The sequence below is a fragment of the Dermacentor andersoni genome, chromosome 5, assembly GCF_023375885.2.
Source record: "Dermacentor andersoni chromosome 5, qqDerAnde1_hic_scaffold, whole genome shotgun sequence".
In the NCBI taxonomy this organism is placed as follows: domain Eukaryota; kingdom Metazoa; phylum Arthropoda; class Arachnida; order Ixodida; family Ixodidae; genus Dermacentor; species Dermacentor andersoni.
Genome location: NC_092818.1, coordinates 112,625,351 through 112,697,439, shown reverse-complemented (window position 1 = coordinate 112,697,439; position 72,089 = coordinate 112,625,351). Strand labels below are relative to the sequence as shown.

Below are 72,089 nucleotides of genomic sequence, written 5' to 3'. Positions count from 1 at the left end.
CCGAAACATTAGCGAGACTATTAATCACGAACACCTGTCCGCGCTTTCTACTGCTATGTTCACAGTGTTCTTTCGCTGCAGCAGTGTTTGTTAGGTCGACTCATTGTTAACACCCTCTACATTCATACTGTGCTTATATCTTACCTTTTTTTTTACCTTTTGCTGGTGTCTTGAGGGTGATTCTAACTGATTCAATGTCTCTTGAAATCAAGGTACGCATTCGTCTTCCTTTCTTATTGTGCGTTCGTTTCAGAGAGCTCCCCCATGTTTAGGTTATATTGATTTGTTTGGGCAAGAGCACGCCATTCTTCACGAAATCCTTCCGCCCCGCCATATCAGTCCCTCACACTTTCCTTGCTTTCTATTTCTATAAGGGATTTTAAAGCGGCGAGAGAAACAGGGAAATACAGAGCATGGCAAGCAATTTTTAGACCAATCTGCGGCACGTGCATAGAGTGCTCATCTATCCAGAGACCGTCACCCACCCACCCCTTCTAACCACGGCATGTCGCTGCGCTTCCGCACTAAAAACGCCGGCTTGTATTTGCTTGTCACGTTGTAGCTGCTACTGGTTTATTATAGAGATTTAGTTTAGGGGACGCAAGGCGTTGGGGCCCCTAGCGCTTGGGAGCGTTTGCGTTTGGGTACGCAAGCAGAAACACGTTATTTGTCAGCGGCCCCAAACGCAAGCCGCACTGAGGTCGCGTGTGCTCGCAGCGCCATCAAAGTCTGATCGTTGGTGCGTAATCATACTTCTTTTCAAATATGAAATCAAGCATATGAAGTAAAGTACATTAAACTATTTTTATTAAAAACAGTTAATATATATATAAAAACGATGTCTGTCAACACTAAGAAAGAGATTTATAAGATTATCTACGCGCCTACGTTAGGACTGAGGCGGCACCGAAGCAATCCAACCATACGTTGGTAAACATCCTAACATACGTTGATAACATACCTAACATACCTAACATCCTAACATACCGAACATCCTAACATACGTTGATATGTTAGGCGTCTCGTGCAGCATAATCCATTGTGGTCTGTGTTTTCTTTATTTAGAGCCTCCTGCAAGAAACTGGTACATAAGAAGCCAATCAATGAGTTAGCGGTAAGAGGGAAACTAAAGAAATTACGGATCAAGCTACAGAACAGGTATGCGGCTTTAACCCAGGAAGAGGACCATAGTGTTGAAGTAATGAACGACAATCTTATGGGCATCATTAAGGAGTGCGCAATAGAAGTCGGTGGTAACGCCGTTAAACAGGAAACCAGTAAGCTATCGCAGGAGACGAAAGATCTGATCAAAAAACGCCAATGTATGAAAGCCTCTAACCCTACAGCTAGAATAGAGCTGGCAGAACTTTCTAAGTTAATCAACAAGCGTAAGACAGCGGACATAAGGACCTATAATATGGATAGAATTGAACAGGCTCTCAGGAACGGAGGAAACCTAAAAGCAGTGAAGAAGAAACTAGGAATAGGCAAGAATCAGATGTGTGCGTTAAGAGACAAAGCCGGCAATATCGTTACTAATATGGATGAGATAGTTCAAGTGGCTGAAGAGTTTTATAGAGATTTATACAGTACCAGTAACACCCATGATATAAGGTGAGAGAGAATAGGCTAGAGGAACTTGAAATCCCACAAGTAACACCGGAAGAGGTAAAGAACGCCTTGGGAGCTATGCAAAGGGGGAAGGCAGCTGGGGAGGATCAGGTATCAGCAGATTTGTTGAAGGATGGTGGGAACACTGTCCTAGAAAGATTGGCCGCCCTATATACACAATGCCTCATGACCTCAAACGTACCGGAATCTTGGAAGAACGCTAACATAATCCTAATCCATAAGAAAGGGGACGCCAAAGACTTGAAAAATTATAGACCGATCAGCTTACTGTCCATTGCCTACAAAGTATTTACTAAGGTAATCGCAAATAGAATCAGGAATACCTTAGACTTCTTTCAACCAAAGGACCAGGCAGGATTCCGTAAAGGCTGCTCAACAATAGACCATATTCACACTATCAATCAGGTGATAGAGAAATGTGCGGAATATAACCAACACTTATATATAGCCTTCATTGATTACTAAAAAGCATTTGATTCAGTCGAAACCTCAGCAGTCATGAAGGCACTACGGAATCAGGGTGTAGATGAGCCATATGTAAAGATACTGGAAGATATCTATAGCGGTTTCACAGCCACCGTAATCCTCCACAAAGAAAGCAACAAAATCCCATTAAAGAAAGGCGTCAGACAGGGAGATACGATATCTCCAATGCTATTCACAGCATGTTTACAGGAGGTATTCAGAGACCTGGAGTGGGAAGAATTGGGGATAAAAGTTGATGGAGAATACCTTAGCAACTTGCGTTTCGCTGATGATATTGCCTTGCTTAGTAACTCAGGAGACCAATTGCAATGCATGCTCACTGACCTGGAGAGGCAAAGCAGAAGGGTGGGTCTGAAAATTAATCTACAGAAAACTAAAGTAATGTTTAACAGTCTCGGAAGAGAACAGCAGTTTACGATAGGTAGCGAGGCACTGGAAGTGGTAAGGGAATACATGTACTTAGGGCAGGTAGTGACCACGGACCCGGATCATGAGACTGAAATAACCAGAAGAATAAGAATGGGCTGGGGTGCGTTTGGCAGGCATTCTCAAATCATGAACAGCAGGTTGCCGCTATCCCTCAAGAGGAAAGTGCATAACAGTTGTGTCTTACCAGTACTCACATACGGGGCAGAAACCTGGAGGCTTACGAAAAGGGTTCTGCTGAAATTGAGGACGACGCAACGAGCTATGGAAAGAAGAATGATAGGTGTAACGTTAAGGGATAAGAAAAGAGCAGATTGGGTGAGGGAACAAACGCGGGTAAATGACATCTTAGTTGAAATCAAGAAAAAGAAATGGGCATGGGCCGGACATGTAATGAGGAGGGAAGATAACCGATGGTCATTAAGGGTTACGGACTGGATTCCAAGGGAAGGGAAGCGTAGTAGGGGGCGGCAGAAAGTTAGGTGGGCGGATGACATTAAGACGTTTGCAGGGGCAACATGGCCACAATTAGTACATGACCGGGGTAGCTGGAGAAGTATGGGAGAGGCCTTTGCCCTGCAGTGGGCGTAACTAGGCTGATGATGATGAAATTTTGACATGCCACCGTTGCGGCGACAGCGTGCCGCTGTGCTCTGCGACGAGGTTCTTTACCACGTCGGCCATGAAATGCACACGTGCACACGTCCTCGCCGGCGCAGCTATGTTCTCCGTCTGTGTGGCGGGATGGGCGGCTGGTCTCGCTTCTCGTAAGTTCTCTTACACCACGAGAATCACGTGGGTAACGTGACCTCTTAGGGGCAGCGATGTTTTCGACCGCCCCAACAACGCGGGTGGATGTCTGATTTTCCCTTTATTAATTACTTCTCTCCACCTTGCGGGTTTCCGCAGAACTACTACAACAACCCAAGGACGCAAGCAAACGTAGCAGTCCGCGCATGCGCAGTACCGTCGCCCCTAGTTTTGGCGTAAGCATGCCGCTTGTGTCTCCTAAACTAAAGCTCTCTATTCTCGCCGCATAGGTGCTTCCATTGCCTTTTGTTCGTGGGTAATTTTAGGCTTCCCCATTCTTTCGTCCCAGATTGAGAGCCGTTTCGAGACACCACTGCGATGCGCTGTGCTCTTTTGCAACGATGGGCCAATGGAGTTGCGACTTCGGAGTGTTGACGTGGAGCAATGTGCAGCGTCAACAGAGCTCAGCTCTGCGCTGTGTCACGCGAGAAAAGGGCCTCTCTCTTTATATTTTCTTCCGCGCTTCATACTGTTCATTTTTTGCTTTCTATATTTTTTTTTCACAGTGTGTGGAAAGTTAGAGCCCTTCCTTCCCGAGATATTTATGAGGACGCAGCGTTTTATACTTTCTTTTGAGGCTTTCTCCTCTTTGCTGCTGTACACCCTCTTTAACAGCACGTGAGAGGTATACTCAGAGAAGAGTACATACACATAGGCGCCTATGTGTGCGTACCTCCTTCTGCATTTGTCCGCGCCTCCACGTTCAAAATGGTGTGGGAAACAGCGCCTACTTGGCCACCAGCTAGTTATGTTGAACCTTGCTTCGTGCTTCTTGCTAAGAAATACGTGCGGAGCGAACGTAAAATTTATGGGCATGCGCTGAGTTCAATATGTTGTAAGCATACGATGTTAAACCGTAGAACAAAAAGCATGGAAGAAAAAAGGTTCGCCATTCTTGTGGTTGCACTTCACCTCCTGATTAAGGCAGTGCAGAGAGCATATGTGAATTACGGAGGTGGGTGCGGATAGGGCCAGCCGTCGACCGTAAATCAAGTACGGGCATAGATACTAGGACAGCCGGTGCGGCATGGGACGTCCCTGTACGACATGCCCTGATCCTACTCCGGCGTATATCGTGGACGAGCCCGAGGTGATTGCCCAGATTTCAGAGCCCCTTAATACTCTGCTTGTGCCCTGTTTAAAGGAGCGCACTATTTTACCACTCTTTATTGAGCGTATCGACATCGTCATTTTCGTCGAACATATTGACACTGTCATGAAGCTATGGCTCTGCGAACATATGGTGTTCACCAACGCACACTTCATACGTCTCGTATATTTCGTCATTTTGTGATTATCCATTTCTAACTTCGTACTTTTACAATATCATCACTTTGTGTAATCATATAGCGCCCATGAATACGTTACTCTCTCCGTCGCTCTCATGGGCGACCAAGGAAAGGGGAAAAAAGTGGATAATGGAGGGGAGCTTTATGTAATAATCAATATAAAAGTGGGGACAACAGAGAGTGAACGCGTAGACAGTGAAGAAAGAGAAAGTCGCAGTTTCGCACGAAAGGCGAAGCACTGATTGCGATAGCAAACTAGCAGATATCCATACAAAGTAAGCATGGCACTTTTATCGGCCGTATGAACTTGTAAACATTCGCGTGCTGACTATATTAACAAGCGTAATGTCATCAAGCACAGCAAACACAAACACATCATACTCGATGACCGCGGACGCTCGCTGTCAAAACGCTGGCGTGAGGAAACGCGGCAGCAGCAGCGAGCGAAGTGATCTTCGTGCTGTCTGTTGCTTCAACGCAAAGCGAGCGCCGAGAACACACAGCACGCACAAAGCTACCAGCCGCGGAAGCATTTATACTCCCCCTCCGATGAAGATCGCTATCGAGACGCGGCCGCTAGACCGCGCGTAGCCGCCACATGCGTAGTTGTAGTCGGAGTAGAATGACGCCCTCCTCCCTCCCCTTTTCACAGAGCCTCGCAAAGTTCGATGCCTCGCGCGCGACGGAAGACGGCGCGTTTCCTCTTCGCTCTCATCCGTTTAGCGCGGGCGAGATTGAGCCGCGGTCGTTGGCTCCCCTCGCACGCTTTCACTCGCATGTAGAGTGAAGGGCGCGCGGCGGCGGTGTTGTCGCTCTTGGACTTTCTACGGAACCACACGGCGACATCGACGCCGACGGAAGAAATGCGCTTGGAGTGTCCATATAGTTGCTCTCGCATTAAAAATGAATGGCTGATGCAGGAAGAGACACTTCGGGAAAATACGTGGATTGAAACGTACTCGGCATCGCATGTGCTTGGGAGATAAGGGAAAGAGCACGTTCTTATTGCTGGCTTTGTAGAGCAACTGGTACGCTTCTTGAGATGTGCTAGCGCTGTGAGAGCACTTTTGACTGAGTGAACGCTATATTGTATATATATATATATATATATATATATATATATATACATCACAGTGACATCTGTCCCCGCACTAAAGGACGCCTCGCTCTCTCTCGATTAGCCACTTAATGTTGTGGAGCCTCGATTCATCCATAACAGCATTGACATATCCAGCTCCTGCAGTTGGTGGCTCAGTACCTCATTGAGATTTTCTTCTAGATACGTTGTTCTAAGTTTCATGGTGTACCTCATGTTGGAGCGACACTTATGTCACAGTTCTTTTTCCTTTGGATGTCTTTCCTAGAATTTTCTTCCTTTTTCTCCATAAACTTGACAGCGAAATTAATTTTCGTATGGCACCGAAACTCAATTACACTGCTACAGAAGTTTTCTGCCCGGTATACGACTTTGCGCGCGTTCACTCAGCGCTACGCACACCTCATTGGTATTGAAAATAGTTCTGATTACGACCACTGTCATGTACCGGAGACGTTTCCAGCTATCACTCCACTGATTCTCCTTATGGTCGAATCTGCAAGTTCTGTTTTATATATATATATATATATATATATACACACTCTGTTTTTGCAAAACAACACATGCAGTGACTGCTAGCAGAATAGCAGATCGTCAAAGTGGGCAATCGGGCTATTTGGAGCAGGGACCTATCTTCAAAACAAGAACAATGTCGCGGCTATAGAATATACCGAGACGCTCTTTTTCTTAGCAGTACTTGTAGCGGGGCTTGTTGGTGCATATTCAGTAAACGTAAAAGAGCTTAACCTGGAAAGCGTCCCGTCATCTTTCTTCGTCCGTGTTCCAGGGTGCGCCCCTTTCTATTTACACTCGTTCTCACTCTTTGTTCGTTTTTCAATGAAGGAAATCTCTCCACAGTTCTCTTTCTGTTGCATATTACGCGGTAACCGACAACAGAACCCCTTTGTTTACTGCGAAAAAAGAAACACACGAAAAACGCTAAGTTATGCTCGTCTCCAAAAATACACGGAGCCCGACTCTCACATTACGCTATTACATGTTTAACCATTTGATGTTTTTATCGGCCATATGTCCTTCCGCTCGCAAACATACAGTTTAATATTGGTGGAGAAGCTCGGTTCTGCTCAATTCGTGCGCATTTTTTTTTCTTTTTACATTGCGCTTTGATTAATGTTCCCACAGTTCATTTGTCACCGTGTGCGCTGAAACATCAATGCCACTGAGAGACTAAGCCTAACGGGGTCACCCGCCCAATGTTATTTATTTTTTCTTGGAAACGTTCTACTGCCTTTTCCACTCTTGTTCAGAAGACGCCGCTTGCGGGGCACCTTCTTGTTTTTTCTGTCAGCCGAAGCTTATTTCGCAGTTCAAGTTCATTCAGCGCCATGCATTTTTCAATATAGTTTACTGTCTTCTCACCCCTTTATTCTGAATCGCGTGTATTCTCCGCTACCGACGCGAGCATGTCGCTTTTCGCACGAGTCTGTACTCAACGAACCTTCTTTCCAAGCACGGCGTTGTTGCGCTGTAACATCTATTTTCCTACAACACTGTGATATTCGATGGATGAGCCCTTTGAGAGGTATCAGTGTCGCGCGGCCTTTGTGTTCATGCCCGCTTTCTGCTTTTATATACATTTGACATTCGTGTCGCGTGCGCAGAAATTTCCAGATAATTGTTTGAATTGGGTTTCAATGTACGACTCCCTCGAACTGTCCCGAAACCGAGAAAGCACTTATTTCATGGTTTGCCTAATTTTCGCTGGATGCGAATTCACGCTGGCAGCATCCAAAGACGTGGCCCTCAATGAATATTCGTCCACAATGCTTGCCGTTCCTTAGTCTTTGTGTCCCGCAGTACGCAGCGGATATGTTTACGCAGATCGCAGAGCTTCGCGGTGTTTTATTTGATTGCTTCCCTTAAAGCAAAACTACAGCTTTTCGTGATCGTTTGTGCACGCGTGCGTGCGCGCGCGTTTTCCTGCGTTTAGCTGAAATTTGCAGAGCAGAGAAGGAATGCATACCCGGATGGGATTGCAGTTTAGCGAAGCAGCAACAGCGGTCTGCAATCTTCCAGAACTCTCCCACCATTTTTTTTATGAATTGCGCAGTCATTAGTGTTGCACTAGAATGTTCGGACGCCTCTGAATTAAACCGACGAGGGAAGCTGCAGTTTAATGTTCCCATGGCCACACTGATTTTGCTCGTCACCGGTCAACTGCATGCGTGGTGCCCTAAAACAGCGCTTACAATAATTAGTAAAAAATCCGTAATTCACGGCGTTGTTTTTTTTTTTGTTCGTTAATGAACTTGTTTCAGCGACTGAGAGTTTTTGCGGTAGCCTCTCAACAAAAACACGCTGCCCCTGAGCAGTGCACCATTTCGCCCAGGAAAGCACTTTAAGTACATTGACTGGGATCTTTTTCGGAAAGCAAGGAAAAGCAGAGCTGAGACAGAGGCAGGACAAAAGAAAACACTCCAAACTTGGACCACTCAGCTCAAAGAAGATGTAAAGGCGGCAACGAAGGATATTACCACAGAGGAGGATATCGAAATCATGGACAGTAGGCTGGCGCACTTGATTGAAGCGAAACAATCTATGTTAAATAGATGGAAAACGCAACGGCTGAACAGGAGACTCAGGAAGCGCATAGCATTGTTGAATAGGGAGATTGAAGAACACTCCAGAAATTTACAGAAACAACAATGGGATGAGCTTTGTAATTCCATAGATGGTCGAATCAGACGTGGTGGGAATTGGAACTTACTTAGACATTTGCTTCATGAGAACGACACGAAATCTAATAGGAGAACAGCAGTAGCACGACTCGTCCATCGTGAGAGTCAGGACACAACGGAGGAGGCCATTCTGGATCGGCTCGCAGCTAGGTATTTACCACTTAAGGATAGCAGTGAGAGTACAGACCTGCCTGAATATACAGGGGAAGACTGTGAGCCTATGGATCAAGACTTCACAGAAAGCGAAGTTCGTGCAGCCCTGTACGACCTCAACAGTAGATCTGCTGCCGGTCCAGATGGCATTTCCAATAGGCTGTTGAAAAATTTGGACGATCATTCCATAAAATATTTAACAGAGTATTTCAACGAACTCTGGAAAAACGGTGATTATCCGAAGGAATGGAGAATTGCTAACACAATTCTTATTCCCAAACCAGGCAAGCAACTCAATCTAGATAACCTAAGACCCATATCATTAACATCATGTCTGGGCAAAACCATGGAGCATGTCATACTCAATAGACTGACTAAGTAAGTAAGGAACATGCACCCGACACATAACCTCGAGAGACGGAAGGCAAGGGCGAAGGCACTCCTTCAAGACATAGATCAACATAAGCAGCAGGCGGTGTTCGTTGACGCTGCCTGGGTTAAAAACAAGGATGCGTATACCTCCGTTGTTGTAGACACTCAAGGTAACGTACGGGATGCCATCACCGTCTATACCAAGGACCCAACAGTAGCAGAACAAGTAGCAATCGCCTTAGCCATCCGGGCTAATCGGTGGACACATATTTACAGCGACTCTAGAACAGCCATACGCAACTTTACCAACGGATATGTGACACGGATAGCAACAAAATTATTAGAGAAGGTCAAGAGTGAGAGGGTCGAAATCCGCTGGTTTCCTGCACATCTGGGGGTGGTGGACGGAGCTCGGAGAAACCTCAATGAGGTGGCAAATGAAGCAGCACGAGGACTTTCTAGCCGTGCTCTTCAAGACCGAGCAACTTACACTTCACCCGGGGAACACAGGGATCGATTATTAACATATAACGAAATCACGAAGCATTATTATTTAAGCAGAAGGGAATACCCATTGCCACACGGTAAGCTTTGCAGAGCCCAAGCGGTCACATTACGTTTGCTACAGACAAGAACATACCCAAGTCCATATTTTATTAACAGGATCTATCCGGAGAGGGAAATTCAAACCAACTGTAGTAAGTGCAATGGCATCATTACTCTTGACCACATGCTTTGGCAGTGCCCCGCGGTCTTCACAGACCGTGACAAGGAACAAGAATGGTGGCGGCAAATGCTACACAGTGAATCACTCTCTGACCAATTACGGGCAGTCCAGAAGGCCCGCGATGTGGCTGAAGGGCTCGGCCTGACAGTCCCAACGTGGGAGCGGCCCGCGTCAACGTATGGTTGACCTTCAGGACCCAATAAAGTTCTCCATACATACATACATGCACGGCTGTGCTCACTACTAGTGCATTTGTGCGCTTTAACGACCGCACAGCGCGTACCGCTAACGCTACTGTTCAAGCATCCTTCATATGTCACCTGTAAAGCGTACTATTCGCAGAAGCGAATGCAGGGAACATCGATGGCACCTAATAGGTCAACTCCCCGTTTCTCTCGCTCTCTCAGCCACTCTCACGTAACCTACTTATCAACGAAGGAGGGGAGACGTCGAGCACTTGACACTGAAACACTGCGTTCGTCTCGGCCGCACTATTCCCGTATTCGGGTCGTGCCCGGGAATCCGTTTTCCCTTATTGTTCGCGCTAATGAATAGCACACGTATACGCATCTTCGCATCAGAGGCGCGGAGAACGACACCCCTCTGCCCTCCCACTGCCACGTCGCCTCTCTTTCCAATCAAACGACTCCTCCCGCTGTGCCACTTAGTTCCCTTTTGTTGTCTCCTTGTTTGATTTACAGTGCCAGAAACAGTTAGTCCTTTGTTCTTTCGCGCTCAGGCAATAGATTGCGAGTTTTAGAAAGGGTAAAGAAAAGCGAGATAAAAGAATGTAGCGTTATAGCGTCGACCTTTTGTTTGTAGGCAGCCCGTGAAGTCAGTCCACGGTCGGGTCGCTCCCGTGACGTATGTTCCGCTCCACTGGCGCCGAGAAGTAGACGGGGAACAACGCCACTACTTCAGTGACTTCTCTGCTCAGTAGAGGCACGCGCGCTTTGTTGTTGCCGTTGTTTATCCTCTAAAGTTCAAGCACGTCACAGCGAATTTGTCGTTCTTTCCCGAGATGCTTATCGCCTCTACTTTGTGAGCGTTTCTTTTTCGTTACCTTTTCTTCGTCCTCTTCTGCGCTGTTATTGTGCGACATAGAATCAAAGCAGCAGCTTTTTTCTCGGAACAAGCGACGCATCTGTAACTCTATTAAGTAAAACGACAAGGGTGGGTCTGCTCCAAGCTGACGTAGCCAACTCCCAGTTTTCCGGACTGCTTTCTACCGGTAACATATATATATATATATATATATATATATATATATATATATATATATATATATATATATATATATATGTGTGTGTGTGTGTGTGTGTGTGTGTGTGTGTGTGTTTCTACGGCATCAGCCAGCTGCGCCTTGCTGATAGAAACTTCTTTCATTCCTCTCTGCTTGTGATCCCCGCCGATTTAAACTACTTGCCCTTTCACCTACAAGGGGAAGGGGCAGCGATCATTTAGCATGACATTGCGAGAAGCCTGACTAGGTATGAAAGTGACAGCAACCGAAGACACTGAATTCTTAGCTATCCATGTGTGTTCATACTGCATATGTTTCATCGTAGCATATATGCTAGGACCGAAAGACCGAAACGCCACAGGAAGGAGGGGATATTCACAGGCTGATGAAGCTGATCGTACAGAAAAGTTATGGTCTGTACTCATTCGGCAATCCCTATTCTGTCTTTTGTGTAGCAAGCTGCCCCGAGGCAACCTAATCAAGTGAACAACGCCATGTAGCTAGGATTTAGAAGCGTGTTTACTGCCGCTGAAGCCAATAGAAACAGCGACGCAAAACGGAATTTTCATTAAGGGAATACCCGTAAGGGGATCTCGAGGCAGAATGTAGAAACTCCGATCGGTATTCTTTTCCTTCTTTCTCCCTTACATTTAATTGTTTTTCAACTTTGATAATTGATGCAATTGAGTGTTTATTTTTCGTACCTGTTGCTGTGGCACCCCTGGATTTCTTTCTCACTATTTCTTTGCCGGGTCTTGCCACTTTCCAATTTCGCTGCCTCACCTTGTCCTCTTTCACTGTCTCGAACTCATCGAGAGTTTCGGTCAATCCGCGCTGTATAGCCGACAAGTTCGTGCGGCGCACGCCAGCGCTGTTCGCGTGATGAATTAAGAGGAGAAGAGGAAGGTGCGCGTGGCGCAACTTCTTCGCCACGTGGGTCGTGGATGAAGAAGATGAGAGATGAGTGCGTGCGTGCGCCCGCATGCTGCAAGTGCTTAGTCGCTTCTTTCTTTCTTTCTTTCTTTCTTTCTTTCTTTTTCTTTATCTTTCTTTCTTTCTACTTACAAACGGTAGTTTGGCTCTGTTCGTGGTAGAGCAGTTGGCTGACGGATAGGTTCGACAGCGTTTGGGAGGCGCATTATAGAGAGGGATCCACTTCGGGCACGCTCAACTTCCTCACTTTTTTTCCTACTTCTCTCTCCCTCTCCCCTTCCCTCCTGTCTATACTTTCCTTTCGCGGCGTACCTTCTGTTCAGCCGGCACTTCGGATCGGCGACGGAGAAATATAAAGTTGTGCCTGATGAGAAACGCCTCTCACGCAATTGATGGATTACTCGGGCCCCTGCTGCCGCTGGTTCACCTCCACTGTCTTCTTTCTGTTGTATTCATATACTTTTCTGGGTCTACTTATGGTCAATGTTTTGATGAAAGTTGTCTTCCGCTTTGTTTACAGACACCCAAGAGAAGGAAGATCTCCTTCTGGAGCCCGATTTTTTGCGTGTAAACACGTTTTATATTTTTTTAAGGAATCCAGCACCATATCTCTCGGGCTGATATCTGCGCGCTACGTGTGCTGAATTGTGCTGTATCACTAGAAATTCTCTCCCTTGTGCTGTATCTCTTCGAAATTCTCGCACATGGCTCTTGTAATAAGTACGCGAGTCCTACGCCCAGCTGGTAACACTGGTTCGTCTTCGCTCTAACATTTCAACCTATTGCCAGCTCAGCTACATCTTATATCCTGTGTTTCTTGTGATGATATGGATTTAGATAAATATAAGCCAACCGCCAAGAAAGAAAAACTAATTGACGCTTCTTGAGCTGATCGTATATTTGGAAAACGAGAAAAGACTCAAGGAGAAGCAAAACGCGAGGGAAGACGAGGGAAGTTAACTATTGAAAACATCGGAAGCGCTGCATGCTGGAGCTAGTAACCTCAACTAATCTCCGTGTTTGAATTTAGAGAACAGACTCCAAAATCATGCGGACCTTCTCCTCTAATCTATTATGAACTGCTCCCTCGCCCTGCTCTTAACAATTAGACAGAGTGTTAGATCGTGAGACAGTCACATGATGATTTATTCCATGACGTCACTTTATGGCACGCTCGCTAAGGAAGTGTTTTCCTGTTGCTATATTGCTCTTAATAAACTTCATTTAATCAAACAGCGCCCGCTCTGTGTCCTTTTCTTTGTGTTGCCGTCGTTTTACGCCCTCATTGCAAGTACACTACCGTTCCAACAAGCCAACCATCCTACTTTACCTCACTTTAGAATGGCTGCCGGGAAGTCATCTCACGCAGCCTACACGTCAGCCGAGCCCACACGTCTGCATGCTCACACGACGGTAGCGCGCTGTTCGCTGCGAAGGCAGCCATCCATGTCGTGAAACCCTTGCCCTATGCGTTTATCCATCTTCGATTTCGGCTAAGACGTGTATCGCGAACACATTTTCTCGTCGCTCCATATAAGTGTCAGCAGTTGAGACGCGCTGATACGCTAAATAGTATTTATAGTTTTCTTACCTTCTTTCCATTTTTTTTTTTTCGCTCATCAGAAGCAGTCACTTTGTAGCCTAGCTGCGCTTTCTCGTTCTTTGTGTGTGCTTCGCTTATACAACCAGAATATTTTTTCCTGTCCTTCTTTTTCTCATCGCTACTCTCCAGCTGCCGTACTTCACGCGCTGACTGGGCTTGTTCTAATGATTTTTTTTTCTGCGGCAACCATATTGCCATTACAATGTCGCAAAGCAGCTCACGAGAGAAAAGCCAGAAAAGGAACTAGCCGCATGAGTTCGTGACATCGAAATTAGTCCCATAGAGCTCGTTCCTCTCCACACAGACCTTGCCCCGCGAGAGCCGTCTGCGTTCCTTATTTCCTTTTCAGAGGTGCTCTTTCTTTTTTCTTGTCTTTTACTGTCTCTGCGCGTCCTTTTTCGATTGATTGCTTTGACCTTTGTTTTGTCTTCTCACCTGGCGCGTTTGTTGCCGGAGAGACAGAGAAAGAGAGAGGGAAAGTTAGCGGTAAGGTATACATGGTGAGACAGACTTGGGGAAAAGAAGAGGAAAATTTGGTGTGCGCGCAAGAGACACTTGATATATTAAATTCCTGATTGCGACTACGCGAAGTAAGAAAGAAAGGCGCTCTAACGCCTCGGAAATGCGCAACCATACCTTGGCATTCTTTGCTCTTTCGCTGTATGGTAGCTGCGCATCGCTGCGTTAGTACCACTTTTTTGATCAGCTGAAAGAGAGTTTAGGTAATAGTTAGGCAAGTCGTAACTTTATTCTGATGGCGTTAGAAAAAAAAACTAAGTGAACTAAAATGGCTAACTCTGGAATGCTGGGGCTACCATAATGAACATTTTATCTGAGAAGCATTTCAGTTGTGATTACAGAAGACGTTACATATTCGCTCACAAATACTCGCAGATGTCGGCCTTTCTTGATGTCACCACTACTTAAGATTTCTTCAATGCGAAAGAAATGATACGAAAATTTTATATTTCTGGCTTTTTTTAGGTACGTACACTGCGTTGTCTTTATGGAAACGTTGATTCCCATTTCTGATTTCATACCTCCCCGTAGATAAAGAAAGATGGGGTGAATGTGAAAACACACCGTGGAACTAGTTTTATTCGAAATTACTTGAGTTTTAAACAGTTAGTAAAAACAATAAGCCCACAGCAGATTTCTTTCTTTAATTTTTTTTTGTTTCTCTTACACCTTCAAACTGTAGTGCTGCGGCTATTCGCAGGCACAACAATTTTCTGGCTGGCAGTACCTCTCTTTTTCTTTCACGAGCAAGACACTTGAAAGTTACTACATTTGTAATTTGATAACTGGCGAAGTTCTCCTTTATCCTCCGGCATCGGGCGTTTTTATAGCCCCTAAGGAATACTATAAAGGCCACCGTAAAGCTTGTTAACGGGCTTAATACGTGCGCTCGCTAGCTTGTTTCCGCTTACAACCTTACGCGGAAGCACATTTCGTGATGCGTTCGTACGCGCGCGCATTCTTTCTGGCGCTTCAAGCATTCTTCGTCACGCAGACATTTGGAGGTGCCTCTCTGCGTCGTGGGAATGTGCTCCGAGCGAAACATCTTCTGCCGACGGCACAAGCGGGGCTTTTAACATAAGGCCCTTGCCTTTGCAGAAAGCCTTTGCAGTAATTTTCCTGCAACGAGCTGACACGCCATTGCAGCTTCCTAGCTGTCTGGCATTCCTACAAGCTTCGTTCGGGGTGGAAATTATGAATTAAAAGGATGATTATGATGCACAGTGTATCGCGTTACGGACCTGCTTGGTGCGCAGAGGAAAGACAAATAAGACTAAAATTTTGCTCGATGGGACGCACATCCTTGGCACATGTAAATAAATTATGTGCTAGTACATGTCCCATGTCTATATGCGGGCGCTCGCGCGCACGTCTGTGTGCGTGTGTATGCGTATGTGTGTCCTGTCTGTTCCTTCACTGGGCTCATATTCAGAAAACTTCTTGGTATAAAAGCGCTTTCTCTCTCATTGGCTAGTATTCGAGCACTGGCTATTGATATCAAGATATCGTGTCAGGCCGGCCGCAGACGGGACTTAAGTAACATAATTATGCAGAAAAAAGAACAGGGCAAGACGAGCTCCACTACGAACTACAACTACCAGCTACCAACTTACTAGGTAGTGCCACTCCTGACGCCTATCTTTTTTGTCTATATCTGTCAATTTGCACCTGCTTTTCAATAGTTATGTTTCAACAAGTAGCCCAACAAGAAGAGCTACTAGAACTGAGACGCACCTTTGAGACGCACCTTTTCATGCGACGCCACACAGCCCTAGATTTTTTCGCGGCTCGGGCTGGCTAAACCCGACTTCGAATTGTGCCGGAGCACGGAAACAGGACTAATTTTATCTCAGCTGCGTCACTAAACCTGGAAGAAGAGAGTGTGCAGTCTGTCGATAGTAAGCGGATGTTCACATCGAACTTTTCACTTTTGGGGAGCGTAGCTTATCAGCGACAAAAATCTGATTTCTTTTTAGGGTTCCTTTCTCCGAACCCTTTTACGGCTATATAGCGGTTATATACAGGTACGCATTCCGACTCTTTCAAGTTTTGTACTCAAGCTCAAAAGACGCACAGATAAAGTAGGACAAGACCTGCGTCCGCGGGATCGCACCGGCGCGCTTTTTGCTCAGCGAGATCTCGGAAGCCACGACAGGACAAGGCGTGAAATTATTGCCCAAGCTGTAAGCGAAGACAAAGCAAAACGTAACGCTGTCCTTGGCAGCGTGGCAACTTTATTCTGTTCTTCTTTTCTGGCGGCTTCGGTCGGCCGACCTGAATGTCTGAATCATTCTGCGCCAGTCGGCCAAAGTTTCTACCGTACTGTAATTCTCAAAGGTTTTCGTTCGAAACTGTTCTTTGCCATTGGTTGGCCGACTTCGCTAGTAATATGTCCAGCATCAGGATTGGCTGAAATTTGTTCTCACGAACTATTCTGCCGTACGATCTTTCCTGTGAGTACGGGCCCAAATAACTATCCGCTACCAGTTTGCTGCTACAGTACGATCGAAGGGCCTCATTCGCTCTATCTTCGTCTCTGTCCTTCCTATGTGGTACGCCTTCCTGTGAGTGAGAAATAGATGTAACGCCTGCCGGAGGCGCAAAGCCGTCCGCTGAAGCTCCGATGATGGATCGCGCCTTTCACGGAGTGATGCAGTCACCGTGGCTGTCCCCTTTTGTCGCCCTGTTAGAGGTTACTCTTCAACGTTCACCTTTCTCTAACTCATTTTAGTATTTTACCAAACCGCGAGTTTTCCCGCAGGGAAGATGAGAAACCTTGCTTATAAACGTTAACCTTTCAACAACTGAGAAGTTGTGTCCCCGGCTCACAACTTTTTTTTTTTTTTTTTTTGCGCGAGAATGCAGTCTTTTAGTACTTTGAAGGCCGCGAAATTACAGCTGCATTCTTCGTCCTTAAAATGCCCCGCTGGCTGTTCTCACCGTTCTTCCATATTCCAGAAGCTTCGTACACGACACACTTGTGTAAGGCGTTAAAAGAATTTTTACAACGAAGCTGTATATGGCTAGGGTTCCATATATTTTTCGTGTTTGTGCGTCAACAATAAAGAAGTGAGCGTGGGCCAATCCCTGAGATGGTCCAATACCGGGCCGACCCGTGGCGGAGGTGAAGCAGGCTTCAAGCACTCCGCCCCTAATAGAAATAGTAAATAATAATAATAAATGAAATAAATAAATCAACGTGCATAGTTTGAAATCGATGGGTATACGGGAATCGTTGGTGTACAGCACATGGATTCATGAGCAGGAGGCGTTGCCATATACGCAGAGGACAAAATGCATGTACATCCATAAACTGTTGACTCGCAAGAGGGCAGTGCCACCGACTGTGGTGATGTCTGTGCCGTACAAAATGAAGAGGGAATGGTGATATCTACTTAGTATTTATCTCTAGGCACACCCTAATGTGATATCGAAACGTTCATGACAACACACTTTGCATAGTTTAGCCGTGATGACACTACCCCTGCGATCATCGTTGGAGATTTCAGCGTGGATATTTCAAATCCAGACAAGAAATGGTTCCCTCAGTTTGTACTAGAAGAGCTTGTTTTGAAGTGCCAGCTAATACAAGCCACTCAACTGCTCAAGAACGGTTGTGTATAGATTTAACTTTGGTTAAAAATCTGTCTAAGGTTGTTGCCGAACCAATCAGTGTATATCACCGTAACCTCAAAGCTATCGTCGCTACCATTACAAAATGATGAAAATTAAAATACATATCCCTTGTCTAACCCTTCGTGATGTGCTACAGCTTCGCTGGTCATCCACCTTCAGAGAGCGGAATGGCTCCTCCTCCTTTTTTTCTTTCTGCGGCACATACGACTATACGTGTTCAAGCAGAATGATATGTGAGCGTAGGACGTGTCTGGAGTGGTCTGGTAACGCGTTCGGATACTGAAAGGGACAAGATATATCAGATTTTAGAACTTATTCATTTCGTCTAGCGTCTTAAAATGCCATACTGAGAAAAATTAGATATCCAAAGCCAGCACCAGAGGAAATACAATCTTAAATTACAACGCTCTCCCAATTTTAGAGCGCAGCTCCTAGGCACCCGTTCCTGCGGCGAGCGTCGGCGTCGGCGTAACCGAGCGAACGAGCGAAGCGAGAGATGAAAGCAAAGGCAGAGTGCAGCGGAGGGATAAAAAACACGAGGAGGAAAGCGGAAAGGAGGGCAGAGCGCAACCAAGGGGCGGTAAAGTGGAGAAAGATTTGGCTTAAAGGGCGAGGAGGAACGCCGAGTGCCGGCAAAACAAGGCACGGGGCCGGCGCTGAAACAAAGCGCTGGCGTGGGCTTCGGACCCACTGCGCATGCGCTACTTCGCCGCCGCCGCCGCCGCCGCCGCTAGAGAATGCGTTCCGCGTGAGTCATGCGTTCCCGTATTCACGCTTTATTCTGCACAGAGAGTGACGCAAGCGGTGGAAATGCTTCGGCTGCCCATGCTGCTAAGTGAGCTGCCCGAGCAGAGGCTCAGCGCCGCCGCCAAGAGCAAATTGCCCTTCAGAATCAAATTCCTTGACACAAGATATCCCGAATTCCGACACCTAAGCAGCTGCGCTCGAAATTCGCATTAGGGAGTATCGTAATGGTTGGCGGAATTTGTTGACCTTATTTTTCACCTCGTTTTCGCAACCTCAGCAACTAGGCCCAAATTAAACATCGGCACTTATTGCGACGTTGATTGCCATCGCAGCTTCATTAGAATAACGCTTTTAATCTTCGTTGTGGGCTACTGATGGTCATGGCCCTTATTCAATGTCGCCGACAAACAGGCCTGGCTACAAGTCATGCAAGTGACTGCCCAACGAAGCCTGTTCCTGATTTCTCTCAGCAAGAAAAATGAAAACAAATAACGCTAGCTATTGCGCTAGACTGTCAGCTCTATATATAGTCAATCGATGAAGTTGTAAAGATATGCACCTTTTAAGGACTCATTTTTCGTGAGCGTTATAGAAATCATCAGCTCTGTCCAACAGAGCCGCATTTCCTGACTGACATGTTAAAATTCTCTTTGTGAAATACTTCATGACTGCAGGGGGGGGGGGGGGGGGGCATTTTTATTTCAGTATCCCTAAGTATAAGCTCACTGCACGGCGCACCGTTACACAGGAATGCCAGATCTTCGATAAGCCTGCTTCAATGCGACGAGAGAAATTAGGACGAGCTACTGTGGAAGCAGTACGACGACAGAATGTTGAACACGGAGTGTTCAGGGTTACGTTGGTCGAGAGTTACTCAATTATTTTTGGAGACAAAGTTTCACGAGCGCTTTTTGTTGTCGGAACAATCAATTAAATCACACTTCGGGCAAGCGAAGTGACGACGCAGCAGCTACGTACGTCGCATTGATAGTCCTCAGAAAAGAATTGCGTTTCACTGCTGCCTGTAACGGTTCACCTAGCAGCTGCGCATGGTCCCGCATCTGGCGAATGTGGCTTTGGATTAGGCAGCTTCATGTTTATTTATTATACGACTGACCGAATGACGCGCCAGTCGACTGATAAAAATTATTTAAAAAGTAAGCCTAGATGAACTGTTGCGACTGCGCAAACATATTCGTCCGTTAGGAAATTGCAGCGTTCGTGGATTCTTCTTATTCTACGTAATAGCCCACGCCTCTATCGCAGAACTTGGCATAGATGGGTTTGTTTGGCTTTGTAGCCGAAAATAATAAATAAGCGGGAAGCTCGTTAGGTTAAATCCGCCTACACTAGATGTGGGACTATGGCGCAGCTGCTAACTGGACCATTACAGGTCCTTCTATAATTATTTTATAAGGACGATTCTTCTATAAGGACCAGAAATAACACGTAACTGTTGCTTCGCCACATTGCTTGCTGAGAAGTGCGAGTCTACTTATACTCGTTTTCTTTGAATCGGAAGCTCTAGGCTGTCTTTTTTTTATCAATATATTTACAGAAACTGTAAAAAAGGAAGAGTATCGGCATTTCGAAAGAAAAGGAACACCTCTAGGTCTACTCATCTATCCGAAAATCAATACTGTGCCTTTCTGATAGTTCATATATTTTTCTTTTATTTCCACACGTTTCCTTAGCGTCTTGTTCTTCTGATGCTACTACTACTACTCTTGTTCCTCTACCTCTCTCTCCTCAATATCCTCCTCCAGTTTCTCTGCAGTTTCTGAGTTTACTCCTCGCCCCAACTAGATGCATATTTTCGTAGGATACTCGTCCTCAATCGCTGGATGCCATTCCGGAAAGTGACTGCCCGCTTCCGCGTTCATCGGTGCATGAACGTTGCTCAGGCGTCGGGTCCCATCTTTTGACACGGAAAACGCTCGCGGCCAGCCTTAGCCGCTCTCTCGCGCCTCCTTTGTGCTTGAGCGCGCCCTGACAGAGCATGAAGAAGAATCGTTTCTTTCTGCACATTTCTTCGAATAATTATTTTTTTCTTCCTTTTCCTTGAGTTCACAAAGCACATAAATCCAACGCCTCCCGGAAAGTTCTCGATAATAAATCCAATGCATTAAACTGAAGATTTTCACCATGGCTGCACGCGTACAGAATCCGAGTCACGTTTGCGAACGAAAGTAGATCCTGGCATTATGTAATGGGATGTAAATATGGTGACAAAAAGATAACGCGCATGTTTTAACAAACAGAGACGCTCTTATAACGTCATAACGCATCGTGCGTTCAGCCATAATATTTCGATAACAAGCGGGAATTTCTAGTATAGGGCATGATTGGTTGTAGTTTGAATGCATCGTCACTCTGAAGGCATCGCCAGTCTGAAGGCGTGGCAATGCGTCATGCATATTTATCGTCCCCGAATCCACCACGAGGGGGCACGATTCCCCAAGCTGAATGTCGTTCCCTCGGAATTACGGGGCAGCAATCCCACAACTTAAAATGGACGTTCAGACCTCTTCAAATCTGTGTTCAGTCATTAAACAACAAAAAACATCACCAGGCGAGGAAAAAACGAAACTGTGTCAGAAAAATCTTCCCTACCGCTTCCGCTTCCGCGCGAAGCGCATTTTTGCTGGAAATAGACGCATCAGCTCAGAGTCAAAGCAGGCATCAAAAACGCTGCCAGTGTAGTTGTCGCTTTCAGTGACTGCAACGCGGAAAGCGTTCCTGAAATTGATTGATTGATTGATTGATTGATTGATTGATTGATTGATTGATTGATTGATTGATTGATTGATTGATTGATTGATTGATTGATTGATTGATTGATTGATTGATTGTGAAACTGAGTGGCGGCTAGTGTCACCGCATTCGTTATGGTTGCATATCTGCAGCTTTTATTCTGGGTCAATGAATTCGGTGGTTCGCGCCAACATCCCATCCAATCTGAAAGCAATATGTGGCTCTATAAGATTAATTTGTGCATCGTACGTTAGCTATCTTTAGACTGCGAATCAGCCAACAATCTTTTAGTATCCTCCACGGTAGATTGTGTAAGGTTTCCCTATTATCGTTCAAATGCTAAGCATGATGTACGGTCACTTCGTCATCGCTTTACCTCCGGCCAATGCTATATGTATATATATATATATATATACACATATGGATTTACCAATCGAGCGAGGGATGATGCACCTTACAGCAAGGTGCTAGAATAACCAAGGCAAGCGTTCAAGTGCAACATTTCCGTACTATAGCGGCGGGTCACTGACGTGCACGCAGAGAGAGAACAAAAAGAAACAGACCAGCCGGTACAAACAAATGCCTCGTGGGAATGCTACTCAAGGTCATCGTCCTCAGCGGTATGGAACAGGCGGTGAAGTGGTGGAGTGCGTTATATTCGGCGCTTGCCTCTTTAACAATATGCAGGGTTCCTTACGCATCTGCATTCGGATGCGATATCCTTTATTGCCTCGCTGAGGATAAGGCGCAACAGCTTTTCTTTTTTTCGCACCCCTAGAGGTTCATAAAGTTCCTCCGCGCGAGTGGTGTTGCTACGTGCACATAAACAGCGTCCGCCGCGGAAGCGCCCGTCCTGCTTCGGTCCCTTATAATGCCATATATCATTTTCATTGGAGATTTCTCGAGAGTCGCAATTTATTCATTCGCAGCAACTGTGAGACGAGAGGGCGTCGAGGGCTGCCCGATGCCAAGGTGGCCCGGGAAAAAGGGTGGCAACATGGTTTGTTCAAACCGATATCCCTCACTGTTCGCAAAATGAAATTCAAGCTTTTCTTTTTCTGCACGTACCACCTACAGAAATGGGGCTGTTTATTGCGAATTGGAAGTTGCGCGTGGATTACTACCGATAAAAGCATACCCAGTGGAAAACTGGGACCTGCTATTAGTTCAGCTTACTCATTGTCTTTTTCTTTTTCTGGTACATGCACTCTAAATTGTATTAGGATTCAAAACTGAGCAAGTTGTTTTACGTTTCCTGGGCCAAGATATGCAGGGTGTTTCAGCGAACACTTTCAAAAATTTTTAAACGATCCCTGTGGCAGAGAGCACAATTCGAGTTCATGAGCTGGTCCACTCGAAGAGGCGGATACTACTTCCCAGAAAAATTGAAATGCATGATCAACCAATTGGCGAAAATTCATCGATTAATTTTTTAACTAACTACTTTATGGCCCATATTGCAATTTACAAATTCTAGCCGTGGAGTTCACATAAATGATCCACTTGGAAGGAATTCTTAGGATGACACTAGTTTTGAGATATTCATTCCACAACATTGCGGAGAAAAGCACGAAAGTAACTGCACCGCCAATGCATTTCTACGCAATGTTTAGGAATTAATATCTCGAGACTGCAGTCATCCTGAGAACTCGTTCCATGTGCATCCGCCTTGCGAGCTCCATGGCTAGAATTTGCTAATTGCAACATGGGCCATAAAATGGTTAGTTAAGAACTTAATCGATAAATTTTAGCTAATTAGTTGATCATGCATATCAATTTTTTGTGGAAGTAATATCCGCCTCTTCGAGTAGATCAGCTCATCAACTAGAATTCTGCTATCTGCCACAGGCAAAGTTTGAAATTTTTTTGAAAGTGTTCGCTGAAACATCCGCTATGCTAGCGTTCTTCTTAAAAATCATTGTTGCAAATCAGCGCAGCTCCTGTGTACCTGCTTTTCGGTCGTTGCGTGCTTCGTGAGCACTGCGTGAATCGCAAGACAGACTCGCAGATGTATGTATCCTTTGGCTTGGAGCAGTATCGTTAAGCCTATGCGATCTACCTATGAACACCGTGCCTCTAATTTCTACCACGTGCATCAAAATGTTTATGGCCTTTAAATCCTGTGCGTAGGTCTGTGCGTCGATAACACCTCGCATGTTTAACGTCCCCGGAGGCACAGTATTTAGCGGAGAGATTTGCTTGAAAAGACTTGATTTACTCATACCCCCTCCATGAGATTTACGTCGGCAAGATGTGACAGCTGCTTCTACTGCCGGTATCGCATAAACACCTGGTATATGCGTCCGCCTTTAACTCTTTCGATATTCGATTCTCCATGCTATACTTACTATTCTCATTCGATTCGTGTTCGAAATAGTTCATACTCGGCCACCTCGTTATTTAGTGTCTCATTAATGGGACAATGTGGCGCGTCCGATGCGTTTGATGCTGATAGCCCAAGTTACAGGTCTTATATTCCGTGTAGTATGAGCAGATCGCTATTTCTTGCACCAACAGTTGAGGCTGAAATAAGTAGCTTATTTCTAAAGTTAAAGAATTCCACAGCATGTGGTGTGGACGGCATAAAGGCTGAGCCAATAAAAGCTGTGGCGCTGCATATTTGTAAAGTAATGTCACACATATACAATTTAATTTGGTGCACTGGCGCATTCCCTGATGAATTAAAGATTGCACGGGTATCGGTAGTTCTTAAAGGGGGAGACAGGAATGACGGGAACAACTACAGACAGATTTCAGTACTCCCAATCTTTTCCAATATAGTAGAGCAGGTCATTAACGAAAGTACTTTAAATTTCTGTACTCAAAATAATATTATAACAGAAAAGCAATACGGTTTCCGAAAACACCAATGTACTGAAATGGCGTTGCTAAAGATCAAAGAAAAAATAATAAGTAACTTTGAGGAGAAGCTGTGCACAATAGGAATATTTCTTGACTTTAAAAAGGCATTCCATTCCATTAAACACGATATCTTGTTACAAAAGTTTCTGAATCATAAGCCTGGCTTACTCACTATAATAAATGAATCACCATCCCTAAGCACTTAAAAAAAAGTGAACATGTATTTGCTGTCGCTTCAGGTATGACTGTTCATTTTTTTCTACACAAATCGCATTCAGTATTTCTGTTACGTATTTCATGTACTTTTCATTTTTTGTGTATGTATCCACTTTGTCTACCGTACTTGCCCTGTGTGCTTGAGCGTTTTGTGCACTGGGAACGGGTCGGGGAAGGGGACTGACACTTAGTCAGGCATTCGTGCCTTTTTGTCAGCGTCTTTGACAGAGATTCTCTGTACTTTTTTTTTCTGTCAGAGATAAGAGTCTGCGCATCTGCTTTTTTCGCTCTGATGTGAGTGAACTCGCATCAGAGTTCGCATCTGCGAACCTGTTTTCTCAGCGCTGAAGAAAGATTCGCACATTGGAGCTCGAGCGCAGGATGCGTGCTTCTTCGTTTTCTTTGCCTAGATTTTTTTAGGCGCAAGAGTGTGACACGGCAAAAAAGTGACCATACGGCAAGAAAGTGACCATACGACAAGAAAGTGGGGTGTATGGTCCAAACCGCGGTACCATTCGGTTAAGCTTTGAAAGGCATAGACGCAGCTACGTAGACACTAGCGCTAACACGAAGATTTAAACACGCAGATTCGGCCGTCACGTAAAATTTTCTTTGCGCTCCTTAGTCACCTGTCGTTCTAGACACAGTCGTTATTATTGTTCACATCAGTAATGCTTCTTACGTCAAAAATGTTTCTACAAAAGCAAAAAAAGAAAGGTAGAAGTATATCGGGACGTGCGCATTTTCATTAATCATGAGGATGTTTCTGCGCTCCCGAACGCTAAATTGAATCACCTTTCTGCAATCATTTTTCTTAGTCAATGTCAAAAAATTTCCTGCGCTCAGCTCGAAAGGTATACGCTTACTTAGGCGTCAAAATATTCGAGTATAAAGGCAGAGAAGTAGACGCAGGAGAGTGGAGCGGGTTACGATAGGAAGCGTTCTTGAACAGCTCACAGAAGTGGTTGTCACAATGATTACCATCAATCATGTGAAAACAACGCAGCAAGAGAAAGTGAAATAAAGAGAATGTAAACATTGCATGGGCAAAGAGAATGAAAGCGGCCGGAAGTAGACGCGCTAGCTGCGTTATCCGAGGATTTTGCATAGCATTGTTGGCAACGACGAAGCACGAGCAAAAAAGCGAGGCGTTAGGATCATGACCTGCGGAGTCAGGTGACAGTGAGTAGCAGTGTCGGGCGAAGTCAGGTAGGTACGATGACGGACATGAAGGCTAGAATCTCTGAAACCCTTCGTTACTTTCAGCAAAAAGAAAAAGAAAAAAAGTACTCAAGAACTATATTTACTACCTTTTTCCAAGTTTGCGCACGCAGAAAATTTACTTGTGTTTAATGTGCCTCCATAAATACAACGGTTTCACTACAGTAGGCAATATACATTCCAGTTCTGGTAACCTCGATTATTGCATAGATTTTTTTTATTAGGTAACGTGCAGTTGGGCGCTGTAAAGTGGACCGTAGACAAAATAAAAATGATAGGAAGGTTTGATGTAGGTTATATTACTCCTGGCTATGATGAAAGAAAGTCACTTTTGCCTTCAGTGCATAAGTATACCTTGCGCTTTCCGCAAACATTTGTAGCCTTGCACTTCCTCACAAAATTGTTTACATCTTTGTGTTGCAGATGCTTTGCGACGGGGATCACCTATGACGCCATCATCAAGTACGCCTGCTTCTGTGCCAGGGTGTCGGAACTGAACTAAAAGCAAAGCAAAATAAAAAAGAAACTACATTTTTGCCCCAACCGGTACTCAACCTGAAATCGACACTTTTTTTTTTTTCACTCCGGTAATGAACCGAAAAATAAGATGTGCGGAAACCATCGACCATTATTGCCAATGCAAGCGATAGCTGAACGATTGTAGAAAGTTTTCGCTTCATTAAAGGAATGATCCGTCTAAAGGTCTAGCTTTGTAGCAGTGAGAATATTTTGACAGAGCTTTCTTTATTTTTTTTTAAGTGGTATTAATACTCTAGAAAGCAGAGTTGTTGACCATAACAAATGTATTGGTGGTATAGATGGCTATAGGTATGAGCTAATTTGTCATATGTGTGTTGCTTCCAGTGGCGCGAGCCCCTGCGTGGAAGTCGGCTGCCATCTTTTCTTTTCATTTTTTTTTTACACCGCTGGATCACTCTTCCTCAACCGACACAGGGGAGAGGATAATGGGAGGAGAGGAAATCTTTGCTCACCGAACGCTCCACTCCAGCCATCACAAACCTGCAGACGCCGCGAAGCTCTTGCGCTACAGAATGGTGCGTCTCGAAGAGCTATAACAGTTGGCGCTAATCCCGAGAAATGCGTCACCTAAAAAAAAAAAAAAGAAACAGAAATACGCTGCAGGACAGCGCGATCAGGTGTTCTTTCATCGACAGGGAAAGTCTGACCCCCCTCTCCCCCCCCCCCCCCCCAAAAAAAAAGAAAGACAGGAGGAAGAGCCAAAAGAATGCTATTCGTTTTCTTACCATTAGAGACCCTCAATTTATCTGAAGACTTTTGGTGCCGCAACTCGTGTTTCTAGTAAAAAGCTGATGGATTTTTCGAAATGTCTATCGCGGGTGCCACAATTCAAACTCCGCTAAAAAACACTGAGCTTGAGCAACAAACGCTGCACGTATAACACGCGCTGGTGTTATCGAAAAAAAAAAATGAAGCAACGTAGCCGGAATTCAGATCAAGATAGCATTGCTATACCAACAGCTAAGCGTATACGAAACATAGAGAGGTAGTGGTCACCTGTCGCAGTCTTTGGTATCAGTGCACCTTGCAGAAGCGCAAGAACTCTTCTCAACACACATTATTCATTATAGCGCGTGATCTACAGATGCTCATCACATATAATTGCATTGACTGAAACGTGGCTGCGCATGTAAGTAACGTGAAACGGCGCATGTAAGTGACAGCAAGATTTTCTGCAATGTGGACAATTTCGCGATGTACCGTCGTGACCGAAGCTATAGCGACAAGATGTTCTTCCTGCAGTAGCATCTGTCTTTGAATCTTCCCGTGTTCCCAATCAGTCTCATTTGTAAATTGTTTGGGCGCCCTTCATTTTTGACAATGGTAAAATAATTATTGTCACATTAAGCCGACGCTCTCCTTTCTGGTCTTCCTCAGTGCTTAAATCACGTGATGCAAATAATACTGTTTGCACACTGTTTTCTTCAACATCCCTCTACTTGCTTGATGACTTTCATCTTCCAAACACATCGCGGGAAATTGTGCACTTCGCTTATCGCCCTTCAATCGGTAGTCATTCACTAAATAGCTGCCACGAACCTGCCATGCATGACATGAAAAATCAGTCACAGTATCGCTCCCACGTGCATTTTTATCGCAATTGCACGGTACTCGTTTGTTAGATAAATACTCCCCTTTCTCCCACGCCCAGTGTAGGGTAGCAAACCGGATGCTGTTCTGGTTGACCTCCCTGCCTTTCCTACCCTTGTTTTCTCTCTCTCTCTCTTACTATCCCTGCTCTAAATAAAGTTTTTTTGTTCCATTTATTACGAGGACGATAGCTCACGACAGAGACGAAGGAAAGGAAGGAAACAGTGCCCCTTCTGTTTATCTTGTCGTTGTAAATCTTCTTTATTATTATTTTCTTGTCATGCACCATCGTCCTAATAATTATTCATTACCGAATAGTGCGATGGACAGTTTTATTGTCTCTAATTATTTTAGTTGCTTTCCTTAACAACGCGTTCTATTGTTTGAAAGAGAATGTAAAGGGAATTTAGGTCCAACGTTAGGTTGTTCGCTTGGTCGTTACGTGCTTTGGTCTTTACATTTTCTACTTATTTCCACTGTGGTAAGTTCCCCTGAGCGCTGAACACATCAAGCGCTCATGTATACATGGAAGCAAGAACGGAAATTCCCTCGTCAGCCCTACCAACAAAACCTTCCAGCCTTTTCTATTCGCGCCAGCGTATAATGTCCGTGAAATTGCGCTTCCACGTGCCGCAGCTGGTTTCAATATCTTCATGGATGTGAGCAAATTGAAGCGCTGTTTGCGTTCCTGCTCTAATTCTGCGGTCATCGGGGGAGTGTAACGATGCCGTGGAAGCAGCACGGCCGGACGCATATGCCTATGTTACGCGAGCGCGTAATATAACTCGCCGAATAAATATTTGAAATAGCCTTTGTTGGCAGTACGAAAACTTCATTACTCCAGATACACAATGAGAGGACTAACGCCGCCGCCATGCGTTCAGGCTTCCTGTGCCAGCTTTGCAAGGTTTCTCCACGTCTCTTACAAATGGCTTCGTTACGCCCGCGAACTTCTATCGCGGTTTTTTCCAGAGTTTGTCCTTTTCTTTGATTCATCGTGAAGCCGCGATATAGCTTCCAGGTCCAGCTGCGGATCTCGCTTTCTTTTTTTTTTAATATTGGCACTCAGTTCAGTTGTGAGTTCAGCGCCGTCTTCTGTGTTCCGTGCCTTTTGTCTTCGTCGTCTTGCTCTGCCCCTGCAAGATGTTGGCACTCACTCGCTGCAAGCTTTAGGCGAGTTCTGGCTTCGTCTCGCATTTCCCGTAGAGTCCCGCCATTTCTCTCTGACGCCGCACGCTCTCTGTCCAATCTGCGTGCAAGCGTGCGCAGTGTTTCGCCGAGGGCGCCAGGTCTTATACAACATCTTATAATCACCACTATCAAATACCGAATGATTATTATTAATTACGGGGACGTATAGCCGCAACTCAGAGAGAAAAAAGGTGGCTAACACTTCTGGCCTTAAAAAGGTCCACCGCGCCTACCCGCTTGAAAGCGAGAGAAAAAAAAAAAGCCGATCCAACGCACATGCGGAAACCCATGGAAAGCCGTAGTCAGGGAGCTTGCATTAATTTGTATGCAACTAGCGGCGATGCGCCCAATGCAGCGTGCATCCGCATGCAATCTTTATGACTAACCACCATAAACTTAATACCTTTCTGATCAATTTAGATGTCTTTATTAATTGTTCTGATTTTTTTTACGTTTATGGACTACACTGCTTGCTCACTTACTATGCCGAAATGCAACCGCCAAGTCAAGTGGACCTACAGTATTAGACGCCTACGCAGAGATGTCGTCAGAACGTAGGCGGCGTATGGCAATGACTCATGTTAAGCGCAGAGGGGCGATAGCACTTGTATGCGCAGAGATGTGCGGCACATAAGCTGCATCTAAGAATTTTTTTTTTTTTACCTCACGTGTCACTTTGGTACATTTCCATTATGAAGAATTGGCCAAAAATAAGCCCACACCCAGTGGCACATGTACCAAATGGCTAAATCCAGTAAGTAAACCAACGAATATGCTGAATATAATTTGCTATTCGATTAAAACTTCGATGCGCTTTAGAGAATTGGCCCGCTGACACACTCGCCTTCTTTCCTATATGTCCTCTCCAGGCTCAGCCTGGTTAAGGTCCTACATTTCCCTTATGGCCCATCTATCTCTCTCTTCAGAAGCTTCTTCGTGTTGTCGCAGATGCAATTCTTTAGTTCCTTGCGTTATCCGCGCGTTCCCAGTCCCCGCGAGCTCTTGTCGCTGATTTAACAGGGCCTGGTTAAGGTCAAATCGGTAAGCGTCAAGCCTCTCAACGCGCTCGCGTGTCGATGAATGCTTTGGAGGCACAGTAGTTTGAATATCGTGCTTCGGTGTCAGACGTTCTGTGTTCGAGTCCAGTCATGGGACAATCTTCATGGTGCTTCTTTAATTATTTATAACGCAATACTTTGCTTAAAACGAGAAGTTTACATAGTCAAGAAGCCAATTTCAAGCCAGAAGGGCGCAGTTAAGGGAAATGCATGTACTAACTATTATTCTTACGCTGGCTGAACCACCCGCTGGCCGAACCACCCAGCCCATATTGCATGAAACACTTTGGTTATGGCACTGAGCGCATCTGTGTCGGCACCTGGCAGCTTTCTTACAAATTATCACTAGGCGGCTCGTGCACCCGCAAGTACTAGCCCCTGTCACACGGGAATCACAAACCCATTTTAACTACGTCCTCTTTATCTCGAGGTAGATGCACTCGGTGTCATACGGTCGTCCTTCCACTAAAATTTAATGGCGCTTTTGTTTCGGTGGCTGAGAGGGTACTCTCGTGCCCATACTTCTTGTTGTGAAGCTGATAATTTAATTATTGCTTGCATTAAAATTATTTTTTCGTGCGTTTAGGACGTTTATATTGAGTGAAAGAAACATTGAAATACAATTCAGTAACAGTTATGCTTGATGCTACACAACACCCTCGATCTAGGCCACTTGATGCCATATTTTTCTCGTCATTCAGGGCTTTTACACGAACCCTACATAATAGGGTCGAGTCCGCTTACTGAGCTGGGGTATGCCTGTCGAGTACATGTAAACGCTAGCCGGTCAGACTGAACAAGCGTCGAGTAGGGCTGAGTCCGCCCGACCCCTTTGCAGCTTGCATGTAAACGTGGACAAGACCGGCTCACCAAAGCTGCAACTGGCGCGGGAAAGCTGGGACGTCGTCATTTATGCGCCGGGAGCGGTAACAGTATCAGAACAAGGACAAGACAAGGCAATGTGCAGTACAACCTCATCGTAGCGATAAGACCCGTGAAATAGAGCTGTTGTAGACGGCAGCGGGAGCCGCAAGCCCAGTTCGAACACGTTGATGTCTCGGTTCGATGCTGTGTGCCGTGCTTGTCCGGACTCGTCAGGAGCGAGTTCATGTAAACGCGGTCGCGTCGGGCTGTCTGCTCGATTGCTGGCTCGATTCGATCGCTTCGGGTTGATGTAATGTAGCATTTGTCGTGCTAGTCGTGCAGCGGTCGTTGTGATCACTCATGAATAGCAGCAGCACAGTATCCAAAATAACATTGACCACCCTTTCACTACTGTGAAGAGGGTTGCAAGCGAAGCTTGTGTTGCCTCGTTTAACCCCATGTCTTTTAACCCCATGTTTAACCCCATTTAACCCCATGTGTTGCCTCGTTTAACCCCATGTTTTAACCCCATGCCTCGTTTAATCCCAGGTGCATGTCTTTCGCATCAAATATATTGAATAATATTCTTATGGAAGGTGGGTAATTATAATAGCTACGAACATAATTAGAAGTTATATTCTTGTACAAAAAACCAAACATCGCTGGAAGCGCCCGTGGCGGCTGCATTCAAAGAAACTCGTTATTGGCCGTGTCACACGACCACAACTTCCTTGAGGTCAAACTCTTTTAGGAAGTCACGCGCTTCCTTATCCTAAAGCAGTTCGTGAGGGCCCATGTGACACAGGTATTATAAGGGGCGGGAAGCATAGAGAAGTTTGTGTGTTCACCTATTTAAGCCTAGATGGTGCTTGGAGTTGCTTTTCCTTTGTTTCTTAACTTTCTTTTAGACACGAAATCAGAAGGCCGAACAGAACGGAGCAGAACATTACCCCAGGTACCTAGCCAAAGAATGTTACGCATTAAAAATTGGTAGGTTCACGCGAAGAGCGAAGCGCTGACTGCGAGTGCAAGGCTTAGGGTTACGCTTGAACTTCTCGGACGGTGTTCAAGGTATACGCGGGTCCGGCTAACGCGGACGCGAGATCCACGGGGACGGCAAGATTCCTGACTTTTTCAAAAGTTTTAACACGCCGTGCAGGGCCTGTACTGACATCGCACAGGCTCTATAAGGTGCCAGTAAATAGTGGCGTCAGTGAAATTACATGACCTTTAGGACTTAGCCCAGATATTGTCTGGCAGTTTTAACAAAGATAGTCTGAGAAGATTTGAGATAAAAGACATGCACTGTGATTGTTATGTTCATGACATTTGTTTGTGGGTCGCCATTCTGAAAATTCTGAGGAATAATTTAGTCGAGAACATAACACCTGGTATAAGTAACTTTAGTGATTGAATAGTGTAGCAATATAACCTGAATATACGACACGGATAACCATATAACGTGCATATGCTGAAATATATGCGGAGCCCTGGAATTTTCGTCGGCAAGAATTCGCTTGGGGAGTCTGCATAATTGCTAACGCAATAATAATAACTTAGTTAATTCGTAGTTCAGGCGCACAAACGCAAATTGACGTGCGACTCGCAAAGCTCCCAGCGACAGTTTTGTATTGTAGTCCTCAATGTCGAACTAGGTCCAGGAGTCAACACCGGCTTTAGCAGTATTCGCTGTATATGTTCGAGTGCAGTAATGTCTTCGGAGCTAGCCCCACAATATGCTGTTAACCACTAGGAATATTTTTTTTTACAACCATACTTGTTGCACACGCTTCATCTGCGTTTTCTGCATTAATATTTCTTTAATGAATGCTTTAGATGGTAGTAATGAAACCAGCAGTAAAGCATGTCCTCATCATAGTATGTTCTTTTTTATGATATTGCAATACATCGTTGTCAGACTATAGTTTTAAACCTTTTCAGCAGGGATTTGTATTATGAGTGTAACGCCCTTCCAAAAAATTTAAAAAAAATACATGCATTACAATATAAAGACCTATTCCTTCTAAAATTAAATAAATATATATGATTGCGATGCTATTGTGATATTCGCCACTCAGCAGTCCATCGGAGCGCAATCAGTCAGCTTCTATTGTTCGAAACATTACTGCAAGTGCCATTCTACGCGTTTTAAAGCACCAGCGTTTGCAACAGCAAAGAGAATGGCCCTCATGGTGGCTGTCATTGCTACGTGTCTTCGCCGTTGAAGTCAATGGTGAAATACGGAGCCCACTCGTGCCTCTAGAAACTACGATACAGTCGGCAGTGTTTGAACATAACAATATTTTTTATTGTGTTGAAGCAGCAGCAGACTAATTGACGCGTATGTTTGTTGTATGAAATTTCGAGATACGGCTTCGTAAATTCTACTAAAGCGTGCAAAACAATGACGTCATGGATACCCCACTTCATACATCGCAAGCGACGTTGCGAAGGCTAAAAAGACTCCTCTCACTGCTCTTATTCGTGACCAAAACAATAGTGCCCCACATATGAAAGAAAAACATATGTGGGGCAAAAGCGCGAATGTAATGAAACATTGTTCCATTACATTTACGTCGCGAAAGGTGATGTAATTATTATCACGAAGGTGTTACAGGTGTGAGCCTATTTGGCACCTAACCAGGGTAGTGACACTTATCTGCTTCCAGAGGCCACGGCTCACCGCTCGCGCTAGCGACCGAGACAGTGCGTGTCATAGAGACAGCACAAAGTTACACGAATAAGACGTGATTTTGACATAACCTAAAGGAAAGAGGTTGCACTTGTAACTTACGAAGGCGTAATTCCGTAGAACGCGTCGTTGCAGATCAAATACGACCGCAATGGGAATCTCGCGGAGTGAGACGTCCATGACCGTGCTGCTTCCGCAGCGTTTGCCTGCTAAGCGTGAACGGGAGTTCGGTAGGTTGGAATCGGTGTAGTGGTTGCTGCCAGCTGCCACTTGCTGGAAGGAGCATATACGATATTCGCTATATTCGGGGAAGTTTTCGTTTACTCGCTCCGCAACAATACCACAGAGGAAAGTTTGTAGTTATTCGAAGTGGTCTACTTGGTCGAGTGCCAACATTCTGATCAATGTTACCTGCCCAGTGTCGCTTTATATACAAAATGTTTCATTTTTTCCGCGTTGTCCGTGTGCACTCCGCAACGTGCAAGCGACAAACATCCACAGCGCGAGGGGTCTGCTGCATTATGCACGAAGCTTTGTTCTAAAACTGATTTACATTCCTGAATGTACTCAGGTTGAAAGGACAGCGCAAACAACGCATTCAGCCGGCCACGTTGAGTAAGAAAAAGAACTCGCCGGGTGGCGGCCGTGCAGATCCTCCAAAGGCTAACCGCATCCCACTTCCCATTTCCCAACTATAGGCCATTGAACTATTTATTTAAATGAAATATTACGCAGTCTACCAACAGCTGCGTGTCCTGCATCGGCATCACCGTGACTCATGAATATGTAGAAAAGGAAAAGCAAGGACACAGAGGGAGCTTGTGTATACGTAAGGCCAGACAAAGTGGAAAAACATGCACATCGATGTGCACACACACACTCGCCCGCGAGCACTTTCGAGAGACGTTTCTCCACAAGCACACGCATACGCATGCGCGTGAAAAGGGTGGTTCGCGCTAAAAGCTTTTTCGAGTCGCAACCCTGATTGGAGTTTATAAAGTTCGTTTCTTTTGCTTTCTTCCTTTTCATCGGGAGGCCTTGCGTTTCGTGCTTTCTTCGGCGTACCGAATATTCTTCGCAGCGTCTTCTGCTTGTCCCGCTCTCAAACTTTCATCAAAACGAAACGAGGCACAACACGATCGTTTTACCACCCTTCGCCCAAGGAACCGCCTCCGCTATTCGACACAGCGCGCTTTTCTCGTACGAAAATTGGCTGCAGTGAGCAATTTTTATTGTATGTTTTAAAACACTCAGTGCAGACAACATTGTGCAACCAAAACTCCTGGACCCTGGTCACATCCGTCAATGTTGCAGAAAGCTATTCATGCGCTGCTGCAGTTTTTTCAGCAACATTGTCCTCATTGAGCAACTGTAGTACTGCTGTGCGTCATCCTGTACGCACGCAGTGCTCAGTCTCTCTCTCCCCCTGCTCCTTGTTCTGTTCCTTCTTTCTCTTACCCACAGTGACGGGTAATAAAACGGACGCTCGTCTGGGTTGACCTCCTGGCCTTTGTGCTTTTTGCTTTCTCTCTCTATCTCTCAGCATCAAAAGATCAGATTCAACAAAAAGAAATTTTACAAAACACACGCAAGAAAAAGTAGAACAGAATTCGACATATTCTAAACTTGAAGAAAAGAAACTCATCTCTGCTGGTTGCTATGCAGTGGATTCACCACACGTTCTCCAAGCCTGCAGAGGAGCTCACTCACTGGTAAACGTTGTTCGCAATTTTATAAAAGCTGACGCATCGCATTTCTCACGCTATTCTGCTGTGGCAGAAAATCGAGAGCCATGTTATCGTACTTCTGGGGAAAAAAAGACGTGCCCGCGATCTCGAGGAGCTCTTTCCAATGCGGTTGGGAGAAAAACGTTCCAGCCACGTATGAACTTGAAATATACATTGCGTGGGAAACTTGCCGCTCTCTGGGGAGGACTCTCCTTTAAAAGCGATTTACATATTTGAGAGCACTTTGTGGTAAAGAATGAGCAAATACAACGTTGAGCCCGTCATATACTGTTGCAGTGGAAACCATGCCTGAAAATGGCACATGCATCCTGAGATGTAGAAAAGAGTGCCGATGCTGCCTCCAGCGCAAAAAACGTATGTGTTTTTTTTTTTAAAAAGAAGTTGCTTTTACAAAAGTATATTCTCCGCAAACTCTGCTGAACTCGGAAACAAATAAAAAGACAGGCAAGCAAGAAAAAGTAAGCAACGGACGAAATGAGGAAGTAAACAAGAAGAGTAAAGAACGAAATAAGGAAACAAAAACGTTGAACGAGGAGGAGGAGAAACAAGAATAAAACGTTATCGAAGAAAAAAGAATAATAAGAAAGGAAGAATGAAGTGAGTAAAAGATTCTAAATACGAGAGGGTGAGGGAGAAAGGACGCATCCAGAAGGCAGAGAGGTTAACCAGAAGGGCGAAAGAAATAAAGGTTCGGCAGCATGTTACACTCCTGTAACCCGTGAAGGCGGAAGCCTGCTGCACACGTGGTAATGCATTAAGTTATAAGATTGGAGGGCTCAGACTCCTTCCAAGATATAACGAGCCGCAGTGTGAAGTTAACGTATGGCGCTGTATGTGGACCCCCTCAACGACACATGTGAGCGGCCAATGCACTACCTCAAGGTTCTTTCCGTCTCGCTTTCTTTCCGTATTTATTTATTTATTTATTTATTTATTTATTTACTATTTATTTATTCTTTATCGCTCTTTCTTTCTTCGTTTCTTTCGTTCTTTCTTTCGTTCCTTTGTTCATATTCAGACATTTCTTCTTTGCTTGCTTACGAGCGTATGATAAATTCGTGGTGACGACGCTTTTTTGCTTCACTGGACTAGACACCGCTTTTTTCGGGTATAAGCCATTGCAACAAGCCGCTTAGGGCTTTCGCCTTGATAATGAACTACATAGGACACAAGCTTTAATTCGGGAGAGCACGCAATTGAGGACAGTGAGGGAAGAAAAAAAGATGACCCACACTCGCACCTTCTATTGTATTGCAAACAATGAACGAAGGTGTTGCCTAACGCTCCTTCCGTTTCGTTTCCTTTAAACGCAAGTTGTCAGAGGTGCATTGCTGTTGTCTAAACATACAGCGCTTGCAAAAAAAAAGCTTTTTTTTACACAGCTATTGTACCGAAATAAACGTAACTTTCTTGCTGTATATTCACATGTCACCCGCCAAGGAAACCAGGGTTACCGTATACGATTCGCTTCATGGGAGATGAGTTGGCGCCCGCTTGGAACTGCATACAAAAAGCATTGCCGTTAAGACATCGTCAAGGCAAACGCAACTAAAGCGTAGGAAAACTATAAGATCGCGCTGGTTCCAAATGCAGAATTCAGCTTATCACCACAGGTGCAGAAAAAGAACACAAATGCACAGCGAGGACTACATGTAAAGAAGCGTAAAAATCGTCGCGCACCATTCTTCTATTCTGGAATACTCGCCACCGTTGCCAGGAAGGGAGTTCTACTCGATCGAATTTATTTTTTCGCACTGAACACTTTCGCCCTTTCTGGCACTGAGTGCAGGAACTCACGTACCTGCGCCCCTACAGAAGTTCAGAGGCGTGCAGCACCGCCATGCAGCACCAAATCCACTCAATCCATCAATCTCCGTTCCTTGCATTTTTGACGACAACGACACTTCAAGAAGGCATGCGAGAAAACTGAATTCGACTGGAACTTTGGCGAGGTAGTAATACATATTCCCAAGTCGTTCGTTCGTCGTCTCCGGACATACGGATGCACCTACCGCCTGGGTTACCACGACGTGAACAGACCATGCCGTACCGTCTGTGGCTATGCGTTTCATTTACGAACTCATATGCTCTCCTTATTGGAACGGCCAACAGCCCCACGTGCGACACATGCAACAGCGATGAGACGCTCGCACATATTATCTGTGTCTGCCCACGATACAGTCCCCAGAGACAAGTGATGTGCAGAGTACTGGACCAGTTCGACAATCGTGCACTATAAGAACTGAAAGTTTTAGGTCAGTACTCACAAAGAACATCCGGGCTGAAGGCCTTATTCGCGTTACTAAGATTCCTGCGGTCTACGGGGCTTCACGATAGACTTTTAAGAACGTCGCCCCCTACCGCTCTATACGCGTAGTGCGCGCCTAGGGACGCGCCACTTGTGGCGGCCTTGCGCAGAACACACGGGAGAGGAGCCAGCCGCGCGCCGTAGTTTGCTGTGTCGTTGATAGTTCTTCTCTGTCTTATTCACGTTTTCAGAGCAAAATAGGCAACACCCTTAGCATGTGTGGGGTGGCCGAAGCTTCAAGGAATGTCGAAGAATCGTTGCAGGGTGGGGGGCTCGAATACCGGCGAAAACGTGCCGACCATACGGTTCTAATCGTTCCCCGCAATGCCTCATCAGCGGGAGCAACGGTAGCAATGGATCGTCGCTTCAGCGGGAAATTTCTTGTTCTCATCATTTCCTTTGTCGCGTCAGTGTCTTTTTCCACTCGATCATAGTTAGACGCGTAAGCGACGAAGTTCGTCTGCAGTGCAGCATGCGGTTTAAAGGCATTTCGCTAAAGTTCGGAATGCCGTTGGCCCCTTATATTTTTTTCTGCTTCTTTACCGTGTTGCGCTAGCTAGGCAGCACGACTGCACGAGAGCATTGTGTTGTATGTCAAAACCACTGAAGTTTGCAAGAACTGAAATTGTTGGTTTTACGTGGCCCGGTAGATCCCCGCACCAGCTGTCACGCACTTTGTGTTTTTACATCTATTTTATGCGTAGCTTCGCACATGCTTAACTGTTGCTAGTTGCTTCATGCATACCTCTTGTTGATTCTTTTGAGCTGCGAGGTTTTCACCCTGCCTCGTTTGTAAAATGTGTAAATCACGCCGTGTCTTCTTGGAATGATACCAAGCAAGTGCTTCTTTCACAGCTTTATTCTTTTCGCCCGAGGGCATCTTAGATGTTGTGGTTTTTTTTGGGAAATGGGTTTAGAATATAGGTAGTTCAGGGCGAGAATTGCTAATAGTTGCTGCATATGATATTTTTGTTCCATTTTACGCTGAAAAGTTGGCGTCACGTTTGGGAAGTCGTCACACCTCGATGCTGTCTGAGCAGACTTAACACGCCGAGCGATTTTTTTTTTTTTTCACAACGAAATACCTTCTTGTGTGTGAATTTTTTACTGAACTGAATTCTTTCTTATTATGCTTACGCCGCAGAGGACTAAAGCCGGCCTTGCCACCAGTGCTCATATATATTTTGACTGGCGCTGCTCCGCCTTTAAATATATAATGTTGCACTTCTCTCTAGTAACATAAGAAAAGTGCTGAAAAGTTAGCCAAACTTTAGCGTTGTACGTTTCCAAGCAGCTGCCTTGGGAAACTTAAAATTGCAAAAATTGCAGCGGGAACGGCAATTCATCGGCGTATGCAGCAGAATCGCATCGGCGGTACAGCGCTAACACGCGCTTTAATTAACCCGTGCGTTTGGTGACTTCGTTGACTAGTGTACGTGTTTCCACCAATAAATTCGCTATCACTCTTCTTGAGGCGACTTTGACTGCACTTATTCGGCGATGTCACATGTATTCATCGGCAGAAAAATCACGACGGCACTTGCAGACATCGCACCACGCTGATTTGTTTGATATAAGTCTGCGCTGGCGCCGAGTGCTTATTATTGCGGTACAGAAGCAGCATTACGGCAAGAGCAGGATTCTAAAAATAAACGATCGAGACATCGCATTACTCAACAAAATTTATCGGCTAGTTAACATGAGCTCCACATCATGTAAATGGGGTTCATGGCGTTTGTCTGCGGGGCGCACCTGGCACATATGTGAACCGGGTTGTCCCGAACACCGGTAATATCGTGTTCATACCCACTCCCACAGAGGTCAGCGTGTTCCTTACAGCTCGCAGAAGAAGCAGTCTGGTACCTGAACAAAAGAGAAATCGCAGCCGCGAACTTCAGCCATCCTTGCTGCAAAGGGTTGTCGTTCGCTACTGTTCCCGCGCGTACTGTTGGAAGCGCCTGCTATGTGGCTATCAGTGGCACCTCTATATAGGCGGTGCACTAGGCGCATAGCGTACGCGGTTTGTTCTTGCTCGTCTCTTCTCTCTATCTCGCCCTTCCCCTCTTTCTCTCTTTATCCCCCTTAACCCTTCCCCCCGTGGAGGCTAGCCAACCGGAACTACCTCTGGTTAACCTCCCTGCCTTTCTATGCATTTCTCTCTCTCTCTCTCTCTCTCTCTATCTATCTATCTATCTATCTATCTATCTATCTATCTATCTATCTATCTATCTATCTATCTATCTTTTTTTTTTTTTTTTTCCCGCGTAGTTCACTTTTGCGTGAGCTGCATGTCCTGGGGCCGTATTCTCGAACAACCACTTCCGAGGATTCGTTCAATTTTGCGAGATCTCGCGGTACTCGGCATCAGATGCGCCGAAGTATACGGCTGACAGCGTTCCTGGCACTGGGCGAAGGTGAGAGCCTGGCAAAGCGCCAGAAACGGCGTCACCTGCGTACGTCAAAGCTTCCGGTCCCCATTCGCGCGAAAGCTCTCGAAAGGGATCGTACCAACGAAAGTCGTGAAAAGAGCGGTCGTGAAACCAGTCGTGAAAAGAGCGGAACCTCAAACGCAAGTTTCAAAGGTTATGCTTATGCATAGCTAATCTTCCATGTGTGTAAGCGGCATGGAAGATTTCATGTGCAGCTTAGCTGAAGTCTCAAAAACAGTTGATGAGAAAAATGCAACATGCATGAGACACAATTCTTCCATCTTTAAACTCAGAGAATAAATGTAATCACTATCTGCATGATACACGTGTTTCGTATAACTCAAGCAAAGCGTATTCGTAGTAAGCAGCGACAGAAATATGAAAGATAAAAAAAGCAAAGCCGTCAGTCTGCTGGTGACCTTTGGCACAGTAAGCTTTGTTTTCCTTTTCTTCAAAATTAGAAATCACAAGTGCTACCAGAACACAGTGCCAACTTCGATCTTATGTCAGCTTGTTCGTACAGCGGCAAAATGTATGCACTAAGCAAACAACACGAGGATAAAAATAGATTACTGAAACTACACACGGTATGACCACACAGTACGAGTGACTTCGACATGCAATATCTGACATGTCTGCTGCATTAATGCTGGGTACCTTAAGGTCAAGAGTAGCATATGACTCAGCAGAATGACCGCGAAGACGACGACAGCGAGGATGACGGCAGAACGACAACAGCATGGGGCCTTACACATCATGCATCTCATCCGGTCCGGACTTTATTCCATGAGTGGAGGACGAACGATATTTATGGTCAATTTATCTACAAAGAAAACAATGGCGAGTGCTGGGCACAACGCCATAAAGGCTTAAGAGATGGCCACTGTCACAGACACTGGTCACAACTGACGTCGGTGCTCAAGGCAGCTGGTGGGATATTTCGCCTCCAGTGTTCTGCTGGCCTCTGAATGATAGGCAATGACATTGGTGGGTGCCGCCTCAGACTACCGTGCACTGGCTTCCCTACCTCTACTGACCTCGCACACTTCCATTAGTGAACCGAACCCCTCTTGGTTAATCTCGCTGTCTTTCCCTTCTTCTCCCTTCCTTTTCTAGACATGAATATGGAAAGCACGAATGTACCTGACACAAACAATACTTGGATGACCTTTAACATATCTCGCTGCAAAACACTAATGGTGTCGCTCGTCCTTTTTAACTTGTTCGCCTCGTGCCACCGCGGTCGCGTTCATTGCGCTAGCGTTAGTCTCGACGACAAAGTTTATCGACAGCGATTGCTGCAACAACCTAGTTTGCGCGTGGCGATGATGTCGTCATGCGATTATTTGTCTCAACGCACACGTGGTTGCGAAAGGACACTGGAGATAAAACTATGTTAATTAAACTCTTGCTTGCTGGAGCTCCAAGGCAGAGCGACGCTGCGCCAGAGCGATAAAAGTGCCGCCGCACTGCATCGTTCGCGTGACAAGTGCCGCTGGATGCTACATCGGTGTCGAGCGTGTGCTTCTTTTATTTAGTGATTTATGCTTCCCATGATGACGTGGACGAGACGGCAGCGAATTTGGTAACTTCACTCTCCGAGCGGAAATTAGTTTCGCATCCACCCTGTGGGAGAAGAGGGGAGAAAGAAGAAGAAAGGGGGAAAAGCAACGAAGAGATGGAAAAATACAAAAGCTATAGCTTGGTGGTTTTCTCTGCGACTTAGGTAAATCGCCAGTCCGGGACATCTGAAGCTCTCTGCTCGTTACCTCGAGCACACAAGAGCCGGAGAAAGGTGCGAGGCATTCCGCTTATCTTAACAACCGCAGCTATGAAAACGAATCGAATCAATTTCAAGGGAGCCAGAGACCGACAGAGCTCAGGTATTAACGTATAAGAAAAGAGTGGTTGATAGGGAAATAAGGCTGCATATGATTTTCGTGTTGCTATGCGTACGGCAGGAGGGGTTGGGGGAAAACCCTAAAGAGAGGGAATTCATAAATCGTGAGGATTTGGGCACCTGTCGAAAATCCAGAGTTTAATTTTTTTTTTAGGACAATCAACAGCGCCTTCCCGAAAAACCTTTTTGTCGCGCCATTTCAAAATGGATCCAAGGCTCCATGCTGTAACCTAAGAGAAGTTTATTTGTAAATGGTTCCTCACAGTTGGCTACTAGCTCACTATGTCTGCTTGTTTGTATCTAACCGTTTTCCTACCTACATGGGTCACTGGGTCGTCCGTCGTCGAATGGGTAGAGTACCGGGCTGCTGTTCTGAGGTAAGAGGGTTCGAAAGCAACCATCGCACCAACTTGGGTGGCTATGTATGTGGCAATGTGTACTTACGTGCCGCTCTACAAGGCACCTCTTTCACACCTGCATGGATCACCGCAGAAGCGGTAGTGGGTGGGTACCGCCGTTAGAAGAAACCCTTTGACGCCGACTTGGAGCACTGGCTATGTCGGTCTGGGCTGATATTCAATGAATGTCTCTGATGCCCACGTGGATCACTGAGTATGTGCCAGAATAGGTGCGTGGCGCTTTTCAATGAACGTCTTTGACGCCAGCTTGGGTAACTAGGTGAGTGCCACTGGGAATGTGTCCCTGTACAATGACGAAAAAGATCCCTTGAATTTATCCGATACTGTGTCTATGTGTGTTTGTTTGTCTCTAACCACGTCACAAAGGTTCCTCAAGGACACCGACTCGACGGATTAGGAGGCTGGACCACAAATGCACTGGGTATGTGCCGCTTTCGAATGGACATCTCGCGAGCCTGGATTACTGAGTATGTGCTACTGACTGTGCAGCCAAGCGAGAGAACAATACTCACTGCTCGGAGGCATCGCTGCGTCAAACTTATGGTCTTGGAGGCCACGCGCGGACTTCTAGACTGTACCACTAGATGTCGCAGCGTGTCCGGAAACATGCGCGAGAGAGGAGCACGATTTGTAATCGTTCGCACGCAGGGGCGCACCATGCATGTTGAAGGCCACACGCAAGCTTTGCAGCGGCGGCGCTAGATGGCGCGGAGTGTTCTTATGAAAGCGGTGAATAGGAATTATGCTGCAGTACACGCTTCATACATATATCGTTTCGACGGTGGCAATGTGTTGTGTCGCTCTATTGATCCAATGCTAAACACATTACCGTCAACAGTCATCGTGAGATGGGTTCTGCGGCAATTGGTTTATTCTCTCACTTTCTCTGTCCTCTTTCTAATCCGTATGTCTCCCACCCCTGTGCTCTGATCTGGTTAACCTCCCTGCATTTCATCTCTCTCGTCTGCTTTCTCACGAATACTGACCCATAAAACATTTCACATCAATCCCAGCTACATACAATTTCTGAAATCGTCACTTTCAGTCCTGGAATAGCTTCTGTGACATGCTAACAACTTCAGCAAAAGAGTCTACAGCAACTTTATCGCATTGCCACACTATGTACAGGGATCTTTTTCAAGACTATACAGATAATTTGTGCCAGAATCAAAACTCTACATCTGCGTTCTTTACATTCGCACACCAAGAGAAAAGAGCACCAAACAATTTTGCAACGTCTGCAACGACAAAGCACAATTCCTGCTCTGTGCATCATGTGTACAGTGAAGATCTGTCTGTTGATTTATACGCAAGCTTCGTCTTTGTGCATAAAAGAAACCAGCTCAGAAAAAAAATAAACATGACATTAGCACTTGTAGTCCTAAGTATATAGCAAGGTGTTTTCATTAAGACATAAACTTGTAATGAATACCCGGTAGCTGCGAAAGTGCAGTTATTGTCACTTCTTATGACATGGCGTGTGAGACGTGCCAAAATGATGTATTGTCGCTACCACCAAAACAAAAATATGCAGCCACTCGTCTAGGAAAAGATGATTATTAAATCGCGCTGGAAACTCCCAAGCTATAAGTTTGAACCTTGGCCTGTAATTCACTGTAGTAAATAAAACCAGTGGCTTTGTTGAAACAATTAATAGACGTCGGCTATGTACAGCCTGTAATAATTTCTTGTGCATTATAAGAAAGGTTACAGCATTGCATGCTTCTGTTAAGATGTTGGTGAATATATAGAGAACTTTCTGCGACATCGCAAAATAAGCATGGTACTCAACATAGGAGACGTCCATGCCAAGCTACGTGTTTTGGATATGTGACCACTATCATCGCGAAAGATCGTGCTTCCATGCTCGTCAGAAAAGTTGGAGTACATCGCTGCACGCTCGATTGTAAACTTGCGTATGAATGATGAATAAGAAATAGTTACAAAATTACAATATACTAACGTTTATCTCGTTCTCCTTCTTCTTCTGCTTGCTCTTCTCGATTTTCTTGATTTTTGGGGGGAATCGCACATATCTTGTTTACGTGTTTTCATGTGTAATCGTGTTTCCGTGTCTTTCATTGTGGCCTTTATTAATGATCTGAAATGTCCCATCCTGGGGGCATTTGTTCTCTACGTGGACTTCAAGAGTAAAGTTACGGCATTCTTCATCGTTTATACTGTTATGATGATGTTAGAGCATAGGATTAGCCGGCGCCCCCACTATGCGTCTACCTCTCGTCAAGTACGGTTAATAAAAAAGAAATCATGAGCCATTCCATCTGTGAAAGTGATTGACCAGCGAATCTGTTTAGCACGCGACACGGAGGTGACACAGAATTTTGAACAAGGGTATGAACTCATTTATTCTCTTTAGGGGTGTTCATCGTGACGAAAGGTACACGCACACGCATTTGTTCTCTTGATCGGTCGTCATTATTTTACTCGCAACTGTAATCACATTCTTTGATAGTGTCAAATCGATGCACGAACGCCGCTGGGTGGTCGGTTGGGCCGGACCGGTGTGGCATCGCAAGGAATGTCTGTGACATGGAATGCTTAGACCACTCCTTTTTAGATACCGACACATCCAAAGTGAAATCACCACAACGACGACAGGAGTAGTGTCATCGCAGCTAATTTACGCAAAGTGAGTAGCCATGAACCTTACGGGACTACGAATCATTGCATTTTTTGCTTGCTTACAAGGGTATGAGCCATTGCTCATGGGTTATAAGCCATCGATGATGACGCTTTCCGACATGCCGTTCCGTATGTTGTATGCGTGATAAGAAATAATTTAAGCACTGTTCGCTTCACTTTGCTGAGTGCTTGTAGCCTCTGCCTTACGGGGCTATGAGCCATTGAATTTCTTGCTTGCATACATGCCCCAGTAAGCATGAATGCTTACGGGGGCATGAGCCATTGATGGTGACACTTTTTGTTCACGGGGAGAAAAAAATGCATGAAACCCTAGCCATCTACAGCTTCGCTGTAAAATGTAGGTGGGAGGAGAGCTGAAAAACTTTCAGAACGCACGTTACAGTGCAGTGTAGAGAGGTACGATGATGCCAAGGGAAAGGAGCCTGAAATTATCAGTTCGCTGATAGAGACAATTGGAGCAGCTTTCGTTCCGCATCTAAAGGCAACCATACAGCCTAGGCCTTATGTTATTTTTCTTTCTTTTCTTTTTTTACTTAGTCGACAACACGCTGGTGGAGAACTTTCTGGGATAGCAGGGCCTCTAGCTAAAGAAACCACCACCCACACCAGCACAACTGCAAGGCTGTCAGCGTATGCTTAACAAGATTCCTTGGGAAAAAATAAAGAAGGAACTGCAAATGTGATGCGAAGCCCCCCGCTTCCCGTTTCAGGGGACAATAAACCTAGAGATAGGAGAAAAAGGCAGGAAGTTTTTTACCATTATTGAGCGCGGTTTGCTACCCTACGTTGTCGGAGACAAGAGTAAACACAAAAGCATGAGGACAAAAGAAAACAAAGACCTTTTGAGGAGCGTTCGGATTCTGATCAGAGATCGTGGAAGCTTTCAGAGATCGTCTGCGGCGCGTAGGGCGCACCCTTCTGTAAGCTTCTCACGTTCCAGGAAGAGCAGACCCGAAACGTCGTTTACTCTCCGAGAGATAAGAAACCATTTAGACGTCCTGGCAGAAAGGCACAACGGAGCTGCCCCCTCAATAACAACACCCGCGGCCTCCCGACTTTCGCGCCACGTAACAGGATCGATTTCTCCCTGGGTTCATTCGCGAGGAGGGACCAGCTTCCTCAGGGGGTCGGGAGGGGAATGTAGTAAATGTTATTGTGTGGCACGTCTTGTTGTAGCTATTTCCTTTAGCACAAAGCACTATTTCGCGCCGGTTTCCCTCTTTCAGCCTTCATGTTTGAGGTCTCTTTGCGCGTGTTTACTCGAGAGTGCCATCTTATTATAGAACATGAAGTCTGAACACATCTCAGGTTTGGTTCTAACGCAGCCGCTAAAGTGGTGCCTTTAACATCACATTTCTGGAATCACTGGAATATGTTTACCCACAAAATATTCTTTGGCCTCAATGGATTTCTTCTGAAACTCTATAACGTAAAGGCAAAATAATTTTTTCTCGCAATGCCTGGTCTTTAGCCTTAAGGTACTTCTAAAGTTTTTTGTATTTTTTTAGAATAATTGGGTCACTTGGGTAATAGCCACAACATCACTTTATGCTATACAGCAGTAGACCTAATTAGAGGTTCATGATACACCGGTAAACTGTGAGAGCAAAAGGAGTCTGTCAACCTCGCATGCCTCTGAAGTCTTCCTTAAAGATCAATATGATACAGTCCGGAGCCACTAAACCACTGCTGCTCAAACGATCAGCTTTCATAAGCGGCCGCTCCATAAGGCCACTGAATGCACCAAATAATACGTGAACCTGGTCATTTCTGCCTGAATCTGCTTTATCACATGGCCGGAGCTTTCCTTTAGATCGGATACGATTATCAACATTATCAAGATGCCAACGTCGTGAGTGAGCAACCATGAATTTTATTGTTGTTGTTGTTGTTGTTGTTTGGTCTCATTCTTGGTAGAAGACTGGGCAAAGGAAAGTTTTGGTACAGCCATGAACTCATTCTTTCTTTGAGTCTTCATCAATTATTGTGTTATCATTTGTGCCCGTCTTTTAAACCTAAACACCCATAGCTGCGCAACAGCCGTTGCCGCGTGACTGTATATTCAATATCATGGGGTAAATCAGTGCGCATGGCGCCCGGCTATATCGGTTGCTGCGTGAATTAGGCGTGTATGCATTCAGTTGACCAGTGTAATGTGCTGTGTGGAAGCCCATGTGAAAAAAAAGTGACAGGTTCCCCTTCATTATTTCGCACTTCTTTGTTCGCCTATAAGCCTAAAAGTGTTTTGCCAAAACAAATTACCCACTTAGATTGGTGCAGGTAAAGCTTGCATGCTCGGCATTTCAGCAGCAGTTCATTTGCTCGCCTTTACTATCTATTTGCGCAGCAATGTAAGTTCTCAAGAGACATTGAAAGCGAAGAAAGAAAAGCCAAGAAGGTTATCATGGCACACTGCCAATTTTCCATCTTGCGTGGTAAGAAGCCGACCAAAAACAAAATATATTTAAAAAAAACTCAGTACCCTTCCACTCTGTGAAGAAGAATGAGCAGCGAAGCTGTGTATGGGGGCTTCTTAATGGCGAACTGCACCACCGCCGCGGGTCGGCCCGGCATTTCACTATCTTCGGGATCAGGCCACGTATGAGGAGTGCTTAACGCCTGCTTCACCTCCGCCACGGGTCAGCCCGGCATTGCACTATCTCCAGGATCGGCCCATGTATGGGGCGTTTTTTTCTTACCACAAGGACACGAAAATTTCTTTAGAAGGTAGAGGTATACAGCTTCGCTGTAAAAAACAAGCACCACGATGTTCATAATGCCAGGGCATTGTGAAACACACGAATAGAAGCCACGCGTGTTGGTTGAAATTGCCGAAACGCTGCGCAAGCGATAGCAGTCGTTTTGCCCATGAAATCGGGAACTGGGGGATGACAATTTATTCAAGCAATGATTAAAACAATACCTTAACAGACACTCTGGAACAGTCATGCATTTGTAGCCTTAACGACAGATACACTAAAGACTGGTAGCTCAACAACCTTTCATGCATACACAATTCACAGCCGAGGACGGCTTTTCTGGTAAGTTCCCTCGTGGCGCAGTTAAGAAGACAACGAGCAAAGCCGAATACAAAGATCTAACAGTGAACCGAGGAGGAGCAATTTCGGAAGGAGAAGAAAGAGTGCTAGAAGCTGGCACTGCAACTTAGGCAGGGCCCTCGTGCCAGAAATTGATCGATGAGCAACGGGCGGAAGAATGTAAGCAGAGCATTACGCGCTTATAGCGGGTCGACGGAAGTGACCCGGAAGCAGCAGCCAAAAGCATAATTTTAAAGGGAAGCTGCACCCTTCCCTACAAAGCACATTGTTCCTTGGCACGAAGAACAAGGAACCAAGACGGTGAGCAATAAAGTTTGAACAAAGCTCTCGATATGCACAGTTCCTGATCGTCTTTTCTCTATTTTACATACACCAAACGCCCTTCGTTCATTAATAGCGGTGCGAATGAGGAAGGTGCCGGGTTATAGCGGAGCTTCGCCCCGCGCCAGCAACAAAAATGGCTGAAAGCATAAAGCTCGCGATCCACTTACCTGGAGGAGCAAATCTGAATCAAAGAGCGCCAAGAGGTAAATGGGATCGATGGATGGTTGGATGGATAAATTTTAAGTAGTCTATTTAAGGTGAAAGCGGAAGTCAGCTTAAACAATGTTGCTTTTCTTCTGCCGCGCGTCATCGGTCATGGTCAAGAGGCCATGGCCGACGCTCAAGGCCACTGACGGACAGCTGCTCTTACTAAAAGAAAGTTGACTGCACGAACACCTTGGAGAACATCAGTGAATGTTGTTCTGCGGTAGTGGGAGCCACCGTTTTTTTCCTTATGTATCTGTCCCACTTTCATTATCTGTGGTATACTGCCCACTATTCTCTGATACTGCCCCCACTGCAGGGTAACCCAAGTGGATGTGACACTGCTTATGTTCTCAGTCTGTTCCATCTAGCTTACTCTCTGTTATGTCCCACTGTCAGCTTATTGATCCTAACAAACGAATTACGCTCAAAAATGTGTTTTGGAGCCGAAAAATGTCGAGTCGAGTCAAAAATTATCTCGGCATCATACACTGACAGAAAAAACACAAAGCATTTCATTCAGTGGTAATTTTTGTAATCTATTAGCTGCTGAAATCTTAGACCACCCAAGCTCACAGTGCTACATACGTTGCTTAATTTTGAATGAAAACGCAGCAGTGAATTACTGCTTACTACATATGTCGGTCAATTATTACTACATATTACTACAATTACTACTACAATTACTACTACATATGTCGGTCAAAACACATTAGGTGTCCCTGCATAACAGATGGCATAGTGAGGAGGGGTAAAAAGTAAAATTGCTTTTTTAGGTGTACTACGAAAACACTATTTCATGAACCAGACAGCGTATTGCGCCAGCATTTTACTGAGAGACTTCTCTCTTCTAAAAGAATAAGTCTAAAATAATATGCGGATCCCACGCACTGTGGGAATCGATGCAAGTAAGCTTTCTGTGTTGTTTGCTTTGACTGAAGATAATTAACGGTGATGTTGACGGTGAATGCTTAAGTTCTTCAGCGTTTAGCCCAACGGGAGACTAGTAAGCTGATGCTAACCGTTACCTTGCCTGCACCACTGTTATTTGTCTGCGTATTACACAACACACAGGGAGAGGCGTTTCTTTGAGGCGTTGTTGTGCGCCATACTTCATAACCTCTGAAAGGGTTGAGCATATTCATTGCCTCACATGCTACATCGCACCGTGTCAGAAGTAGTAAACTTGAATTGAATTATGGGGATGTACGTGCCAGAACCACAATAGGATTATGAGGCACGCCGTAATGTCTAACTCAGGATTTGACACCGTGGTGTTCTTTAACGTGTCCCTAAATCTCCCGGCCACGGCGGTCGCATTTCGATGGGCGCGAAATCCGAAAGCACCCGTGTACTTAGATTTAGGTGGTTGTTAAAGAACCCCTGCATGGTGGTGCACGTTATTCCGGAGTCCCCCACTACGGCGTGCCTCATAATCCAATCACAATTTGAGCACGTAAAACTCTATAATCTAATCTAATCGTGTCACTAAATCTAAGTGCACCATCGTCTTTTTATTTTGCCCCCATCGAAATGCTGCTGCCGTGGTCGGAATCAAACCCGCGACTTCGAACAATGCCATCGCCGCAAAGCTACCGCGGTGGGCACAGAAGTGTTGATTTAAATTGTTACCGATTTCGTAGTGTTGCCTAGGCTCTACGGTACGCTTTAATGCGGCTCTGCTTCAGCACACCCTGGGTAAGTCGTCCGCTTGACAAATTCGCATGGTGTTTATTTTTCTGAAATAGCGGAAACGTGTCGTACCGTGTATCGAACATAAATTTATCTCGTTTGCCCGCGAGCGCTGTCAAGTCTACAGTAGTAAAACCCAAAGTAGCGTTTCCTTGCCTTCTCACGTCACTCCTTCCCTATAAACCCCCCTCCTCCTCCTTGTATGGCAAGTACAAGCGAAAATTTTTGAGGCTGTTATTAGAGAGTGTTAGCATTGCTACGTTACTGTACGGTAAGTGCGGTAATACCGTGCCGGTCGAAAACTGCGCATGCGTGCACTTTACCGTACGGCATACTAGACGGTAAGGAGCTGGTAAGTCTCGGCTCGCATCGTGTCTGGCGTCGGCCACAGTGTCCGCGCCGTGCTCTTTTTTATCATGATAGGATCAAGGCACGAGTTAACATTAATCTACCTTCTGCGGCACGATGAAGTGGCAGCAAGTAAAATAGCCCTTCTAACCGCAAGGTAAACTTGGGCTGAACTGAACTTGTGGCCGTACCCCTCGTAACAGGCGATTAATATACTCTGGCCAAATTAGAAGAAAGAAAGAATGTTAAAAAACCGAAAATCATTTAAAAGAAAAACAGAAAATAAAAAGTGACATAAACAATACATCATGTTTGTGGCGCCATTTAGTCACATGGCGCTTACTTAGAGGGGACGCAGAGTATTTTTTTGCGGTAACTAACTCACCTGCTGGTGTAAAGTGTCGAGAGCTATGCAATTTGCAACAAGCAATCGCGTTTTTATGTATTGCTTATACAAGAACAGCTATGCAACGAAAAGATAGGTTTCACTTGACGTAAGACAGAGTATCACAAGATGTCGCTACCGCTCTTATGAATGGCGTCTACGTTTGACGTAGCCGGGCACTTCTATAAAGAATAATGTGTCTGCGGACAAGCTAAAGCTTTCTACTATTTGCCAAAATGAATATTTGGCGTTCAGCACATAGTTGTTCCATTGTGCAAAGCCCCAATATTAGCCACTATCACATTACAGCGCGCATCGAGCGGCACACGCAGCGAAAGTGCCTTCAGTCATCGCGGTAGGTCAACGCGGTGCGCCAGACAGCAGGAGCAGCTGCAGCGGCGGCGGGAAAGTCGAAGGAAGAGGTAAAGAATGCTTCGTTTTAGAACATTAGGCGCTCAAATAAGAAACAATACAACGGTGACGCAAAATACTCAACCACGAAGCTGATACGTGGACCACTGCGAGTAACAGCACGACCCATTTACTTTGCATGTGGACGATAAATGAGGCATAGCAGACTCTTTGCAACATAGCGCGGGAGCGCACCTCTGTCTGGTCATTTCGATACAGAACACGTTTGCGAAGCACAACCGCCTTCAATGATATATCGCTGTCGACCGGCGAACACGGAGAGTTTTACACTCTGCAGCCTGCCGTCCGCCCGGAATTGTCCAGTGCAGTTCGTCTTCCTTGCGCAAGCGACGGCGTCATAAAGAGCTACATACGTTTAACGTAGTTGCTGCAAGCAGATGCACGAGATTGCACCGCGGGGAAAAGTGCATTCATCCGGAACGGAAAAAAAAAAAAACTAGCTGTCGCTGCACTTGCAGTCTGGTACCGGGGAGATAGAAGGAAAATAAAAAAGAGCAAAATAAAAAAACGAAAGTGAACGCGAAACTTTGCAAGTGAAAAGCGCTTCAGTAGTTTCTGGAGCACTCTGACAGCGAAAATGGGCGGTTGAGGCGTTGGTGTGGAGATTGCAGCAACGTACGAAGCGAGTTATTTAGAACTCTGACACAGGACGTCCCTTCTATTGTGAGGAGAAGAAGACAGGGAACTGGTTTTAATGAAAAGGCTTGACGCCAACACGACTGGTCTGTCATGGCACTACCATTCCATGCACGTGCATTGCTGTAAAACAGGGAAATCTTCAGATTTCTTAACGTGCAGGTCGCACGTTTTGTTCTCTCAAAGTTTCGAGTTCGCACCTTCCAGCAGAAATTCCATGGTACACCAAATGTTTAGAGCACATGCCTAAAGTCAGTCATTGTAATATTTACCGCGGTCAAAATTACGAATTCGCTACATTAAGGTCTTTATTTTCATCCAAAAAACGTGTGCCTTGAAGCTCAACAAAAATACAGGACCTGCCCTCTAACGTGCACTTTCCGTGCATCTTTTCATGCATCTTTTCGTGATGAAGGATTTGCACAGTCGTATTAGCAAATCAGGCAAAGAGCTTTTGGTGGAAGCACGCAAAAATTGACATCCACGTACTGATAGGTGCTTCCCCAATCGGGCAAGCAGAAACAGCGTCGTCAATATATTAATGAGCTGGCAGAGCTGCACGCGCGCTGCCAAAGGATGATGTTTCAATCCTTTTGCCGATGCTACCATGCGCGCCTTCGTGTTCTCTTTCCTTTCGTTGGCTATTAAAAGAACACTGTAGTGTTCTTTTGCACCTTTTTCATGTACTAACAGAAAATCTAATCCTGTAGACCATATTACATTAACAGTCGTGTGGGTTCTTATTTAGTTTTTTTTTTTTTTTTGCTTCTTTTGTAAATAGATTTTGGTTTTGTTTTAGTAGTATTGGATTTTACGCATTTTGTGAAGCGTATTTTGAAAGAGAAATTTTTTTTCAAGATAGTCATAAATAAAAGCGAAATACCTAACTTTACTACGCGCCTCGAGTAATGTAATACTGTTATTTTTGTTATTATAAGTGACGGTGAGTCTCCTATGCTATATTTCCCTAAAATAAACCCTATGCCTCTTTCAATCAGTACGATACCCCTTTTTTTAAATGTAGGCTCCATAACATAGCGGCGTACTCTAGTTTGGACATTACCCGTGCATTCTACGCTAGCGTTCTTTAGATAGGATTTTTGAGATTGGGTTCAAAAGTGCTAGTTAGAGTAAGCTTGCTTCTCATTGTCACACGTAGATACTTCTTTTGCGTGAACTCGTGCTATATTGGGGCACATATGAAAAGTACTAAGAAACTAAGAGAGCTCATAAGAAAACAGTTTTATCTCAATTTAGTATCATGCACAAACATATAGACAAATGATTTATTGCGACTACTGTGTTATGTTATGAGCGATGACAATATTTATACGAAATTTGCTTACAACTTGTACAATCATAAGCGAACACCCTGTTCGACACATCACCTTACACCAAATCAGCCGGATGTTTCACATAAATAAGGAGAAACAATGGGCCCGAAATACTGCCATGTGGAACTACCGATGTGATCGGAAGCGTGTAAGACGAAGAAGAGAGATGCAAATGAGAGAAAGGCAGGGAGGTTAACCAGACTTAAAACCTCCGGTTTGCTACCCTGCACTAGGGGAAGGGAAAGGGGAAGTAAAGACGGAAAGAAGAGCGTGACAAAAATAAAAGCGTGAGAAAAAAAATATGAAAAGGGATGAAATGGGGTCATTATAGTCTTTCTAATAGGCCACTGTCACGTAGAAAAGTCAACAAAGCCTTGACCGACTTTTGCTGCGACGACAGTTCACGTCGGCATTCCAAAACTGACTGTTCTGAAAGTGGCCTGTCGTCAAGGCGTGCCAACGTGGTCGCTAGTGACAGCCGGTGCGCGCTGTATTGAGGACAGTGGCAGAGCACGTGTTCGATGGTCTCCTCGCCGCCGCAGTGTCTGCAAGCCGCGCTGTCGTCCATACCGACTCGGAAGGCGAAGGATCTTGTGTAGGCGACACCAAGCCACAGTCGGCAAAGTACTGCTGTTTCTAGTCGAGAGAGTCCAGATGGGGGTCGAAGTCGAAGGGATGGGTCCAGTCGGTGTAGACGTGTATGCTTTAAGCTTGGTGTGTTCCATAAAGTTTTGATGGCTTCATTTGCAAGCACACGAATTTTCGTTGCAGCGTCTGTTCTTGAGAACGGAATGGAGTCTTGCAAGCCCTCCTCATGTGCAGATCGTGCTGCTGCGTCGGCAAGTTCATTGCCCATTATGCCACAGTGGCTTGGAATCCACTGCAACGTGATGTCGTGTCCTTGCTCGACGAGGTGGTGAAGCAGCAGTCTGATTTCTAGAACTAGTTGTTCGTGGGGTCCTCGGCGTAAGGCAGAAACCAAACAATGAAGTGCAGCCTTGGAGTCAGTGAACACGCTCCATTTCTTGGGTATTTCTTCAGAAATTACACGAAGTGCACAACGAATAGCAGCAAGCTCCGCGGCAGTCGATGTAGTCTGGTGAGAGAGTCGAATCTTTATGGTGGAAGGTTTTGCAGGAAAGATCACCGATCCTGCAGACCCATTCACCATGGTTGAAGCGTCAGTATACAGATGATGATGATCGTTGTACGTCTCGTACAGCAAGAGCAGTGAAAGCTGCTTGAGTGCTGGAGACGAGACTTGGGCTTTTGTTCGTATGCCTGGTACGATAAGTCGAACCTTTACTTGAGCCAAGCACCATGGTGGAAACGGAACTTTCGCTGGAGCTGTATAATCTGATGGAAGGTATGCACAATAGGGCAGGACAGTTTCACAAAAGGAAGCACGTGGTCGATCCTGTGGCAGTGTGGCTAGATGATGGGCAGGGGCTCGAGCAAGGTGTCTTACGTGTGCTCTGAGTGCTTCCATGAATATATGGGTCTTGGCTGGGAAATCGTGTGCAATCGCAATGGTTTCAGCCGTTGACGAACACCGCGGCAATCCAAGACACACTCTAAGCGCCTGGGCCTGGACGCTTTCGAGTGTACGGATATTACTTTTGCAGGTGTTGGTCAGCACAGGCAAGCTGTATCGCAAATACCCAAGAAAGAGCGTCCTGTACAGTTGCATCATTGCATGTACTGAAGTACACCAGACATTTCCTCCAAGAAACTTAAACACATTAGAGATATCCGTCAGCCGCTTCTTTAGGTAGACCACATGAGGACTCCAGCAGAGGTCGCGATCAATGATTACTCCTAATAATCGGTGCGTCCTGACATAAGGAATGTTTTGACCGTCGATAGAGACATCGTATGATCTCATTGGCTTCCGGCTAAACGCGACCAATGCGCATTTTTCTGGCGAGATCTTGAGGCCTTGTTCATTTAAGTAGGCCGATGTTGACGTGGCAGCTTTTTGAAGCCTGGCGCGTACTTGCGGCAGTGTCACACCAGATGCCCACACGCAGATGTCATCGGAATACACTGAAATTTTAACTGTGTTCGGAAGTCGTTCCACGAGACCAATGAGTACAAGGTTGAAAAGCGTGGGACTCAAGACACCACCTTGTGGAACTCCATGGTGCGTATAATATTGCGAGGTTGGGCCAGCTTCAGTGTTAAGAAATAGAGACCGCCTATGTAAATAACTGCGAGTCCAACGATATAATGGACCGCCTAGGCCCACCGATTCCAATTCTTCAAGTATGGCGTCATGAAGAACGTTGTCGTAGGCTCCCTTTATATCTAAGAACATTGCGACAAATAACCTCTTACACGTCTTTTGGTGTTGAACATAGGTTACCAGATCGATAACGTTGTCGATAGAACATCGGTGACGTCGAAAACCAGCCATGGCGTCCGGGTAGATTTCGTAATGTTCAAGATACCACTCAAGTCTGGCGAGGATCATTCGCTCCATTACCTTCCCAACGCAGCTTGCCAGCGCAATTGGTCGGTATGAAGTAATCTCTAAGGGATACTTGCCAGGCTTAAGAAGCGGTACCAGGCGGCTGAGCTTCCAATGTTGAGGAACTCTGCCCTCTTGCCAGGACTCGTTATAGATATGAAGGAGTGCACTTCTTGCCCGGTCACCAAGGTGACATAGCATGCGGTAAGATATGTCATCCGGACCAGGCGACGACGACCGATTACATAGGGCGAGCGCCGCGTCATGCTCTTGCGTCGTGAAAGGCAGATCCATGCGTGAATCGCGTGAATCTGGAATACGGTTCAATGTAAGCGAACCTGTGCGAGTTGGCCTGCCCGCAATCATAGCACAGAAGTCTTCCGCCACATCAATGTCTTGTCGGCGCTGTAATAGTGCTAGGGCCTTAAACGGGAAACGCTGTTCCGGAACAGAACGTAGACCTCGCATAGTTCTCCATATTTGAGAGAGCGGTTTGCGTGGATCTAGCGACGCACAAAATTTCGACCAACGCTGAGCCTCAAGTTTATCCATGCGGCGTTGTATCTTCTTTTGCATTCGCCTGGCTGTTCTGAGATCCTGAATTGACTTAGTGCGTCGATATACCCTTTCGGCACGACAGCGAATCGCACGAAGCCGCTCCAATTCCAGGTCGAATTCAGAATACCTTGGAGAACACGTAAGTGTGCGCGTGGCCGTCTGTGCCGTTTTCTTAATAGCTTGTTGAAGTCCACAAGAGAGGCCTTTGTGACAAGCGTCCTCAATCTGGGATTTAAAGACAGACCAATCTATTCTTCGTATCGTGGTGAACGTATACGTGTTGGACATTCCCTTGATCTTGAGGTAAGTGGGGATGTGGTCACTTCCGTGCGTTTCAATGTCCAAAAACCACTTAACATGTGTGGCGAGGCGGTTGGAGACGAAAGTCAAATCGAGGCAGCTGCTGTACGCTATTCCCCGCAGAAATGTTGAACTCGCGTCATTCAGCAGGTAGAGACCATTGTTGGAAGCTAATGAAGCTAGTCGTCTTCCCGTCGCGTTAACCTTTGAGCTTCCCCAAATGGTATGGTGAGCGTTGAAATCCCCGGTGATAATCCATGGACCAGGTTGCGTTTTCAAGATGTCTTCTAGTCTTTTGGTGTCAAATCGACTTGATGGAGACAGATACACCCCCAAGAGTGCAAAGGTGACTTTCCTATTTTTAACAGTCATGCACACATACTGATTGTCGTCATGATGTTGCACCGGTTGGACGACGTAAGTGAGTTCACGGCGAATAAACACGACCACCTTGCTACTTTTGATGTCGCTTGATGAGAATATTGTCTCGTAGCCGGATAGTCTCATTGGATGGGATAATCTTGGTTCACAGATGACAATGATTGGAAAGCGGTTAGTGAGAACAAATTGACGAAAATCGGCGATGCGAGATCTTAGACCTCTCGCGTTCCACTGTAGGATCAACGCTTCTCTGACCTCCTTACGAAATGACTTGCGATTGTCAGTCATGGCTTCACTCAAGGCTTGCTAGGACGGGGCTCAGCGCGTCGAGCACTTGTAGTCCACTACGAGCAGATGGAGTGTCAATGCTTGTCAGCATGGCCCTGATGACATTCACAATGGATCGCAGCACCGGGATCATTTGGCAGTCGACTGTTGAAGCCTCACCGACAGAAGCGGGCTTCGATGGGAGCATCAAGCGTGGAGGCTCCTTAGAAAACTGAGAGCTTGCAAGCGCCGGCCACTCTTCCACGGGGGCAGCATTTCCCGTCTGAGGCCTCCTTGTGCTCTCGGGCGTTCTATATGAAGATGATGGCGTTGGCGCAAGCGGCGCACGAGCTCCACCCTGTCTTGAGCGTTTCTGTCGATGACGACGTCGACGCCGGATCTTTTCTGAGGCTTCTCTATGGGTTGAGTTATCCCTCACCATTTGCTTCAGAACTTCGAACTCTTTTTTGATTCTTGGGCATTCTTTAGACGTCGCTTCATGGTTGCCTTCACAGTTGCCACACCTAAAGTTTGTGGCACGGCAGACATCTACCGTGTGTGACTCCGCGCACCGGGGGCATATTGGGGAGTTTGCGCAGGCGCCCTTAACATGTCCGATCTTAAAGCACTTGTGGCATTGAAGCGGCTTTGGGATAAACCGTCGTACGACATGTCGGAAGTGACCGACCTTTACGTGCGAAGGGATGGAATCCCCCTTGAACACAATCTTCACACAACGGCTGTTGCCAAGTCGGCATACGTGCGTGATGACCATTCCTTCGTATGCCGGTTTGATCAGAATTGGCAGGTCCGAGTTCGAAATAGCCAAGTCAACATCGTAGATCACACCTGCAGTGCAGGCCCCATCCATAGGTATGACCGATCGTACTTTTATGTTGCCCAAATCTGTTATCTGTCGTAGCGTCTCCAGCGTGGTTCCACGGGTTGTGTCGACAGCTAGAACATTCTTTCGTGTGTTCAGCCGGACTTCCTTGATTTCGTTTGGCGCCTTTCCCTCAAGAAAAACAGAGAGAGCTTGCCTGTTCAATACTCGAAGGTTGACAGAAGAATCCACTGGCATGAAGAGGATGGTGTGCGGCCAGCGTTCACTACCTGCCTGCATGGTTGACGTACTCGCTGGTGACGACGCCTTGATAAGCCTCCTTTTAGCCCTTCGGCTCCTCACCGACACGAAGCTGTCATCAGATGAGTCGTCACCTGTGATTGAGTAGACCTCTGTGTCTTTGCTGGTGCTGGACCAGGTGCCTCGTTTCCTTGAGGAACTTGTTAATGTAGTGATCTTGCCAGACGGGCCGGCAATAGGCTCTGCATCCATGGCCACAGGAGTAGGAGTCTCTGTTGAGCGGTCACTGGTGGTTGACCAGGTGCCTTGACTCATAGAAGAGATTGCCGTTGCAGACTTCTGGCAGCACAGGCCTGCGGAACGTTCCGCGTCCATCGCCTCAAGCCAGGACGCGGAAAATGCCCCAGAGACTGATGAAAATTTGACGAAAACTGGCTAGCTGGGACAGATGCTGATGAATGATGATGATGAAGCCTCAGGTAGTTCTAGCACTGAGTAACTTCGTCTTCCTCCATCTAAGACGAAGAAGATCAAATATCCACAAACGGTGATCTCTTAGATAGATAAGCACCAGTTCACTGAACAATGCAGGAAGGTAAACTGAGGCACTCTGAATAATACAGCAGTTCACCACAAGGCAGCTTGGGGAACACTTTAGAAAAATTCAAAAATAATACGTCCACCTGTGCAAAAACACCAAAGTAAATTCAAACATCAAATTAAGCCACTTGACAATTAGAAACAGGTAGTGGGATACATATTTTACATATTTTTAGAATAGGAACTACTTGGGCAGCATGCTGGTCGGTAGGTAGCGTTGCGTACTCCAGGGTAGCGTATCGTACTGCTGCCGAGTTGTAGCGACGCTTGTTTATCGAAGCTCTACCGACGTTACTATTTGCTAGCGTGGAGTTGTCGGCGGGCTGCAGGCATCCAGTAGACCATGGCGACCAGGCAAGGGCGAGACGATTTCTAGTGCGAAACTTGCACGGTTTATTCAAAGGTTGGTGAAAGATGAAGAGAAGAGAATGAAGTGATTTAGAAGTACATTTCGGAGCCCCTTAAACAGGCTCTCTAAAATCGTGGGAGGGATCTTGCTCCCATCGACGTCACGTGACAGTCATATAGTCTAGTTTGTGGATGGGCCTTCCGCCTCCGTAGATACCAAGCCTGCAGCAAAGAAAGTAGACGTTTTTCCTTTCTTCTAGGCGACGTGGGTTCGCGGAAAAGGCGTCTAGTTGCGGAAGGGCGACCCGCCACCGTAGATACCAAGCCTGCAGCAAGGAAAGAGCGCCCCGCTTTCAGAGATACCAAGCCGCAGGTCCGGGAATGTAGACGCTGTTCCTTCATTCTAGGCGACGTTGGTTCTTGGAAAGCTCGTCTAGTTGCGGAAGGGCGACTAGTTGCGGAAGGGCGACCCGCAGCCGTAGATACCAAGCCTGCATCAAGGAAGGAGCGTCCCGGATCCGGATATACCAAGCCGCAGGTCCGGGAATGTAGACGCTGTTCCTTTATTCTAGGCGACGTTGGTTCGCGGAAAGGGCGTCTAGTTGCGGAAGGGCGACTGATCCATTCTCGCAGTTGAGCTATCCGCGAGCGCGCCTCTGCAGGCGGCAGTCCGCGGTACTGGGAATAGTATACAGCTGAACCCTTCTCTTTCGTGCGTTGCTGGTTCGCGCAAGTTCTCCTGCAGAGCTTGACAGTTCGAGGAAAGGGTCCCTCTAAAGTAGCACACGCACAAAAGGGGCCTGTAAACATTGAGGGGCTTTCGCCAGACCGGCATACACTCGAGACAACCATGGCGAATTAGGCAGTCACACTTCGTTTCGATGAGGCATGGTGGGTGAGAATCCTTTTTTTTTTTCACGGGGTGCTAGACGCCGACCGTAACAGTAGTCAACTCGCTTCCACAGATAAGCTAACCAAATGGGTCAGAAAGAGTAGAATTCGTTCAGCAACTTCCTTTAAATCCCATTTAGATATATATAAATCTATAAATTCTATAAATTTAGGCTTCCTATAAACTGAATGCGTTTGGTCTATGGGGTCGTTTGGTCTATTGATGTTTGTGAAGAACGCTGTTCCTTCTTAGCGATCGACTACCTACGATACACAGTTGAGCACATTTTCAATGGGAGCAGCCGCCGTTGAACATAAACTTGTTGCGCTCGATCATACCCATGCCATACATGACGTTGATGGAACGACTACAACGGCATGACGGCGACTTCGTAGCGATGACGGCATGACGACTACAGCATTTGGACGCTGGGGTGACGATGACGGCATGATGTCGACGGTATGATGACGCAGGCATGATGACGACAGCATAACGACGATGGAATGACGGTACTAAAATGATTACAAATGCACGTCAAAAATGGTATGACGATGCTGGAATGATGACCGCTGTATGACGACAGCGGTGTGACAAACTATGAACAAATAATGACAACGCAACGACGACGGCATGATGACGATGCCTCTAAAATGACGGTTTGGAGGAGAACAATATGACGCAACAACGCATTTACAGCGACAGGGTGAAGACGGCGGAAGGATGACGATGACATGAGTACGAAGAAATGACTGCGACGGCATGAAGGAGATGAAGTGATGACGGTGGCATGACAACGACGACGCCTTGGTGTTGGAGCTCACTCCCCGCTTGCCTGTGTCACTTGCCACCGCGGGACATTTCGAACCGCACTGTTTCCGGTGTTGGTTTACACAATGTCCGGTAACCGCCAATCATGAAAGACTATCCATCAGCCACCAACGATGACAATGGTACGACGACACCATGACGACAAAAGTATGACGACGCTAAAATGGCGATGACTGTATGTCGACGATAGCGTCACAAGGACGGCATGACGACAACGTGGTGCTCACGCTGGTCGATGCAGCCCGCCTGGCAGATTTTCCCCCGCCTATCTCAACCTTTTACGGACTGAGCCATGGGCGTGACGACAATGAGATGACAACAGTAGAGTCACTACGGCAAACTGACGACGATGGAACGAGCATGACGACATGACAGCACAGGAATGATCACAAGTAGTGGGATAAATATAGGCCTGTCCTGTGTGTTAACCATTCGGCAAGGCATCAGCAACAGCGAGGAATTTGAAGGAAAATGCCGAAGAAAGCTTTCCTTTAAAACAATCGTGCGAATGCGCCTCAAACGTCTGCGTATTTGAATGATAGAGTAGCACGTGTTTTGCACCAATTGTTAAGGCAAGGCACCATAAAACAGTTTTCGCATGAGAGTGTCTCTGAAGCCAACAACATTTATAGCAATGTCTGTATACCATATTACACGAGAATCGTTTTTCCTCGGGATAAATGCGCGTATTTTCAGAATCATTTCTAAAATTCTCGAAATAAGCGCAGTATAAGAGTATCAGTGATGAAACATTATATTACTAAAGTTTACCTTTTATACTTATATACTTATTACGTCAAACCAAAAGAGGAAACAGTTAAATTAAATAGCTCGCACGCACTGTGGTAATTGATGTTACGCAAAGCATTTGGACGGCAGCTGGCTACTCAACATGGTTTGGGATTAGGCAAAGCATTACCAGGTGTACTGACATGCTTGCGTAAAGACTGGAACAAACTAGAGATAAGCTTCCCGGAATAGCGTACCGCTTTCAGGCGCCGTCCCACGGCCATAGCAGCGGCGCGCTGAATATGCCATTCTTCATCTTGCCAGAGAGGGAGTCACGTGACACCACATGACTCCTGTGAACCCACTCGCGCAAGCGCAGTATAGCTGTATCGGCTCTTCGCAGGCTGCAGGGACCCACGAACCCCTCGAGGTCCTTCCCGCCCGTGGAAGTGGCGGGTGAGAGGGACATCGACAGTGGAACGACCATGACGACACGATGGACACGACAACGCAGGAATAATCACAAGTAAGGGCATAAAGATAGGAGTGCTGTCCTGCGTTTGCACTATTTGCAAAGAAACCAGCCAGCAGCAGCTGCAGCGAATAAATCGAAGGAAGAGGTGAATGAACATTCGCGTCAATAATATTTTTGTCTCTCAATCATAGCCAATTATAGTAACGTTTGATAATAAACAACACAACAGCATCTGAAGTACTACAAACAGCCCAAAGGAAAAACGATATCCCCCAAGTCAATAAACTCAGCAATAAACTTGCATGTTGATTTCTTCACACAAGAACTATTATGTCAACGCTACATTTACATATACATGTAACTACAACGATAATTAACTTAGATCACGCCAGAACACTTGATAACCAAGTGGTATAACTTTATCATCAGAAATTGGACCCTGGAGCCAAGCTTTTGTGGAAAACAAATGTAAGGATCACGTAACAAAGGAGCGTTTTCTAAATGTTTTATTTTACCCGTCGTGATGGTGCGCTTGTCTGGCGTTGCGTCGCTAAGAAAAAGGGCACGGGAACAAACCCCGGCCGCGGCCGCCGTATTTCGACAGGAGAGAAACGCAATAACGCCCGTGTACGTGCAATTCGCCGCACCGTGAAGGACCCCAGGTGGCCGAAATTAGACAGTTTTAGTTGGGCGTCCGCAGCAGCTCTGCGTACGCAGCAAACCTGCGGAGGCGTTAGTGCACATGCGCAGTACGCAGGGACACGCACGGTATCTTGCGTGCGCCCGCAGCTTTTCAAAAGCTGCGTAACGTCCGCTGCGGGCTCAGCGGCTTTAGCGGGACGTTCTCGCGTGTTCTCGCGTGCCCACGAGAGCCCATTTTTCGATATCGCTCTTGCCGAAGATATGACTCCGGCTTGTGGTTTGACTTCGTGGCGGCTGATATTGGCTACACAGTTTCAGAAGGTGGCATACGGCGGCGCTGAGTAGCGCACTACTGGTTCCTACGCTCGCAAGAACTTCCATGAGTTGTGTGCAATTCACAGGATCGCGGTACCGCTTTGTATTGTTGCCTTTCTTGTCTGCATCTTTATCTGCCTTCGCACTGTTCCAAAGAAGTGGTTAACCTCCCTGCCTTCTACTTATCTCTCTCCCTCCTTTTCTTGCAAGTCAGCAATCCCCTTGTCAGCTTTTGCGTCCGGCCAACTATTGCAGTATCGTGCGCGCGCGCTATGCTACGCACGCACAACCTCGCGCCCTGCTCACGGGGGTGGTTGCGGACGCCCAACTAAAACTGCTTATTGATCCCCCACCACGGCGTCTCTTATAATCCTATTGTCACGTATACATAGTAGAGACGGCGAACAAGGCAGCTAAACTGTGGATGGCGAAACCAGCGCTTTATTGGGCCAACCTGTGATTGAAAACAGGCTACACGCAAAGAACAACGATAGCGGTAAATACAGTCGGCGATCGTCGAAAATCTTATCTGCCGGTCAAGCGCGCCGGCTTTTATACACTAGTCATCATCATCACCACCAGCACTACCACCACCACATCCAGAGTAATCACTGGTGCCCGCATGTTTTCCACAAAGTACTGCATAATTCGTGTCGCGTATGCAATCAGATTACACAAGCTTCCGTGACAACAGACAACGTATATATATATATATATATATATATATATATATATATATATATATATATATATATATATAGAACCATCGATAACAGTCCAGTAGGTTCTAATCGTACAGGCGCGTCTTGCACTGAGCGATAAGATTATTTTTTTAGTATGTAAAATAAGTCCCCGAGAAAGGGATCAATAAGTACACCGGTCAATATAGTTCTTTTGGAATGTAAAACCCAGAAACTTAATATTCCTTCAAACTTTCCTGTTTATTTTTTATGCTCATGGCAGTGAAAGCATTCCAATGAACTTGTTTTCACATTATTCACAAGCTTGGAGGCAATAAACACCTCGGTACCCGCCGTGGTTGCTTAGTGGCTACGATGTTGGACTGCTAAGCACAAGGTCGCGGGATCGAATACTGGCCACGGCGGCTGCATTTCGATGGGGGCGAAATGTGAAAACACCCGTGTACTTAGATTTAGGTGCACGTTGAAGAGCCCCATGCAGGTGGTCCAAATTTCCGAAGTCCCCCCCTATGGCTTGCCTCATAAGCAGAAAGTGGTTTTGGCACGTAAAACCCGATTATTCTTTAATAAGCTACTCAGTTTAGGCACTGTCATTTGGAAATTGAAGAGCCGTACTTAGTGAAAAGATTCCCAATAATACGAGCCTTATCATCTATCAAGTGAGCCTTTCTTGTTTGCATCTTTATCTGCCTTTGCACTGTTCCACAGAAGTTTTCGTCTAAGCCGCGTGCAATCAGAGCATCATATAGAATGCTTATTCGTGTTCCTTCAAGCTTTCTGACGTCATTTATTATAGCTTTCTTTTCGGTAACATATAACAAGAATAACTAGATGGTTTGAGAAACCTTTTACCCGCCGTGGTTGCTCAGTGGCTATGGTGTTAGGCTGCTGAGCACGAGGTCGCGGGATCGAATCCCGGTCACGGCGGCCGCATTTCGATGGGGGCGAAATGCGAAAACACCCATGTACTTAGATTTAGGTGCACGTTAAAGAACCCCAGGTGGTCGAAATTTCCGGAGTCCTCCACTACGGCGTGCCTCATAATCAGAAAGTGGTTTTGGCACGTAAAACCCCATAATTAAAAAAAAAAATTATTAGAAACCTTTACCCACTCCAGAAATTTTGCAAACAGACAAACAGTTCACACCCAACTTTTTATGAATAACTTGCTTAATTACTTTACTTCGCGAAATCGTTTTGGTTCCAATTGACTCTTCAGGAATGCCAAACACCAAGGTTTGTCCTACGTTTCGATCTTCCAGGCAACAAGCCCCTCCTGTGGCACGCAGCAGCATGCAGACTGTCTGAAGAAACACTGACGTGTTCAGCCTCAAACACTCTAGAAACCCTAGAATGGTGCTGCTTTACCCTGTCTTCATGGTCGTTAGACGCGTGCCAAAAAAAAAATTCATCAACTTTTACGCGTCCTTGAGATGAGAGTTCGCGTCAGCCATATCAGGGCGAATCGGTTTCTTCCCCACACAGGAGCTCCTAAAACATTTTTTTCAAGAACGTGAATGTTGCTCAATTTTCCCGTCGAGAAGTAACCCGCTCATAAAAAAAAAAAAAACAAAAAAAAACGCGCAAGCAATAGGTACACGTCTGCGTTGGCACGTTGGAACCACAAGGCATGACTCATCACTACGAAATGAGTGAAAATGGCTAACCTGTACAAGAAGAAGCAGACGCGTTGGGGAACAGCCTGCATACAGCAATTGCGCTGGGCCCACTGATGAAATGGCTGTGCCGCAACTGCATTACAAATAAAGCCGGCCACGTTACGAAGACTTCTGTCGAGAGTAGCGATAACGCAACCGAGATCAATTCAATGCTCGCCGTTTTCTTCGCGCCGATAACTGACAATCCTGTGCCGGACGTCGACGCAGCCAGCCTGACCGCACTAGCGCCAATGGACGAGAAAAGTAGAGCCTGTACGAGGAAATGTCAGAAGCACTGTGAACAGCCTGCATACAACATTTGTGTCGTGCTTACTTTCTTTTTTTTTTTGGCGCTCTTTTGAGTTGGCGACGGTACATCTTTCGAGGGAACTTCGAATAATGGCCACAGAACAGTTAGGAAAAAACGTTCATACAGCATCACCATTGCGAAACAGGAATTATATTTCAGGTGCAAGTCAGCAGGCTTCATTTCATTTTTCCAAAACTAATAAAGGAACACGACTTAAATAATTTGTTAAGGACACAATAACAAGAAACAAACAAGGAACAAAACTATAAGAAAACATAGTTTATAAAGGACGCATTTTCACGTAAGTGTTCAATCTCTATGGAAATTGGTAGGAGAATAACGTAAGGCGATGCCCATCAGAAGAAAGGAAGAAGGGTATAAAGTGGCGGAGCGCTCCAGGGGGATAAAGGCGGCTGCACAAGCATCACCCGAAGGAAAAAAAAAGGGAAGACAGAGAAAGTCGGGAACGCCGCCTGAGGAGACTTGCTCTTGCGGAACGCTGACGAAAGTGCGCTAAGGAAAAAAGGGGATGCTGGCGGCAGGCGGTAGGTCGGCATCCAGAAGCCGAGCCCTCGATGCCAAAAAGGCGTCTCGCCTCTTGACGACAAAAGCAAACGCTTCACCTCGAATGAGTATAGGGACGTCTCCCTGCCGCAGTGGCGGCAACATTGTATTGCAGCCCCGCGCGGGAGGCTTGATTTCGGAGTGCGTCAAACACAGACACACCGCGCTCGAAAGACAACGCTAAGTACAAAAGAGGACCACCTCCAATACCAATCCAGCTACGAAAGGAAGGCAAAAAGGAGTATTTTATTTTTAGTTCTTCACAAAAAAATCGAGGCAAAGATAAACGCCGTCACGTGTGACGTAACTTCATTACGAACTCTATTCAGTCAAAGCTAACTTGAAATAGCCTCCCTTTCCCAAAAACCCTCTCCCCCCCGCCCCCTTGAAGCGTGTCTCGCTAAGTCGAGCTGCATTAAGTTGGTAAACCCCCGCCTAATAGCATTTTTAGTTCCATGCAGCTTTTATTCTGGGGCAACGCAATGTCAGGCATGCTAATACGAGCCTAAAATGTAGATTTGCGCAAGTTGAGGAGAACCTCCGACAGCGCGCCGCCCTTTCCGGTCGAGTAAATTTACGCGGCTCAATAAGCGACGCAACACACAAGCATAGACCGTGTCTTCAGCTCTGTGAAAGTACGAGGAAAGACAATGCCTGTGCAAAGTACGCCTATATTTTATTGGTCAGCTTCGTCTGCTTAAGTTGCCAGTTGCAAACCTCTTGATTTTATGCACACGCTGTTACCGGAGGTGTCGTGCGTGTCCTTTTTGTCAAAACATGACGTCCGCGTTCTTAATGAAGAGAATATGCATGAGTGCACATAACATGTATTTCTCACAGACTACGTTAGACTGACTTGTATGTGTGAAAAGCTCCCCAAACGGGCCTAGCAACACCCTATTTGCTACGAAGGCACTTAAGCCGGGAATATTTTGCGCAAAATCAGGATCAACCGTACTGGTGCTATGCGCTCCATTGCAAATCGCATTATTTAGCCGAGGTCGATGGACTAGCGATGAACGTCGCTGTTGAGCGTGGTCGTGAGGAAGTGTGACAAAGGCAACGCTGCGAGTAGGGAGTGTCGTTTCCCAGGCCGAGGCGGAAATTGAGGCGGAGGCTCAAACGAAATCCTAGCGATGGGACGGGAATGTAGGGGTAGAGGCGGAAGCGGAAGCCATAAAGACGCGATTTTCCCGGAAGCGTTTAGAGACCAAGCCATACCCCAATTTCTGAGAAAAGAAAGTAAAACAAAATTGGTAGGACAGCCGCTGTAAAGAAAGCAGAAGCTTTGGGAAAAGCAAAAGTCAGCTGATCTATACGCAAAGTACAGAAAAGCGCGTCCGATAAAGATAAAATAAGTACGCCGAGAAGGAAAGCAAACAAAACTAGCTAGGCATTCTCTTGGCAATTTCATTGTTCCCAAATAGGAGTTGGGGGAGGGAGGAGGGGAGGAGAGTGTGTGAATGAGGCACCGTGGGTTCGCAGCGAAGGTAGACACGTTCGGGCTGTCATGGCTAAGAGACCGCCGTTAAGGAAGGAGCATAATACGAGAGAGAGCGAAAGACAATCGAGGTGAGGCAGTCGAATCTCGCCATCTCCCAGTGCAGGGCCAATCTACGGCAGTGTCATTACTCCGAGATAAGGTTCCCACGAGAGTGAGGGCGAAGATTGCCCAGATCTTGCCGCGGTGCTTCGCTCTTTCCGAGAGCGATACTTCGGTTATCCTCGTTTCCTAGCATCTATATGCCCTAAATCTGGATAACCAGCACTAGGATCGCCGCCCTAGGGTTAATGCCACCCAGTCGCGAAGCAGTTTCGCGTTGTAAGCATTTTGTGGGCCTTTAATTACGAAGCTCAAGCCAGTTTTAGCTTCCAGGACGGTACACACCATGGTGGCTATGCCGAGCGCACAAGGATGGTATTGTCATGAGTAACAAACTTCAGATATCCTTACTAATGACGGGCGCGGAAGATCAGTGCCGAATAGCGTTTCATAGAAATAAGAAAAACTTTGCGCCTTGCTAAATCTGAGACCCTTAAACCACAGAGGTGAAGTTGATGTTCCGTCTCTGTGTCTGTGAATTTCGCGCTCCCAGTTTTAGCAATTTGCAGTACGTACCAATAAGCCGAAGCATGCATTCTGAACGAAATAGCTTAAAAAGACAAGACTCTAGATTGAGAGGAATACAGGAAAGCGGTGATAGTCAGAACTGAGGCTACCTTCGCGAGGGAACGGATGTAGACATCTACAAGCTAATTGGACGCAATAAAAGGCGAAGACAGACAACTTCCTTTTGTATATTTAGCGGCAGACGTGAGTATAGTCGAGCGCCAAAATCAGCAGTACAGATTAAGAGCTCATAAACTTGCCGTGCAGCACAGTAGTAGCGCATGTCCAGTCTGTACCGTCTTTTCTCGCTGTTTTCTTCGTGATTGTTTGGTGTCTGTACGTCTGTTCGTGTATACATGGCATCGGTAGAAAGTAAATAATAAATGCCCGCTCCTCATTTGTCCACGAGTCTGCAGGGAAAAAACAAGACGTCAGCACACGAGCAAATCGTAATTCATCGCTGACAAATCACTGCTCTTTCCCTGCACACTGACTAAGCCTGACCGCGAGATGGATGACGGCCCTGCATTTGGTCGATGGAGGCAGTCTTCGGGCACGTTTCGGCTGGGATTTGCGAAACGGGACTACACTAATCACCCTCATTACGGAAGGCACCATGAAAGCAAGCTTAGTGGTTGTTTCCGTGAACCGACTAAGGAATAGAAAAGTGTAAGTAGATTCCACCCATTGCCGACTTCTACGTGAGCTCTTCGCGGGAAGGGGTCACGTAACTACGCATTACGAAGGAAGAAGTCGTTATACAAGGTAAGGCTTCGTACAATCATGTCCCCAGGTTCCAAGTAACCGTGCAGTTTCTTCCGAAAAACTGGCAAAGATTTTCGATTCAGGACACCCCAACAAGACTCTTCGCTTTTGGGGAAAAAAAAAATGGACGAACATTTTCTGATCTGCTTTTATAAGACGAAACCAGTTACCCAAAATATTTTTTCTTTTTTTGTTTCATGTGGAAAGGTTGCTCTTTATGCAAAGTTTAAATACTCAGCTTTGGTAAGTAGAACTGAAAGATCAAAGCTAGCCAAGTGTTGAAGTTGGCTGGGAAGATGATCTTAAAGCGACAATAACTATACGAAATAAATTAGTTCATTCTGGCACAGAATTACTTCAAAATCAACGTGTTTTGTTGGCGAAGAAATGAGTACCTTTAGTGGAGAAAACGAAAGACGAGCTTCTAATTCTTAAATTTCTCTTCCATTTGGAAGCGCTCAATACGTCAACGCTATTCGGATATCACAATAGTTTAGTCATTTCGGGGTCTTTATTCGATGCTTTCTAAAGCAAAGCTTTCTGAGCACCACTCACGCACTTTGGCGTCCGTTCCTTTTCCCAACTCATATCGGCGACTCAGCTGTGTAGTGACGTCATATAGTCTTGTATCAGCTTATATACAACCTAAACCTGACCCCTTGGTTCCGGTCAATTGTGGCGTTTGACTAAATGTTAGGCGCCACATATGTTCTTAGTTCTTCAGCTGATTTACGACGCAAGCCCATAGTAGCGAGCAATTTAAAAACTCGGAAATCGTCATTACTGGGTCTTTGGGCAGTACAGAGAGCAATTGCATTTCGCGAATGACCAGAAAAGGGTATTCGGCACTACTACCAATCAGAAAGCAGCGATTGACGTCATCAGAAGTATATAAAGGAAGTTGCAGAAAACCGTTTCTCGCCGTAGTGAATAGCACCCCCTCGGAAAAGCCAGGCCTTTGCGCAACAATGAAGAAGCGACCTGATACCATAAACACGTCGTGACCTGCAAATAAAGAGACTTACACATTGTACATACCGTGTGTTACGTTTCAATGCGCCGTTCTCCGAAGGTACGAAAGCTTCACCTACATTTACAAACATCAGCGATGTGTACTGCTTATTTTTTTTTTTCGTTCCAAGAAACGATTTAAAAGGTTGCCAGGTGGAGTGGCCGCTCGCTGTGTGACGCTATGGGATTCGTGTTTTCTGATAAACCATTAGCTAGCCTCCAACATGTGCTGTCGAACTTCATCACGCAAAGGGAATCTGTTGAGGTACTAGTAAGGCGAGGTTGTTAGCAGCCGTTTACATTCACGCGTTTTAAACAGCAGCTTTCTTGCCCAGTTAGAGGCGCTTTTTCGTACGTATCTGGCCTTTAACGACGAACGCGTTTGGCCTCAATACAGTAATTACTATATGGAGCTGTGACGATATAATGTCTATGGTAGCTGGAAGCAGCGGGATTCAACCAGGATGGGCATGATTGTTAGTACATAAATTTGTCCAAACGTCCTGCTTTTGGTTTGAAACGGCATTCTGACTTTGCAAGCTAATCATATTTTAAAAAATGGTGCTGTGTTGCAAATAACACATAAACAATAATAAAGTTGTCCAGCGGCAGGATGCGAACAGAGCCTCCAGCACATGAGCCTGATATTGAAACCATTACGCACGTACGCACGGGTCGGCAAGCGGCATAGAAGCGACAGAAACACCACGAGTGCAACACGACACTACGGAGACCACTGAAACTTCAAACAGAATATGTATATATGATATACTGTATCTACATGTTTGTATATAACATCCAGCCTGTCTACAATTTACTCTAAGTAAAATCATTTCTTCATATAACATGCTGCTCTCCAATACTAATATATATATCTATCGAAAACACCACACACACACACGCACACACACACACACACACACACATGATTCAAGAGCTAATCATACCGAGAATGCTTCCCTTCGCTTGGGTGTCCACTGGAGTTGAGGCTGCCTGCTTTTCTAGATGACCAAGCTCCCACTCTGTACAGTACTCACCTATATGGCGTTTCTAAAGCGTGACTCTGTGTTTTCTTCTTTAACTGACTGAAAATTCATTCATTCATTCATTCATTCATTCATTCATTCATTCATTCATTCATTCATTCAAATGTACACAGGCGCTGAGTTCAACATCAGGGAGCAATTCACATGTGTGCTAAATTCTGATTGAATATTGACGGTAATCGAGCGAAGGAAACAGAGGAACAAAACATGGAGAAGCGCTCATTTGAAGATGAGCGCTTGTCTTTATTCCTTGCTGCTTTCTGCGTTTGTGAAACTGCTGTCGAACTCTATCGAACCGCCCTTGTTGGCCCAACAGCCGGTCCACAGTGGTCCGCAATGTCTGCTATGAACACCGTCCTTGGGCGGAGATCCCTCATTCCATATCAATGCTTAGAACATTCGCGCTCGAGCAAGAACAAGTAGCGGTGAACAAGCGCACGCGAATGTAGCTCACACCGAAGCCGCTCTTTTCGTCTTCATTCATTCCTATCGCAATTATTATGTAGACACTCGAGGTGCATTCACGCCGTCGGTGCCGCGGCCCCGTTGTGATGTCTCGCTTCGACGCTTCGGTAGCTACCCATTCGCGGAAAGTTAGAACGTCTCCAGAAACTCGGAGTGCCGTCTGACTGCAAAAATGGCTTGGTAGTAGAGCCAAGCCAGCATCCCGCCTTACGACGCTGGCATGCGCATGCACAATGTAAGCACACTAGTTGCTGAGCCGCTGCACAGCTGTATACTAGTTTAACACTGCTGTGTGTATGCAGTGGTTATATGAGCAGAACGGACAGTAA

General features: G+C 45.9%; 1 long non-coding RNA gene across 1 annotated transcript; it reads right to left on the bottom strand.

Moving 5' to 3' along the window:
- Nucleotides 1-25,676: 25,676 nt before the first annotated feature.
- On the bottom strand, nt 25,677-65,977 carry LOC129385048 (uncharacterized). The gene is made up of 3 exons (XR_008612589.1): nt 65,499-65,977; nt 42,676-42,743; nt 25,677-26,531 (listed from the first exon to the last, which is right to left on the bottom strand). It is a non-coding gene; the product is annotated as an uncharacterized lncRNA (long non-coding RNA).
- Nucleotides 65,978-72,089: the final 6,112 nt, after the last annotated feature.